The 72,089-nt window shown below is 47.6% G+C and overlaps 1 protein-coding gene across 2 annotated transcripts; it reads left to right on the forward strand.

The window, feature by feature from the left end:
- The first annotated feature begins 15,125 nt into the window (after window positions 1-15,125).
- LOC142588118 (peptidoglycan-recognition protein SC2-like) lies at window positions 15,126-48,095 on the forward strand. 2 transcript variants are annotated; one of them, XM_075699598.1, is made up of 6 exons: window positions 15,126-15,326; window positions 31,238-31,393; window positions 32,841-33,038; window positions 43,787-43,984; window positions 46,458-46,663; window positions 47,819-48,095. In XM_075699598.1, exons 2-6 carry the CDS (start codon window positions 31,321-31,323, stop codon window positions 47,963-47,965), a joined length of 822 nt encoding a protein of 273 aa, XP_075555713.1. In that variant the 5' UTR covers window positions 15,126-15,326; window positions 31,238-31,320; the 3' UTR covers window positions 47,966-48,095. The 2 variants fall into 2 exon arrangements, with proteins under 2 accessions (XP_075555713.1, XP_075555715.1); XM_075699600.1 differs by lacking the exon at window positions 15,126-15,326 and adding an exon at window positions 17,470-17,545.
- Window positions 48,096-72,089: the final 23,994 nt, after the last annotated feature.

A 72,089-nucleotide genomic window follows, 5' to 3' on the forward strand; every position in this document is an offset into this window, starting at 1 on the left:
GCTGTTACCTCCGAGATGCCTTAGAAAAGATCAAGAACACCAAACCACAAGCTTTGGGTAACGTTATGCAGCTCGGAGAAGCTGCGGTGCCCGAGAGAATACTGTCCACCCTCAAGAAAGGGCCCAAGTACAGCATGGAAACTTCACTGGAAGCGCATGAATGGTTGACCCTAAACCGGAGCCTGGCCAAGCAAGCGGAGGCAGAGGATCAAGAAAGGTGTTTGTTGGATGGCGTGGACAGCCTAATCAACACAGTCAAGAAGACTGAAAAAAGGCCAAAGCGGAAGGACCCAACGTCAGAAATCGTCAGGTTTTTTAGACAGAACGACCTCAGACTGCTGCAACAGGATAAAGAAGGAGGGTTTGTGGTAATGCCGTCGGGGCTTTTCGACGAGAAGGCGACGGCTGCTGTGAAAAAGAACTTCAAGCCTGTGCCAGTGAAAGCCGCAAGGATAAAGGCGAAGACCGTTTCTATGTGCAAGGAGATGGAACTGCACAAGCTGGCTACTTCAGTCAACAAAAGCAAAGGTGATGGCTTGATCGTGTTTTTTACGGCCAAGACGCACAAAGACGATATCCCTTTCCGGGCTATCGTGAGTGAAAGAGGAACTTGGCAGAACGAAGTAAGCAAGTTTTTGCAGAAATGTTTATCGCACCTGAAAGTGCACGATCCGTTTGAAACAAGGAACTCGGAAGCTGTTACTAGCTTTATAGAGTCGAATGACGATATTGGCCATGTTTTTTCCATTGACATAGAAGATTTGTTTTATTCTATCCCTCACGCTGCATTGTTTCAGGCTGTTCAGAAATGTATTGAAGTTAATGGCGAAGTGTCTTTTCAGAATTCTACCGGGTTGACTGTTAATAGGTTTTTAGCGTTGCTTGAGTTTTACCTCAAATCTACCTTCATCCAGTTTAAAGAAGACTATTACGTGCAGAAACAAGGTATATGTATAGGATCTTGCGTAGCTCCTATCTTGTGCAATATTTATTTATCGGAATTTGACAGAGCGGTAAACGAAGGGATCGATCGTGACCTGGTTGTTACCGTGTTGCGTTATGTTGACGATTTTCTTGTTCTTTTAAAAAAAGAAGCAAGCCAGTTACACATATGACGACGCCATCGCAGGTGTACTACACATTTTTCAGCGCCTTGGCAAAGGTCTAACATTCACCCATGAACTAACAAAGGATAATAATATTCAGTTTTTAGACAACGCTATAAGCTTCTGTGACGACCATGTGTGCTGGAAATATAACCCAAGATCCCAAAAGAAACTGGTGCCCTACGATTCGGCTCATTCGAAAACGGTAAAGCGGGCAATAGCCACCCAGTGCATCACATCAGCCATAAGAAAGTCCTGCACGCACAAAATACAGGAAAGCTTTGACATGCAGATTGTAAGGCTGGAAGAAGCCGGTTTCCCGCAGTCAGTCATTTCAGCAGTAGTGGAGGCAGTGCTTAAGAAGATAAAGACGCAAGGCAATGTTGCTGAAGACGCAAGGGAGCGCAAAAATAAGAAACGGACAGTTGTGCCTTATGTTCACAAAACTTCCCACAACTTAAAGAAGGTTGCGAAACGGTATGGAGTTGAGATAGCGCTCTCGGCTCCCGGCAAGCTCGCTGGGCTATGCTCGCGCATAGGAAGAAGTAAAAATAACTTCCAAGGGTGCGGAACAAAGCACTCCATTTCCCACGTAGACTGCAGTGTTGGAGTAGTATATCAGATACCTCTATCATGCGGCAAAGTTTACATAGGTCAAACAGGAAGGTGTGTGAATGTGCGCTTGCGTGAGCATGAATTGTCTATTAGGAATAAAGCGAATGGGCACCTGCCTGTCCACTGCCTGGCATGCACGTGCAAGCCGATCATGAAGGAAGCAAAGATTTTGGGCCGCTGCCGAGATAGCCGAGCCAGAGAGCTACTCGAGGCGTACCATATTAGAAAGAAGGGACAAGAATGTGTCAGTGACACCTCAGTTTATTTACATAACAGTGAGATGAGGTTTATTGACGAGCGTAGGTAGGTCGCGTTTCGCCTATACAAGGATTTACTTTTCTTTTACCTTGCCTTTTTTTTGCGCACGCGCAGTGATGTATGTCAGGTGTGTACTTATATGTGTACGTTGTGGAATAAACTTTAGTTGCAAGTCTGCGCCCGTCCTTGTCCCTCGCTGTCTTTGTGGTTCGTTTGTTCGCGCAGTTAAACAATGCTCGCCACGTCTTATCACGCGTGCAATGCGAAGACGTGGGTTCTACTAGGCTTCGGAATGACGGGGCAGAAACATGAAGATTTACAAAGGAGCTCGAAAACAAGTACCGCGCAAAGAGCGATGGAACGAAGAATGATTGGCGTAACGTTAAGAGACAGGAAGAGAGCGGTGTGGATCAGAGAGCAAAGGGGGATAGCCGATATTCTAATTTACATTAAGAGAAAAAATGCAGCTGGGCAGGTCACGTAATGAGTAGGTTAGATAACCGGTGTACCATCAGGGCTACCATTGGGTGCCAAGAGACGGGAAGCGCAGTCGAGGACGACAGAAGGCTAGTTGGGGTGATAAAATTAATAAATTCACAGGCGCTATAGTGGGATACAACTTTAAAAAAAACGACAGTTGGCAACCAGGGCACACAGACTGCGCGAGGTCTTACTCTGCCAGCGAATGACAGACGCAGCCAAAATAGTCATCATGCGACCATTTCAAAATGGCGTCGCGTACTTGATACCTCCGGAGCGTCTGCTGTTCTTGAAGTCTTTTCATCGGCGGAAGCGATGAGGTGTGCAACAGACATGGACGAAGTGTATCGAGCCTGAGCATTTCACTCTTCAAAAGTCCGCGCTACAGTTTATTTCACTGCTGACCCCGTTTTACTCATGAAACTTGACTGTCAACTGAAGTGAAACTTGGCAATAAATAGTTGCAGCGAAACAAGCGTTTTGTTTCAGTTCAATAAGGAATTATGCTTTCACCTTTGCATTATAATAGATTAGTGAAAACGTATAAAATTACGTTCTTATAATTGTATTTTTTTTGGTTACCGCCTTATTTAGGTAACAAGTAAAGTTTGAAGTACGAACCTGCAGCCTCGCGGAGGAACAGTGGCTGGCGGTTATGAGGGCGTGTGCTGGGCTTCATTGCAGACTTGAGTTGTATCTGACTTTAGTTGGAGTCGGTTGGCGTAGGACAAGGGCAAATGGAGATCGCAGGGAGAGGCCTTAGCCCTGCAGTGGAGATAAGTAGGCTGATGATGATGAGGCTTCACAGTGTAGTAAGAATCTAGAAACTGACTCTGGATTTTGTTCCGTGGGATGTAAGCGGTGCATTATTTCCCCCGCAACATGCAATAAACCATTCCGTAGCAAGCCGAGGCATCACTGTGGCGGCAGGCAGCAAGCTACTGGGATTTCATGAAACAAATGAAAAAAAAATTAAATTATGGGGTTTTACGTGAACCACTTTCTGATTATGAGGCACGCCGTAATGGAGGACTTCGGAAATTTCGACCACCTGGGGTTCTTTAACGTGCACCCAAATCTAAGTACACGGGTGTTTTCGCATTTCGCCCCCATCGAAATGCGGCCGCCGTGGCCGGCATTCGATCCCGCGGCCTCGTGCTCAGCAGCCCAACACCATAATGAAACAAATGACTAAGCTGATCATGGATGCATGGATGGATGGATGTTATGATAGTCTCCTTCGGAACGGGGCGGTGGGTTGCGCCACCAAGCTCTTGCTATTATACTGCTTAATGTCCTGTCTAGGTCAAAGAATAAAAAAGAAAAGATTATGAATTCCTACAACCAAATTTTATGATCCCCTATTGCGAACTGTGCTTTTGTACGTCTCCGTTTTTTGTCGTTTCCCTACTTTTCTTCCACTAATCCTCCAATCGCACCTTACTAATCTCTATTGCGGACATGTTACTGCTCTCGCTGAACCCAAGGGCTTCAAGGAGGTCACTGGTGCCTAGATCGACCACTGGGTAGACGTCTTCACATTCTAGTTTGCCACTTATCGCCACCTTTCCGCAGCTTGTTCAACCATCATCGAGGCTCCGAGATTGGGCGGCATACCGGAGGGTGCGCTGCTGTTTTGAATCTCGGCGGCAATACGAAAGGAGGAGCATTTCCATTAGTTTCGGGGAGATGGCGCTTCCTTGTCAAGGTTTTTCAAGTGGTGCACTTGTTCCAAAGGGGACGCTCATAACATCTATCCATCTTCCGATAGCATCTTTTTTTGTTTTCTTTGGCTTGGACACTAATATTGAGTCCATCTGTTACATACAGTTCATTGGCCACAAACTATCATCGCCATCATCATTATTATTAATAAGAAGGCATTGTTTTACGAAACTACGGTATCTCGAAAAGCAATGCACTTCTCTTCGAGAGCACCCGTGCCATTGGGCGCGGTAATGCCATTAAAAGTGTAAAGCCTTTGTTTATGAATGCCATTATATTTCGGTCACTGCTATAAGTCGCATACTTATTGACATAAAACGTCGCAATGGTGATAGTTGCACTGAAACGGTTAAGATCGTTTGTCAATCGTAATACAGTAATAAAAATTATTTAGGGAGCAAGTGTTTTAGAAATGCCTTGACAAACAATAATAGGCGTACTTTATGTCGTTCACCTCAGGAATGTCATTTTTCTGCACCCAGCCGCAAACTGTTTGAAGTCGAAGCTTTCGATGCATTTGCGGAGAGATCTGTTGGCGTTTCTGTTACTTTTGTGCTTCAATGTATAAAATGATGTTCTGTTAAGAAAGTAACTGGAACGCCAATGCATTTCTCCGCAAAGTTCGGGAATTAATGTCCCGAAACTGGTGTCACCATGAAAATTTATTTCCAGGTGATTTGCCTTGAGAAATCAACGGCTAGAGAGAGAGAGAGAGAGAGAGAGAGAGACAGAATAGCAAAGAGAGGAAAGGCAGGGAGGTCAACCAGACGAGCGTCCGCTTTACTACCCTGCACTGGGTGTAAGGGAAAGGGGGAATGGAAAGAAGAAAAGAGGAAGGAAGTGATGACCGTGAGTGCAGCGAAGCACCGTGACACCGTAGTGGAGTCCCATAGCCGTGGATCAACGCAGATCCACTGCTAGAATTTTGTAAATTGCAATATGGGCCATAAGGCAATTAGGTAAAAACATATTTTGTGAATTCTTGTTAATTAGTCGATTATGCATTTCAATTTATTTGTGCACGTCGTGTCTGCCGCCTCGAGTAGACCCTCTCACGAACTAGAAATGGACTACCTGCCACAGGCAACCCTTAAAAAATGACGAAAGTGTTCGCTGAAACACCGTGTATAGTGCAAGTTTCTTAACATTGTAGATTGCGTCAACATATACAGCTTTCACACCGTCATTTGTTAGCAGCAAATTACGGAGGATCGATGCGCGTTCTCGCCGTCGTCGCCGCCTTTCTAACCGACACGCGTCCCCAGGATTACGCAACATGTACAGTCAACCGCAAAAGTTTACGGGACGCAGGATCTGCCAAGAAGCTGAATTCTCGCGAAGCGTGGTCACACAGCCTCGAATCAAATGTTCCAACATGTAGTAGCCTTCGCCACTTATACAGTGATTCATTAAATACGAAGTGTAATGTCTCAACAGTGCAGGAATTCACATTTGAAGAGGGGAAACCGCATCCCTTAAACTTTTGCTGTTGACTGTACAGGCTGCGCCATCTTTCGGCAGCGACCATGCGCCCCACCGTAATTTAATGGGGAACGGCAGAAAAAAAAAGAAAGAAGAAAGAAGGAAGCGCAGATGCATTCGCACGTTGGAATCCATGTGAAACGAAGCTTTCGTGAAGCGATTAATGAAATGCTATGAATTTTGTCCGCTTCACTCCTGCATTTTTGGCGTAAGGAAAAGTGGCGCACGCACGTGCTGCCGCCTACCCGTGCTGCATAATGTGACAGATCTTATCTAGGTTTGTATATATTTAAAAAAATGTCTTTTTTATACATGTGGGCTGTTTAACAAAGGCTGAGAGCTGACGCCCTGAAATCTTCACTTCTGAAAATTATTCGCTGGCGCTTTTGTCAAATCTCCATTATTATATGCTCTCACGTAAGTGAATTGCGCGCGAGCCGCCGTTTATACCAAGCCTAGATAAGAATCAAGCCATCTTTCTACGCCTACTCGAAAATCGCCTCCAATGTCTCAACTACGCCTTGTTCCATGTCAAAGCAACTGTCATTTTCTTTACCGTTCCCCGAACCATCTCAAAGATCCCTTTACGTACCCTTTTAAGAGTCCAGTTTAAGGGTGAGACTTCTTTATATACCTCACGGTAAAACGATTGCTTTGGCATGAAACCAACTGCAGGTAATAGGCTGGAGGCAACACATTGGAGTGGCTGTCTTTGTGCACGTACCTGCATACGTGTCTCGCCTATAAGAATGATGGCCTAGACCTTCAAGCTCACCGACATATTTTAAGAACGTTACTAATTGCGAAGTACGTTTCTTATTACTAACTCTTCTCGTCATTCGGACTAATCACAATAAAAAAAACTAAATAAATACTGAAATAATTGGTCTGGTTATCTTGTCATTCATACGGAATGTCAGTGGTTCATGTGCGTCCAACGAGCAACGAAGCATGCTACCAAGTCAGGGCGTCAGTGAAACTTTAGCGCTGCGGTAATACACGGGCATTTCTTGAAAAAGAAAGACAGAAAAAAAAAATAACAGTGTAAATTAAACCTGGATTAACCTGCAAGCAGGGTGTCTACCAAGTTGACATTTCCAAATCTACGAGCTTTCCGGGTTTTCCCTGAGTGATACAGAACTTTGTTTACATGAAGACAGGCTGACACCATGTCGCCCGATGCTGTCACTCTCTAGTAAGCATGCTAAAAATTCAAAAAAGAAACTTAATCCAGTTTGAATAGTAAGGAGTAGCATTCATTTTATTCAAAAAGAAATCAGAAAGGAGGGTTTAGTAAAATGCACAGCGAATAAAATATATTTGAAAAAGAATGGTAGAACTCATTGCAAATCGAGTCCAATATTCTCAAATACGAATAAAAGAGAAATGCATACAGAAACAAATGTTTTCGAATATGAGATATTTTTTATCAATTGATATCGCAAGCTCATTGGTTTGAGGCCCGAACTTTGTCACAAGTGAGATGCTCTCTGGACAGGCGGTCTGTCAACCTCAACTGTCCTGACATACTTTCAGCCCGCGTACAATGCCTCAGTGTCGCAATTCCCTGAATATTTCCCTGGGTATTTCCAGACTGTTCAAAATCCCTGAGAATTCCCGGTTTTCCCGGTTCGTAGACACCTTGTGCAGCAAGTTTCCGCCTGAACGCCGCCTCTGAATACTTTCTTCAACTAACCTCGGGCTACAAGACTCTGCGCTGCGCCTGAGGGCGCCTTGCAGCCACGGATCTTGGGAGACTGTAGCCATACGGCAAAAGCGCTTTCATTAACTCTTGAGAGATGGCGCTGGCCGTCAAAGGTGCGGTCTACCCAGCGGTCGATTTAGGCACCACTGGCCTCCTTGAAGCCATTGGGTTCAGCGGGAGCAGTGGTAAAGCAAACAGGTCCGCAACAGACATTAGTAAGAGGCGATTGGAGGATTGGTGGAAGAAAAGTAGGGAAACGACAAAAGACGGAGACGTACAAAAGCACAGTTCGCAATAGGGGATCAGAAAATTGGGACGTGGTAGTTCATAGGGTCTTTTTTTTTTTTTTCATTGGTTAACCTAGGTAGGATATAAGCAGCATAGTAGCAAGAGCTTGGTGGCGCAACCCACCGCCCCGTTCCAAAGGGGACGCTCATAACATCCATCCATCCATCCATCCATCCATCCATCCAGCGGTCTGCAGTATGGGTGCATAGCAGGGTAGTTTGGGCCTGGGAAATTCTTCTAGCGCAAGAAGAGATAGACGAGGGACGAGTGGGAGGGAGGAACATTGGTCTTATTCAGGAGGAGGAAGAGGAAGAAACTTAATTGCTGTGTCCAAGGCCTGTCAAATTAGTCGGATGACGTCTGACCAGGCTGATTTTGTTTGGCCGTCATGCCTTCGGCTGTATTAACTCGCGTTATTTGCAATCGTATACCGGCGAATATTGACGGAGAGAGAGGGATAGAGAGATGACTGTATATTTGATGATAACACTGCAATTGCAAATTAACCGCCATCCAACTAGAGAAATTTGTACAGGTGCGCCTGCCAATTACAATCGCTTTTTTCAGTGATGTCACACAGATACACACCTATTTGTACAGGTGGAAAAAGCAGTATGCTTTTTCTTTGTATAGGGCCGGAGCACATTCACATTTCTTAGAGGTTGTCCCCAAATATAGCGTACAGTCTAGCAAGTAAACACCGAGTATTTTCTTCTGGCTTTTCCGTTCTACCATAGCTGTATATGCGCTATCTTTTCGTACTTTGCAATTCACGAATAAAATGAACACTGAGAGACTGAAACAGGGTTGCGTTACAGAGGAGGGGGGAGGGGGGCGAGAAGCAAGAATCCAAGGAAAAAAACGTGGTTGTTGCTAAGAGCGGGAAAGAAAAACGCACGAGCGTGCTCCTGCGAAAGCGAATATACATCAGAGCAAAAATGAGGCAAGAGGGAAAGTGAAATGAAATGCTTGTGGAAAACTTTATTGAAGAAGGGAGGAAATAACGGAAAGGAAAAGGCTGCCTAAGCGTGGGGTCCTTGGTCCAGGGCTCCACTGGCGCGGGCTGCTCACACGGGTCTGATCTAGAAGCGCTATTTGCCCCCTCCAGATCGCAGTCCGCGAGTTGCGTCTCCCATGGCAGCGAGGAGTTCGAGGTTAGTGCGAGGGGCCAACACTGGCGCGGTGCTGCGAATGCGAACTGTGGTGTTCTACGCAGATATGCAAGTTGGCTTTCTTGCACTGCGTCTTCGGCACTCAAGGACGAATCAGTGAGATAAAGAAAGATTCCCTTTAAAACAATGTCTAAAATGCACTCATCAAAGGACGATTTGATTGATATTTCAAAAGCACCCATTGGGAGCATCATCTGAAGTTTCGAGCTATATGTGGTAATAAAGCTTTTGATTCCTGAGCAGTTTGATTGTTTCAATGGGACCTCATTGAAATATTCTACAACACACAGACACACACACACGCACGCACGCACGCACATACACACACACACACACACACGCACGCACGCACAAACGCACATACACAAAGCCACTGCTATCATGAGAGTAAGCCAGAAATGACGAAACGACGCACGAACGAAATACTTGTGGCGACGCCGCCCTTGAAATTCCGCACCAGATGGGTTGACGTCACAAATTTTTTACGGCGTCTGCTGGGGCGCCGTTAATTCCTTGTCGATAAGGATGGACTGCACCTCATTCTAACGAAGCCAGAGCCTGAACTCAGCGAGCTTCGAGAGCTTTTACTGCGATAGAACCACACAACACAATGCATTGACGTCCGTGATATCGCGCTGACGTGTAGACGTTGGGGTCACGGCGCGAAACTTGAAATAAAAATGCAATTTGGCCTTTGTTCATTTCTTAGTAATCAACCTCTTAGTGTAAGATTGACAAGGTTACTTTGTCAATCTCAGAGGTTTTGGTGATCCTGCTAAGTTTCCTTTTTTGATAAAGCGACTCTCGTTTTGCTCAGCTATATGTGGTCTTGGAGAACTGTGCGAAAATTTTTGGGGAAAGGGGTGCACTCAAAAACCGGCACACCGCCCTCTAGGTTACTTCATGTCCTGATTTCACCTCTTTCTGGGTACCTGATATATATGGTCGGTTTTCATCGTCTTCTCAGGGGCAAGCGACCTGCAACAGTGCAACTACGGAGCTGCGATGGAGTGTACAAATGCCGGCTATTGAAGCGCACGCGCGCAGGAACAGGGAACGAGGATTGCATGCTTACACACAAATTCCAAGTCGAGGAAACTGCAGCACACGCTCATCTCGCTCTTCAAAGAATGACACTTAGCAAAGTGCGAAGCTTGGAAAACCCCGATGAGCCAGTTTATAGTTTGATGCGTACTAAACTTGATTACGAAAGGTTATACCTGTCGTCATTGACATTATCGTGACGTCACAACAGAGCTGTGAGGATTGGGAGGTCAATCCCACCGTTCGTAACCAGTTGTCAAGACTGGAGTCGGGCATGAATTAGATGGTAGCTGGCCCATGGCGACATCCAACTTATCCACGCTGAGGACGTTGAAGGGAAGGACTGCTTCTCATCGAGAACAAGGAATGTGGATTTATTTACAGTATCTACATAAGGATGTTGCAGTTCATCAGTCTAGCATGACTGCGAGAGAAAGTACACTCAGCAGCCGCACAACAGCGGTTTATAAACACTCGGTCCTCCCTCAATCCCTAGGTGAGAGAACCGTTCGACCAGTCAATGAAGACGAGCCGCCTTTGAGCGAGAGGGCACACACACACTTCCGCACCGGTTTCACGGACCCCAGCGAGACCAGACGGTCTTCGCAGAACTCGGGGCTTACTTCAGGAACGGTGCGTGGGAAGGGTCCTCCAACTGCGTTCCCTCGGGACCTCTCTTGCTCACAGCAGACCGGGTCGGCGGTGGCGTGTTCCGTCACAAAGCCTGGTTCGTCGAACTCATCTCGGCAATCCCGCGACGCAGAGTGGCGGACGCGGCGCGTTGTCCTGCGGACACAGTAGACTTATGTTGAATTCCAATGGCGGAGTCGGAGCAAGTTTTTCTGCTCGTTTCGGAGCAAGTTTGTTCCAATGGCAGAGTGAGGGCGGGAGTAAGGTGTTCCAATGAGAGAGTCGGAGGGGATTCAGAGCGGGAGTCAGTCCGTGGAGCAGAAAAAGTTGCTCCGCCAAAATCGGCGGAGTGGACCGGAACTCTGCGTGACGTATTTCCTTTACCACGTTTGTCTGCTGGGAGGCGCCACCGGTCACGACTCGCGAGGAAGCAAAAGCTGCTGCACGCTTGGCGAGATAGCCATTCCGCACTTTAAAAAAACAACAACAGGTGAACGGCGCTGAAGAGACAAGTGACCGGTGCGGCGGTGCTGGGAGCAAACAGCGGAAGGAAATGACAACACGCAAGGTATCCTGGGTAACTCTGTGATAGAACTTCCGCTTCCGCCTTGCTCCGGCGGCGCAGGTTGTGTTCCACTCGCGGATCCGGAGGCGTTGCTCTGCGCCATAGTCGAGTGCTCGCTCGCGGAGTCCGTCGGCTGCTCGACTCCGCCATTGGAATTCAACATTAGTGACGCCGTGTGGCTAGAGGGTTGTGGTGGCTTTCCAGGAAAAGTCGACGCCGCTCTCGCAACTGGCTGGCAAAACCAGCACCTCAGCGGGCCGTTCTTAACAAAGCAGAGCTTTCTTGCAATCGTGTATTAATAAGGCTGGGTATGCTGTCGATTCTCATAAAAAGTACAGGTGAAACCAAAAACGTCTGTTGGGAATGAGCTGGCGTGTTGGAGCCAGGATTCGAGCGCACAGAGCAGGAACTGAGAAAGGCAATGTACCATGGCGTCATGATGAATTCGCCTCGTAGATACTGAAACTTGTTCGGCGAAATAAGCCGTACGAAATGTTGTTTAGGCCACTGTTGATCTTGAGATATTTCTTTGTTTCTGGATCTCGAGCTGTTTCGGCTTTCATATAACTCCCCAAAAAATTGGAAATCGAATATGCCGTCTCAGTACCTTCTTCGACGAAGTACCCCGTGGGCTTTCAAAAGCATCCTTGCCCAGTTTCAGAGGACGCCCACCGTATGTTGTGGCTCAGTCTAGAAAAGATGGCTATACGAGAGGGAATTCTCGGAGCTGCCAAGTTAGGTATCGATCAAACTCCATATATGCGCTTTGGGTTATGGACAATAAGTACTATAAGCTACAGCTTCAATTCTAACCTTACGTAGTTGCCACCCTCCTCCAACCCCAACCTCGAAAAAAAGATAACAGGACGTAGCATGTCCTTAATCAATTCAGGGGTTTTATGTGGCAAAAGCACACTGTGATTAGAGGGCATGCTGTAGTGGGAGACTCCGGATTAATTTTGACCACCAGGGGATCTCCAAATTGCCCCGAAATTAATGCACGGGACACGGGGGTTTTTGCAATTCGCCCCAATTTAAATGCGGCCCACCGCGGCCATAGCATCTCAAGCTTACACAAGTCTGTTCGACACAGATCAACTTATGCCGCACTATTGGCCTGACGGAGAGTCTGGTCAATTAACCAATCCATCAATTATTATTGATTATTTCTGATCCCAAGGCATTCGTAAACTTAGTAGTGGTGGTATAAACATCTTTATTCAAAAGTGGACTCGGGGCCTGCTTTCGGCTTCTACTTCTACAATAAAATATGTAAACGTGGGAAAATATTCTAACACTTAGCTCTCTAAGAGCTAACGATTATTTAATAATTAAAAATTAGGCATGGGTGTGCAAGATAACAAATCGAGCACTGCCAACGGAGAAACCGTCGACGTGCGCCGACGAACAATGAACAATATATTTTACGGTGACGAAACCGGTGCTTTCTTCTATCGCAGTTAAACGCTTCACTGAACAGGTGGCAGGCAAAGTGTTCATGCGACGTATGGCGCTCTCGCGTTGTATTCGTCGGCTTCCTGCACGATATCAAAGCCAACCCCCATATATTGTTCGATTCGGACAATGGACGAAGTCACCCGCAGATGGAAGGTCACCCGCCCGTGTACCGTGTACCGTGACCGTTGCACGTGTCGTGAGCTCCTGCTTTGCTTCAAGGTGTCAGAACCAGTATGCCGCCTTTCGACCGCCGTATGCCAGCGTCACAGGTGCAGTTGGCATGTGAGGCAGCAGCTGCGTCCCGTGGATGTCCAGGCGCTTCTTGGGTGGCTCACAGCCTTCGTCTTCGCATGCGAGACGGGTTTGCAAGATTATTTCGACGAAATGGTGCAGGCAGGCCAGGCTGTATGATCAGCCTTTGTCCGTGTGTCTTTCCTGTGTACTTGGTGCAGTTCCGCGCTGCCAGTAGTTTCAGTATGGAATATCAACGTGCCCAACGTACCGCCCCTTTGAAACATGCAGTCCTGGTGGCCGTTGATCGCTGTCGTAATTGAACTCTTCGCCCGGCAGTGCTTCGCCTTGAATGACAGTCGCGACAGCACCCGACTAATAGATACGATTGTGTGCCATTGTGCAGTTCACAGGGCCAATTAGGTACAGCAGCCGTGAATGATAGACTTTGCTGCACGAATGTGACACGTTCGCGAGCGTCACCAGCCCACACCACCTGGAGTGGTGCTGCGCCAGCTCACCCGACCACTGGGAGCCCGAGTGTGTGACTCGAGAGTTAGTGATTGGAAGCGTCCAAGCATGCGCAGAGAAGGCTAAATTTGGCACGCTAGATAAAAAGAAAATACAGAAAAAAACATGTTATAGTGAGAGAGAGAGGAAAGGCAGGGAGATTAACCAGAGGCGAGTTTCCGGTTGGCTACCCTGCACTGGGCTGGCGGATATAGTGACACCTGGTGGTATCATATCTGCCGCTGTACTCGATGACCGCTGCCTCATTTGAAGCACGAATGCTACCTCATGATGACCTCTGAAATGAGTTCCCGCCGCAAGAAAGCACCCATGCCCTCTGTTGCTGTCAAGGACTTATATTACTCTGTGCTTGATAATCATGACACGAGAAGTCAGTCACTAGTGTATTGAGTGATTCGGCAGCAACAGAACTAAAAAAAATAAAACATGCGTGACATACATGACAAAACGTTTTGTTTAGAAACTGCTCGCTTTTCCTTTCAGCCTACCTTCGTTCGCGATCGCCAGACTTTCTTCATTCAACACAACGCGATCTGTATAGGCGCATGCTCAAAGCTCATCCTCAGCGATCGTTAACTTTAACGACATGACAAGAAGCCTCATGGAAAGCCTCTAAACGACGGACACTACGTGTTTTGATACGTCAACTTTATTTTTTTTCTATTTTTATATCATTAATGAATCGGGCAACTAACAATTTGTTGACTATGTCTTTCACGTGCTTCGCTCACAAATTGAAGCAACCACTTTCGACGTATTAGTTTCCAAGTGACTGTGGATTGCAGTTATTAGATGAGCGATTAGATTTCATCCGTGACCACGTGAGCTAGCGATACGAACCCCGCTTCGACCCCCCCCCCTCCTCCCGCCCACCACATTGAGATGCCTCCAAGTTGGCTAAACCTTGCAATGCAAAATCTGGCCTCACCAGCTCCCAGTGTCAAGCGTAGGGGATACGTTAAGATGATTTCCCGTAGAGAACGGTGTCAGCCGTCGCCCAGCATTTGCTGGCCGCCATGAAAGTGCCGAGCAACCGCATTTTCACACAAGCACAGCTTTCAATCCTTACATCAGGAGGTCTGGCACATCCTGGAGGAAGTGGCAGAGGAAATAGCAATAAGAATTAAAAACGTTCACTACACGCAAGAAGCCTTAGACCTTCGCAGAAGTGTCAACACAGAATGCGAGAACCCACTTTATTGCAAAAATGAAGCTTACGTGACATTTTAATAGAATGTCGAAGGAGCGTAACTATAGGTTGCCACTTTCCTGCGGGCAGTTTGTAAATCGGCTAAATCGACTGGTTGATTAACTACAAATTTAGCGAGCATGCGCAAAAAGGTTGAATTAGCAACCAGCTACTCCATATATTTCCTTCACGTTTCAGAACGTACCAAACGACCCCATTTAATACGTTCTCCTATACTTTACTATCTCGCTGCCATGTAACAGGGCTATTCGGCGACGAAAAAAGAAGCAATGTTCTCTACTAATGATGAAACGCCAAGGCACTTTCTAGGAAGAATTACAATAAAATTGTGGGGTTCAACGTCTCGAAACTGCACTCCGCTGCCCGCAGTCGAACCTTCAACCTCGAGCTCAGCCGCACAACGCCATAGCCGCTGATCCGCTGGGAGTGGTATAAAAGGTGGTTGCAAAGAATGCGTGCAATAAACTCACGTAGATTAAAGCCATCAAACACCACTTCCAAAAGACGAGGTCTACAAGAGAAAAAAACCTGGAATGGCAGTTTATAAAATAACGAGAATGCATTGACTAAAGACGCGGTTCGGTTAAGTTGTTTTTGTTTAACAGGTACAATGAACAATTCATTGACGTGATGAAAAAGTAGCTGTTGCGCCAAGGTGTCACGGGACACAGAATTGTTGCGCACAATTAACAATAACTCGACGCGAACACGTGCCGAACGGTTGGGGCAGCTGGATACGGTGGGGGCCCACTAAGACTGCGCTTAGTACATTACGTCCTTTGTTTGAGCTTATAGTTAAGCGGAATTCACGGCACATTGCTATAACGTACGTATATAACCCACTTTATATTTCTCTTAGAGTAGCCAAATTTTAATGGCACGTTGCGAGGCCTGAGTACATATATATTTTTTCTTTTGATATGAGCATAATTACAAAGTACAAAGCATATTTTTTTTATAGACAACACGCCCGAGGCTGCGATGACGCAGCCTCGATAACGTTATCTCCATGCTGAGATAACTAACACTTCAGAATCACAGGCGTTGACGAAATAATTCAGTTTAGAACATGTTTAACATATATGAGGCACTTTTGATTCGACCTGTGCTGCAGGATCGGTTAATATTGGGAACGTCTTCGAAGAAAAATAAAATTGCAGGTGGAAGATGTCCAGGCAGCGGTTGCTGGCGGCGTGAGTTTACGCGTGGTAGTGTAGCCGGAATTCCTAATTTCGCTCCTCAAAAGGAGAATTCACAACAGTGAAACTTCTGAAGTTATTTTGCATGTGCACTGCACGAGGAAAAAAAGTTTATTTCCTGCATGTACCCGCGATATCTATAGAGTCAAGGACTGGAGCTCACATCTCTGAAAAACAAAAGAAAGAAAATTATATTCTTGACATTTATTTCGCTGCTGCCTATTTCTAGAGGTTCTGAGGACTAGTGACTGAGAAAGATAAAAACAAATTTGTTGCCTAATATTGCGAAGCTCGCGCTTTGTGAGAGGCTTCAGAGTGTAAGCTAGATGTGCTTTTTATTCTTCTTTCTAAGCGCTCCGGCGCATTCGTCTTTCTCAAGCTATAGCATGGAAACTGCAAAATTAATATACCGGTCGATGGCATTGCATCACGGTGATTACATTCATCGCTGTCTGCAGAATGTACCAAATCGGAGCAGAAAAAAAAATGTCTTTAGAATTGAATCTGCCATAAGCTTGAGAAGCGGCTTTATAAAATTAAAATAAAGAAGGGGGTGGGCGACCGGTGCAGGTTATTCCTGCCAACATATCTTGATAAACGTTCATATACATGGAATGTTATTCAAAACTTAGGTTTTAATCAATGCTTTAATGCACGTCAGGAGCTCTGGCAGCTGGTGTTGACGGTTACTATCAATAAAGCATTGATGTTAGGAAAGAGGTGAAATTGTGCGTCACCGACTTGATTTTAGAACTTGCCTCCACCGATTTCTTAAAGGCCGACACGTAACCTTACAGTGTTACGCAACACGTTTGCGGTGTTTTTCAATGGTTCGTTTGTCTGTTTTTGTAGCTATACCGACAATCTGTTATCCTTGTTACGTTTCGCCTACGACGCGCGGTTTAGCCGGCGCGACTGCAACAAAGCGGCAGACATTTTGGCCCGTTCGGCGTCGCCGCTACGCTCCCCGCCAAGCGCGTCCAGGCATGTTCCGATGCCACGTGTCTTCATGTGCGTGTGTGAGTGTATGTGCCATTGTGCCCGACCAGAGGCGCTACGAGAGTAGAAGTCACCTTCTCCTCCCAGTCATTGTGCCCGACCAGAGGCGCTACGAGAGCAGAAGTCACCTTCTCCTTCCAGCCATTGTGCCCGACCAGAGGCGCTACGAGAGTAGTAGTTACCTTCTCCTCCCAGTCATTGTGCCCGACCAGAGGCGCTACGAGAGCAGAAGTCACCTTCTCCTTCCAGCCATTGTGCCCGACCAGAGGCGCTACGAGAGTAGAAGTTACCTTCTCCTCCCAGTCTTTGTGCCCGACCAGCGGCGCTACGACAGTATGCGTCACCTTATCCCATTGTACAATCACGTGCTCGTCTATTGAGGGGTTCCTTCTTGCCCTCAACTGCGAGAGTATAAAAACAGCTGCCCCCGGACGCCAAAAGGAGGGCTCCGATTTCTTCTGTTGAGTAAAGTGCTCTCCCGGCTCTCTACTTCGGTCAACCTGACCGCCAACTCTTTGCGATGTTAAAATAAACAAGTTGTTTTGTTGTTACCAGTCGACTCATGCTTTGCCGGGACCTTCGGATGCTTCCAGTTGTACCCCAGGCCGCCAGGCCAACGCTACCCTTGGGGCTTGCGACCCAGGTGCAACCACGGGCGTCAGCGCCGAGTTCCCAACAACCGTTGCCATCGGTGGGATTCAAACAACTGTCTGCCAGCAGCGAAGATATGCAGTTGACTGTATGCTGAGCAGCTCAACGACGATCCGGGAGCAGTGCAACGAGCCCTGTGTGATGACTGGTTGCCTGCAGCGGAACGACTGCGCTGGACTCTTGGCTGCGAGGTTTGGTGAGTGCGGGACTTTCTTCTTCTGAGCTCTGCCAGGCTTTTGTTAGTGTTAGAAACAGAGCTGGTAATTGTGGTTGTCGTTGCTGCCGGGTTAGTTTGCGGCAAGACAATAGTAAGCAGTAGAGAAAGCAGCATTCAGAGCAGCCATGGATTTGAAGTCGTTGCGCAAACCGAAATTGCTGGAGCTTGCAAGAGAGTTGGGTCTGGATGTCTCAGACAAACTCAGAAAACCTGAACTGCTAAAGGCTATTCTGGAGTTAGAAGCTGAGGATGACGAGCTGTCGGAATGCCTTGAGACCATTGAGGAAAGGGAGACGGCAAAAAGACAGGAGCGCGAAATTAAAGAACAGAAAGAAAAAGAAGAGCGTGAACGTAAAGAACAGAAAGAGCGAGAGCAACAAGAGAAAAAAGAAGAGCGTGACCGTCAACACGCTTTGGAAATGAAGCGTCTCGAGATAGAGATGGAACGCGCTCGTAATGGAAGTCAGGCACACGGTGCAGGAGAACGCGTATTGTTCAAAATGACTGACCTGATGCGGCCGTTTAAGCTTGGAGAGGACATTGGTTTGTTCCTGGTTAACTTTGAGCGAACGTGCGAGAAGCAGGGGTTCTCTCGGGAAACGTGGCCACAGCGCTTGCTCACTTTGTTACCCGGCGAGGCGGCCGACGTAGTCGCTCGCTTGGATAGAGAGGAGGCAGAGGATTTCGACACAGTGAAATCGAGTCTTCTAAAAAAGTACCGGCTGTCTGCGGAGGCGTTCCGTCGGAAGTTTCGGGAAAATGAGAAAGGCAAAAGTGAGTCATATACAGAGTTTGCGTATAGGCTTATGTCAAACATGCAGGAGTGGCTCAAAGAAGAGAAAGCGTTTGGTGACCACGATAAAGTTCTGCAGTGCTTCGGGCTAGAACAGTTTTATAGTCGGTTACCGGAGAACGTGCGATACTGGGTCTTGGATAGGCCAGACGTTTGTACGGTGGCTAAAGCCGCTGAGCTAGCCGAGGAGTTTGTGACGCGTCGGGCTCGCGGAGCTAAGGACGGTCAAAAGGGTGAATTTGGCTCGAAGTCTGAGAGGCCGAAGTTCACACCCGTGAGAGCAAAGGGGAACACGCGTAGTGCGGATGCGAGTGGAAGCAGTGCGACCGAACCTAAGGAGACGGCGGCAGCCGAAGCCGAACGCAGAAAGCGGTTCGAGATGAGGCAAGCGCGCGTTTGTTATACGTGCCAGAAGCCGGGTCACTTTTCGGCGCAGTGTCCGGAAACAACACCAAAAGTTGTGTTTTTTTCAATAGGCAGCACTGACGAGAACATGAAGCTTCTCGAGCCTTACATGCGAGACCTCCTCGTGAACGGGAAAGAGTGCCGAGTGCTTCGCGATTCCGCAGCTACGATGGATGTAGTTCACCCGTCTTACGTAGAACCCCATATGTTCACGGGCGAGTGCGCATGGATCAAGCAAGCCGTGGAAGCTCATAGCGTGTGTCTGCCGGTAGCAAAAGTGCTTATTGAAGGACCTTTCGGAGCACTTGAAACGGAGGCGGCAGTGTCATCTATGCTGCCCCCCAGTACCCGTACCTATTTTCAAACAGGTCCGATCACCTCCTGCGCGAGAAGGGGCTTTTGTTTGGTGAGGCTAGCGTTCAGGCCTTAACCAGGTCGAAGGTTCGGGAGCTCGCTGCAAAGGCGGTAGTTGCGGGGCCGACGTTATCGAACAATGAAAAAGGGTCAGAGGTGCAGCAAGCTGACGAACTGAATAAAATTGAGCCTGTAGCGTTGAAGGCGCCAGATACTGGAGAGGAAACGCCCGACACGGGAAAGTTAGAAGAGCTATCTACTGATTTGCTCATCGCGCCTACGTCAGACGGACTCGATAGGTTGCTAAAAGTCAGCCGGTCGGCTTTGATAGCCGAGCAAAAGAAGGATGGTAGCCTAGAAAACATACGCTGCAATGTCAAGGAAGGTATCGCCAGGAAAAATGCGCGTTTTGTGGAAAGAGGTGGAGTCCTGTACCGGAAGTATCTAGACCGCAGAGGAGTGGAGTTCGATCAGCTGATCGTTCCTCAATGCTATCGTCAGGATCTGTTGCGCTTGACGCACGGGGGTTCGTGGTCCGGACACCTAGGAGTTAAGAAAACTAAGGACCGTCTCTTGCAAGAGTACTATTGGCCAGGATGTTTTCGGGACGCAGACCATTTCGTGAGGACATGTGACACCTGTCAGCGGGTGGGCAAACCAGGGGACAAATCAAGGGCGCCGTTGAAATTGGTACCTATCATTACGGAGCCTTTTAGACGGCTCGTTATTGATACAGTGGGACCTCTGCCGGTAACAGCCACGGGGTACAGACACATTTTGACTGTGATCTGCCCAGCGACAAAGTTCCCTGAAGCAGTGCCGCTTAAAGAACTCAGCTCAGTTGAGATAGTCAATGCACTACTGTCTATATTTGCGCGAGTTGGTTTTCCTGCGGAAATCCAATCAGATCAGGGCACAGTGTTTACTAGCGCTTTGACGACAACTTTTCTCGAAAGGTGTGGGGTAAAGCTGCTACACAGCTCAGTGTACCACCCACAGTCGAATTCCGTTGAGAAGCTCCACTCCGTCATGAAGCGCGTGTTGAGAGCCTTGTGTTTTGAACATCAAACTGACTGGGAGCTGTGTCTGCCTGGGGTGATGTTTGCATTAAGGACCGCCCCGCATGCGGCTACGGGGTTTTCGCCAGCTGAGCTGGTGTACGGTCGCTCGCTTCGGTCTCCGCTTCGCATGCTTCGAGAATCGTGGGAAGGCAGGGGTGACGACCCAGTCGTGGTGGAGTACGTGCTTAAGCTCCTCGAACGCTTAAGAAGGGCACAGGAGTTGTCAGGTGAAGCAATGACAAAGGCCCAGCAGAGGGCCAAGGTTTATTATGATCGGACAGCCAGGGCCCGTCGTTTTGAGGTGGGCGATGAGGTCATGATATTGCGCACATCGCTAAACAACAAACTAGACGTGCAGTGGGAGGGCCCAGCACGAATTGTTCAGAAACTGTCGGACGTTAACTACGTGGTAAGTCTGCCAGGAAAGCGGAAAGCACAGCAAGTTTACCACTGTAATCTGCTCAAACCTTATAGACAAAGGGAAGCAGTGGTGTGCATGATGGTAAACGTTCCTGAAGAGCTTCCGGTCGAGCTTCCGGGACTAGGCTCAGTGACGAACAGGGAAGACACCGGTCAAGTCATTAGTGGCTTAGTCAGTGGAGCAGCGCTGTCGCCTGAGCAGAAAACCGAACTACACCAGCTCTTACAAGAGTTTCAAGGTCTGTTCTCTGAGAGGCCTGGTAGGACTTCTGTCCTTACTCATGACATAGAACTTACCTCCCCAGAGCCAGTACGATCCAAGGCGTATCGGGTGTCACCCCGCCAGAGCGATATTATGGAGGCTGAGGTAAAGAAAATGCTACAGCTCGGTGTTATTGAGGCAGGTGAGAGTGATTATACCTCCCCTTTGATTTTAGTTGAGGTACCGGGCAAGGAACCTCGTCCTTGCGTCGACTACCGCAGGCTTAATTCTATCACTAGGGATCAAATTTATCCGATCCCTAACATCGAGGAGCGCCTCGAGAAAGTTAGTAGCGCTCAGTTTATTTCCACCCTAGATCTTGTCAGGGGTTATTGGCAGGTTCCACTTACAAAAGAGGCTAGTAGGTATGCGGCGTTCATTTCACCAATGGGAACATTCCGTCCTAAAGTGTTGAGTTTTGGTTTGAAGAACGCGCCGTACTGTTTTTCAAGCCTCATGGATAAAGTGTTGCGGGGACAGCAAGAATTCGCTTTACCGTATCTAGACGACGTAGCGATATTCTCCGCATCCTGGTCTGAGCATATGGCACACTTGCGGGCAGTGCTAACCCGCCTGCGCGAAGCGGGCTTGACAGTAAAGGCTCCTAAGTGCCAGTTAGCACAGGCCGAGGTTGTCTACCTCGGTCACGTGATTGGTCAGGGTCGTCGCCGCCCCTCTGAAATAAAAGTGGCCGCTGTGCGAGACTTTCCGCAACCGCGCACAAAGACCGATATTCGGTCGTTCTTAGGTGTCGCCGGCTACTATCAGAGGTACATCCCCAGGTACTCTGATATCGCGGCTCCCCTGACGGATGCTCTAAGAAAAACAGAGCCCCAAACAGTCGTCAGGGACGAGACAAAGGAAAGAGCGTTTAGCGCCCTAAAGAGTGCCCTAACAAGCCAGCCGGTGCTACGATCGCCAAACTATACAAAAGGGTTCGTTGTTCAATGCGATGCTAGTGAGCGAGGCATGGGCGTTGTACTGTGCCAACGGGAAAATGGAGAAGTAGAACACCCCGTCCTGTATGCTAGTCGTAAGCTGACCAGTCGTGAGCAGGCGTATAGCGCCACCGAGAAAGAGTGTGCATGTCTCGTGTGGGCCGTTCAGAAATTGTCATGGTATCTAGCCGGCTCGAGGTTTATCATTGAGACGGATCACTGCCCTCTCCAATGGCTGCAGACCATCTCTCCCAAAAATGGACGCCTCCTGCGCTGGAGCCTCGCTTTGCAACAATATTCCTTTGAGGTGCGTTACAAAAAGGGGAGTCTCAACGGTAACGCCGATGGCTTAAGTCGAAGCCCCTAACGTAGGAATCAGCCTCAAAATTGTTTGTTACTGATGTTTTTCTTCCTGAGGCAGGATTTTTTTTAACATATTGCTTTTGTTTAGTGTTTCAAAGTGATGATATGCTTTCTAGTGCAATTTTCCAATTTGTGGACGCGTTCTGAGTGATGCTAGACTACTGTAAGGAACTAGGCAGTGGTATAAAAGGGGAAAGAGCCTGGCAGGGCTTAGTGAGGGTTGTGCCGTGCTTGCTGACTGAGCGCTTGAGTTTCAGCGTAATTCTAACGCTTGCCGGGAACGAGAACAAGAATGTGAACTCTCCCGAAGTCACTTTGCCGTGTCCCGCGCGAACCTGAACGAGAGAACGAGGCCTTCTCTGTGCGCTGCGCTCAAGAAACGTCGAGGGACGCCCGACTTCGGTTATGAGGATCATCGAGCGACATCCCTCCGGACAGCGGATGCAGTCCCCTGTCCATCGGGATCTCCTTCCCCCGGCGGGGCGGTCTGTTACGTTTCGCCTACGACGCGCGGTTTAGCCGGCGCGACTGCAACAAAGCGGCAGACATTTTGGCCCGTTCGGCGTCGCCGCTACGCTCCCCGCCATGCGCGTCCAGGCATGTTCCGATGCCACGTGTCTTCATGTGCGTGTGTGAGTGTATGTGCCATTGTGCCCGACCAGAGGCGCTACGAGAGTAGAAGTCACCTTCTCCTCCCAGTCATTGTGCCCGACCAGAGGCGCTACGAGAGCAGAAGTCACCTTCTCCTTCCAGCCATTGTGCCCGACCAGAGGCGCTACGAGAGTAGAAGTTACCTTCTCCTCCCAGTCATTGTGCCCGACCAGAGGCGCTACGAGAGCAGAAGTCACCTTCTCCTTCCAGCCATTGTGCCCGACCAGAGGCGCTACGAGAGTAGAAGTTACCTTCTCCTCCCAGTCTTTGTGCCCGACCAGCGGCGCTACGACAGTATGCGTCACCTTATCCCATTGTACAATCACGTGCTCGTCTATTGAGGGGTTCCTTCTTGCCCTCAACTGCGAGAGTATAAAAACAGCTGCCCCCGGACGCCAAAAGGAGGGCTCCGATTTCTTCTGTTGAGTAAAGTGCTCTCCCGTCTCTACTTCGGTCAACCTGACCGCCAACTCTTTGCGATGTTAAAATAAACAAGTTGTTTTGTTGTTACCAGTCGGCTCATGCTTTGCCGGGACCTTCGGATGCTTCCAGTTGTACCCCAGGCCGCCAGGCCAACGCTACCCTTGGGGCTTGCGACCCAGGTGCAACCACGGGCGTCAGCGCCGAGTTCCCAACAACCGTTGCCATCGGTGGGATTCAAACATCCTTTAGCGTTGTGAAACGCTACGCATTTACCATGTGCCGCTTTCAGTCTGTAAGAAGTGTAGCAATCTTACTGATATATGCTTTTTTACGTATTTAATTGCGGCGTTAAGCACTGTGTGCTTAGACTGACCACGAAATTGATTGTGTGATAAGGAAAGCGAGCAAAGTGTGTTTGTTGTATTTGTGAAGAAGAAGACGCGCCTCTCGGCACAGCCGCATCGCCAACACGCGGCTCGTCTCCGCTCGCGCTGTTGATTGCTGGCGTCCGTTTGGACAGTGCTTCGGGCTGCCTCGCCGTTCCCGGTCGCTGTGCCCTCGCATTAGGCGCCACCAATAAACCTTTTCACAATTGGTGGAGGTGCTGGGACTCAAACCCCGTCGCTTGAAACCCTGGAGCTAAGATCAAGCACGCTACCGCCCGCCATGACCGACAGCTCATCCCAAACTGCACCGCCGCCACAGTCCGTCACCTGCACCGGCGTTCCACGACAACGGGACCCCAAGATCTTCAGCGGTGCAGACGACGAAGACGTAGAAGACTGGTTTGCGTCATATGAACGGGTGAGCGCACACAACAAGTGGGATGATCCAGCCAAGTTAACGCACGTCATCTTTTATCTGGCTGGTGTTGCCCAACTGTGGTTTCACAACCACGAAAGTGACGTACCCACATGGTCACTCTTCAAGACCACCTTTACGGAAGTGTTCGGCCGACCCGCTGTTCGCAAGCTGCGCGCCGAACAACGCTTGCGCGCCCGAGCACAGCAGACGGCAGAAACGTTCACAAGCTACATAGAAGACGTCGTGGACCTTTGTAAACGAGTCAACGCCGCAATGCCCGAAGCTGAGCGAATTCGCCATATACTGCAAGGCATCGATGACGGCGCATTCCAGATGCTCCTAGCCAGGAATCCGCGCACTGTGTCTGAAGTTGTCAGCCTATGCCAAAGTTACGATGAGTTAAGGAAGCAACGCGCTTCGACTCGGCGTCCTCTGGGAAGCGACGACTTGTTGGCGAGCCTTGACATGTACGACCCATCCTCATTCCTTCAGCGGGTCAAGGACTTCGTGCGTGAGGAAGTTGCCCGCCAACTTTCTTTAGTCCCCTTCACTCAGGAGCCCACCTCCCGTATTCCAAACACGCTCCGCACCCTCATTTCAGAAGAGGTCGCCCTAGTTGTCCCTTCCGCACACCATCAGCCGCCTGCAGCCGCGAATCTCAACTCTGCGCTGGCAGTGCAGCCTGTCGCCACGCCTCTCACCTATGCGCAGCCAGTCCTGCCTGTGGCCGCGCCTCTCACGTACGCGCAGGCAGTACGCAGGCCTCCACAGGCGTCTTTCGCGACCCAGTCCCAACCACTGCCACCGGAATCCCATGCTGCATCTTGGACCGCACCGCGAGCTAATCCTTGGAGGACACCTGACAATCGACCTATCTGTTATTCTTGCTGCACTCCCGGACACGTCGCCCGATATTGCCGACGTCGGCCTCAAGCGTTCGGCGACGCCTCGCGGCCCTTCCAGTACGGCAGCCAGCCATTTCGCCAATACGCCGCTCCTTCCCCCCAACCGTACGCTCGTGCTGACATCCCAGAATTTCCTTCACGTCGCTCGCCATCCCCTCGCCGACGCTCGCTCTCCCCACTGCGTCGGCGACCCGCACCACCTGACCAGGAAAACTGAACGTCGCAGTTCAAGAGGCAAGAACTGCGCCCCATTCGAAATGTTTAAGTCCTCGCGCCTCTCCTGCCAACGTGGTCGAACTTTGTGTGGAAGGTGTTCCTGCATTCGCTCTTGTGGATACCGGCGCAGCCGTTTCTGTGATAGCCGCCAAACTGTGCCGTTCGCTGCGCAAGGTGACCACGCCGCTTTCTGGACTGTCGCTTCGTACGGCAAGCGCGCAGCACGTCACTCCGCACGCAGCCTGTACTGTACGTCTGCTTATTCACGGCCTTGTTTACATCGTCGAGTGTATTGTTCTTCCCACCTGCTCACATGACGTCATCCTCGGATGGGACTTCTTATCCAGCCATAAAGCCGTGATCGACTGCGCACGCGCCGAAGTTGAATTTTCCCCTTGTGACGCACCCTTGGACGAAGATTGCGACCGCCCTTCTAAACTTACTGTGCGCGAGGACACAGATATTCCACCTGGCTCCTTCGCCCTCGTACCTGTCTCTTGCGATGCCATCGCTGATGCAACGGTCCTCTTCACACCGTCCGACGTCTTCATGAGCCGTAAATCTCTCCCACTACCCTTCGCGACGCTTGACATGGCTGGCGGCTGCAGCAATATATACTTTTACAATCCCCTCTGTGCGCCTATTACGTTGCTCGTTGGCGAATGCCTTGGCTTCGTGGAACTCCTCGACTCTTCGTCTTTGGTTGACGTCCCCGGAGACTCTTTTGATGTCGACTCCGGCCAACCGTCTTCGATGTCCGCGCTTGAGGAAACGTCCAGGGCTGCGTTCTCGAATGCCATCGCCGATACCTTCACACCTGCCGAACGCGCCGACCTTCTTGATCTCCTGCACAAATTTAGAAATTCATTCGACGTTTCACAACCTCGCCTGGGCCGCACGTCGGAAGTGCAGCACTACATTGACACCGGTTCACATCAGCCGTTACGTCAACGACCGTACCGCGTTTCTGCCGAAGCGCGTCGTGTCATTACCACCCAAGTCGAAGATATGCTGCGCCGTGATGTTATTCAACCTTCGCACAGTCCCTGGGCATCTCCTGTCGTTCTCGTTCGCAAGAAGGACGGGTCTATTCGCTTTTGCGTCGACTACCGTCGGTTAAATTAGGTAACGCGCAAAGACGTATATCCTTTGCCGCGCATCGACGACGCCCTCGACAGTCTTCAGGGAGCAGAATTCTTCTCGTCCCTTGACTTGCGTTCAGGGTACTGGCAGGTCCCGATGGCTGCTGCCGATCGCCAGAAAACCGCATTCATTACACCTGACGGCTTATATGAATTTAAGGTGATGCCTTTCGGGCTTTGTAACGCCCCTGCCACCTTTGAACGACTCATGGACAACACGCTGCGTGGCCTCAAGTGGTCTATATGTCTGTGTTACCTCGATGATGTCGTGGTTTTCTCGCCTGATTTTCCTACTCACCTGCTCCGCCTCAGACAAGTTTTGACCTGTCTAACGAACGCTGGCCTTCAACTCAACCTCAAGAAGTGCCGCTTCGCCGCGCGGGAGCTTACCATTTTAGGCCACGTTGTGTCCAAGCATGGCGTTCTACCCGATCCTGCAAAACTTCGAGCAGTCGCTGAATTTCCGAAGCCTCAGACCATCAAAGAACTTCGAAGCTTCGTGGGCCTATGCTCATATTTCCGGCGCTTTGTTCGAAATTTCGCATCGATCATGGCGCCATTGACTCAGCTTCTACGCGGTGACGCCGCCCTCTCCTGCTGGTCCCCTGCATGTGACTCCGCCTTTGCGACGCTGCGTCGTCTTCTCATCTCCCCACCTATTCTTCGCCATTTCGACCCGTCAGCTGCAACTGAAGTACATACAGATGCCAGTGGGGTCGGTCTCGGCGCCGTCCTCGCCCAACGAAAGCCGGGCTACCCCGAATACGTAGTCGCCTATGCGAGTCGCACGCTGACGAAGCCTGAGGCCAATTACAGCGTGACCGAAAAAGAGTGCTTGGCTTTAGTATGGGCACTTGGCAAGTTCCGACCATATCTGTACGGGCGCCCATTCGCCTTGGTCACAGATCACCATGCCCTTTGTTGGCTCGCCAACTTGAAAGATCCCACTGGCCGCCTAGCCCGTTGGGCACTACGCATCCAGGAGTACGATATTCGCGTCGTATACCGCAGCGGACGCACACACTCCGACGCAGACGCCTTGTCTCGTTCACCTTTACCTGCAGACTCGGCCTGCGGAACAACGTCCGCACATTCCGTGTCATCTCTCGACATGGACTCCTTTGTCACCGCACAACGTCGTGACCCGTGGATCGCTTCTCTTTTCGACTATCTTTCTGGATCATCGACCATCCCTGTATCCCGAACCCTCCGACGCCAAGCAGTTCATTTTGCCATTCGTGACCAGCTGCTGCACCGACGCAATTACACTCCTGAAGGTCGTCGGTGGCTTCTGGTGGTTCCCCGCAGGATAAGGTCTCAAATATGTGCCGCTTTCCACAACGATCCGCAGTGTGGCCACGCCGGAGTCTTCAAGACGTACGAACGAATTCGCCACCGCTACTACTGGCGCGGCATGTACAATTTTGTACACAAGTTTGTTCGGTGCTGTCTTGACTGTCAACGCCGCAAATCGCCGCCTTTACGCCCGTCTGGTGCCTTGCAGCCGCTCCCGTGCCCTGCCGCACCCTTCGATCGCGTCGGCATCGACCTATACGGCCCGCTTCCTATGACGCCAGACGGCAATCGGTGGATCGTAGTTGCTGTTGACCATTTGACACGCTACGCCGAAACTGCTGCTTTACCAAGTGCTACAGCGCGGGATGTAGCCTCTTTCGTCCTACATCACTTCGTGCTTCGACACGGCGCACCTCGAGAACTCCTCAGCGATCGAGGTCGCGCCTTCCTCTCCGAAGTCGTCGAAAGTTTGCTTTCGGAATGCCACATTATTCATCGGAAAAGCACGGCATACCATCCCCAGACTAACGGGCTCACAGAGCGATTTAACCGCACACTTGGTGATATGCTCTCTATGTACGTGGCATCTGATCATGGTAACTGGGACCGCATCCTTCCATTCATCACGTTCGCGTACAACACCGCGATCCAGGCCACTACGGGATTTTCACCTTTCTTCCTCCTGTATGGCCGCGAGCCCACGCATACCATCGACACGCTCCTTCCATACCGTCCTGACGCCTCCGAGTGTCTACCTGTGTCCGACGTCGCCCGACAAGCCGCAGAATGCCGCCAGCTAGCGCGCTCCTTTACGGCAGAGCAACAGCAGCGCCAGAAAGAAAACCGCATCGACACGCGTCCAAACACCACCTACGCTCCAGGCGTTCTTGTGTGGTTGTCGGTCCCTTTCCAAACGCCGGGGCTTTCCTCGAAACTCGTCCCAAAATTCGAAGGGCCTTACCGAGTCTTAGAGCAAACGTCCCCGGTGAATTTTCTCATTGAGCCCCTGTCACCACCTGAAGACTTGCGCCGGCGTGGACGTGACATTGTCCACGTCTCGCGTCTCAAGCCCTACCACGACCCTCTACCTCCCGATTCTTAAGGCGCCAGGATGGCTCTTTTTGTCCGGGGGGAGATTGTGAAGAAGAAGACGCGCCTCTCGGCACAGCCGCATCGCCAACACGCGGCTCGTCTCCGCTCGCGCTGTTGATTGCTGGCGTCCGTTTGGACAGTGCTTCGGGCTGCCTCGCCGTTCCCGGTCGCTGTGCCCTCGCATTAGGCGCCACCAATAAACCTTTTCACATATTGTTATAACTAGGACATTTGCACGCGGTCGACTAACGATAGCGTACTAACGTGGCAATCGTGAATGCACACGCTGACCAGCTCAGGTCATTCCTAGTGTCACTCTTGAATATCACGAGGAAAGCTCTACGCTCAACCAATCGGCCTATCCCCTTCCCCCTCCAAAGAAATAGATTATATTGCTGGGTGTAACGTCCCCAATCTGCATAGTGCGTTATAGGGAACGCCTTAGTGGAGAAAGGGGGGAGGAGGAAACTCCGGATTAAATCGGATCAACTTGGGGTTCTTTAGCGTGTATCCAAAACACGGTATACGACAGCGCGTTTGCGTTTCGTCTCCACCGTAATGAGGCCGTGACGGCCGGGATAAAAACTCGCGATCTCACGTGGAATCCAATCCGCTCACTCGAAAAACGATTTGTGTTGCGCGCCAGTGAGGTGTGTTGGCGTCGTCATGCGCTAAGCTATCATTAAGGCCTATTTTGAATCCTTTGTGCTCGCCTTATTCAGTGCGCATCCAAGCAAAGGTATCCCAGACTCCAGAGAGCGTTTTGTTCGCCCATTCCCCCTGTCGATACGTTGGTACAACGCAGCAATCACTACACGGCACAGTGAAAGAGCAACAGACAGCAAGAGAACTGACTAACAACTGCATGGGTTAATAGGAAAAATGAACATGAATTCTCATGGAAACGGTAACTACATGCGCACATGTAAAAAGCCTCAAATTATCCATTTGCACCTGCTCGCTTTAGGAGGCTGTAATGGGTGGCAGATTGTGCGCTCTATTTTCAACGTGGTGGTATATGCAAAAAAGGCAATTACTTTTTCAACAACGGCCAAGGATGGCTGGCTGAGGGAGAGAGAATTCTACATTTTAAAGGTAAGGTCCTCTTTACTGACTTCCTAAGGGCTTCCCGTATCTGGGATATGGCTATCCCCGTACATAAACTCTTAACAAAAGGGGCAGTATTCTTATTTTGGAACATCCTTGGAACCTCAAAAAGGTAGAAAACTGTAGGTCTCAACGAAACATCTTAAGCAGCCAGAATTAGTCGCACAGTACGTAAAAATAACGGAACGGGCATAATTGACGCTAATGCAGTCTAAAGACGCCCACATTTGACCACAGAGTTCACTCTCTGCAGGATAGGCGCACATGGCCTCCTGGTAAAAAAGAAAGAGAGGGTCAGTCGACTATCGACGCTAAATAAAGACATGGTCGACGTAATTTCACGTGAAATATCATACGAATAAGGTGCTAAATGAGTGAATAATGAACATGAAGAAAGAGACACAAAGAGACAGAATATGAATATATAATAATCAACATTTAATCTCTCATAGCCTGTAGCTGCGATTTCGCGACATACCAAATCTGAGAATTGTATATCCAAACTGGACGTTTAAGCCAAAGGAATCCTGATTCTGACGAGTTGTGTAGCCATCTAGCAAAGACGCCGCATCGCGCACGTAGACGTCTGACTCCGGAAACAATGCTTTGCGCACTGTGCTTGCGGTGTGCTTGCGAATACTTGTAATACTGTGCTTTAATACTTGAATACTGTGCTTGCGAATACTTGTAATGTGACCGAAGTTCTAATAATAAATTCTGATTGAATGATTTATTGATTGATGAGAAAGAACTACTCCAAGAGTCACGTGCGGATGCACGTACAATTAGGTGCATGAATCGAAGTCACCACCTCTGCAATATACTGATTGTTCTACATACTGACATTGTATGCGAAACAATTGACCTGTCAAGTGTGAAGCTGTCTGTGAAGTTTGGCTCTCGATAACCGCGCGGTTCGTCAAAACGTTACACGCGCCCTCTTTGTTTGCACGTCAAAGTGCTACCATGCATGTACGCATTTTTTTCCCGCCATGTTTTAAGGCATGGCCCTTCTAGAATCACGTTGGCGCTCTTTTTTGCAGCGTCTCATCTTAGGCTACTGTGTTGGTTTAATTGAAATCTCGCCTTCATTTATATCGTCATATTTTTTGAGTAATCATGTCCAACGTGCCCAATCCGCCGCACGATATAGAGCCAGTCCATTTATGTCAAACAGATATGTTAGTGACGCACCACCAACGAAGTGCTCACGGACGTCACGCGATGACTGTCATCAGCACTCGTCGTGAATTGTTTCTGTTCATTCTCTCTACATTTTGCTTTTAAGGCATGAAATCACCGAGCGAGAGTTCAGTTTAAGACTTGTCTCTGTGTCCCGAGGAGAGAGAGAAAGAGGGGAGTCGGGGTGGCCATGCAGTGTGCGAGTACACGAGGCAATTTCTGCACGTTGCAAACGCAGCAGCTTGGATTTTCAACAGGGCCATTTGTGTAGCTCCGAGGGTCATCCAAGTGCAACAGCTGAGAAGTCTCAGTGTCGAGGAGCGTCCCAGGAGAGCTTACCATGGGACGGTCACTCGCTGGACGGTTCGCTGTGGCGACATTCCTGCTACTTGCGGAGGTGCTCGTTGAAATCGGTAATATGTCGCCGTGTTTTTCTTGTTTATTATTTTTGTGTGTGGCCCATTTTTTTGTCGCGGGGTGGGAGTGAAGTGCGTGATATCTGGCAGAGGTACGACGCAATCTTTTGTAGGGGACTTGCAGCGCGCCGAGTTTGCTGCTCATGTTATATATACAGGTACCAGAATACTTAGCGGTGTAATTACATTGTCTTCTTGACTTTTTCTGCCAAATAACTGTAAAATAGATAAGTATGTTTTAGTCGAGATGCGAGGAAATTAATTTATTCTATTTCTTTGTCGCAGCCCTTAGGTTGTTCCTCGCATTATGGTTGACCTCCTTTCGGGTGCTGGATTTCGCAGCATTAGTTGTTTTTATACAAGCTGCGCCAGTTAACTTCAGCCACACTGTTAGAGAAAAGCACAGATACAGCATACGATTATACGATCATGTACCGTCATCAGTCGTCTTTCGCCATCAGGACAACCACTGTTGTACTAACCACAGAATGTTATCTAAACAAAATTTTAAGCTTGAATTAAGGGCATGGCATTTGATGAGAAAGCTGTTACTGCGACCTAAATCATCGCGTTAAGTCTTTTATCATTAGGCTATGTCTGGTGTAATTATTTGTCTTCGCGCTTTATTTGTACACTGTAGAATGCGAAATGCGTAAACGTTCCACATGATTGCATGCGAGGTTTTTAAACTTCCTGGTTCAATTTCTTGGTGATAAATTTTCGGCAATTTTTGTAAAACACCCCGGGACCCAAGCTCAATGAGACTTTTGCACCCCCCATTATAGTCCGTAAATTTACATCTCTCTCTTGAATAACTCTGCAATTACAATGGAATAACGAGCATGACGTTAATGAAAACTAACCTTAAATGTCCTACGTTTGCTTCTCGACGTGCGGTGCTCTGCTTAATCCTTGTGTCACAAACTTTGTCATCATCCCGACCTGCACGATTCCCTAATACTTCCTTCAACTTACGTTGCGGGGCATCTGGACCATGCTCATAAGGTTGCCATTCCGTTGTGTAAAACCGAATCATTGCTACAGTCCTACATACCAAGCACGTCGAATGATTGGAATTACACTCCTAAATTGTTAGTAACAATGTCACATCATGAAGAATTTGTAACTTTATTAACTAATGAACTGTAACATCATGTTGCATCGTGTCTATTTATTATTAATTAGAAACATAGCACCGCTTTTTTGTATTTTTTTCCTGTCTTTCTCACTAATCCCCTCTGAAATGTCTGTTGACCCTGAAGACAAACAAAAATAAAAATAAATAAATAAATAAATTAATTAATCAATGATCATTAATCAATGAGACAAACTTCATTGAAATTGGTTCAGCCGTTGTCTAACGAGCTCATTTCTGTTTCTCACATGAATTTCAAGAGGTAAGCCGTGGTTGGCGCCGAGCTAAAACCCTCGACTTAAACCACAGGTGCCCTGCGATGTCCAGGCGTCACGATCGTGTCCCGCAAGGGTTGGGGCGCGCGTCCACCGCGAGTGCAGGTGGCCATGAAAAATCCTCGAGCTGCACACGTATTCATCCACCACACCACAGGACCGCAGTGCAACGACAAGACCAGCTGCAGCCGACTCATACGAAGTCACCAGAACCACCACATGAACGCCAACCGTAAGATTTGTATTTCCAAACACGTTCCACGGAACTGCGCATGTTCCCATCAGAAAAAAAAAGTAGGCTTCAAAAAGTTTTCTCAATTTCGTCGTATAAGGACGAAACAGCGATGGTATTGCGCTTGATCTCCTCAGATGGTGTTGTAATCATGCGCGAGTGCGACACGTTCCCGCGATGCAGCAAGCAAGGCAACCCCCGCTGCGTAGAAGAAACAGCACCCTGGTAGGTACCAGGCGTCCCAAAACGCTGGCGTGATGAGCGTCGCCAGTACTGTTGCGGTCGTCGCATCTCGATGGCGCACTTGATGAGGCCAGAGGAAGTTATTTTTTTAAACCTCTTCGGATGAGACCGACGGGTAGCCGTCTGCGTTAGCCAGCGCCCGGTGAAATATTAGGTAACGTTAGCTTGACGGTTGCCGCTCAGATCAGAGCATACACGTAACAGCTCAGCAGGAAGAAAGCGGTTGGGAAAACGGATGCTGCAGTAGCTCAACTGGTTAGAGCATCGCACGCGTAATGCAAAGACGTGGGATCGTTTTCCACCTTCTGCAAGTTGTTTTTTTTTTCCTCCACTTTCATTGTCATTAATTTGTCATTTCTTTAATTCAATTAGTAAGTACAAGTAATTTCTCCTTTGTTGTTCTGGGTGTCTGCATTGGCTTCTCATTATATATATATATATATATATATATATATATATATATATATATATATATATATATATATATATATATATATATATATATATATATAATTGAGTGCCGCGGCTATGATGTTTGAGGGTGAAATCGTTCCCTCCGAATACGAATTGAGTACGCACTCTATCTTTCCATTCCAAATTGCCAAATGCTCGCAACCACATACTTGGTTTACTTCACTTACGAGGCCGTCGTTGACTACTGTGCACAGGCTGGCCAGATATCGGCTACAGCTTTCTCGTGGGTGGTGACGGCCGCATCTACGAAGGCCGTGGCTTCGGACGCAAGGGCGCCCATACTCGAGGCTACAATCATGTCGGTATCGCCATCTCCTTTGTGGGAGACTTCAACCGGGCCAAGCCAAGCCAAAGGATGCTCCGTGCCGCCCAGAGGCTGATCTCCTGCGGCGTCAAAAGGGTACGTTGCGATTGGTCGGCATTATTCCAACTATTAATGCGATTAGTATTCTTAAGCTACTTCGCGCACTTTCCAGGGGCAGACTACCTGTATATCTACACATCTGCCTATATATCTATGTCTCTAACCATTTTCCCACCCGCCTGGGTACACTAGGTAGTCCGTGGTCAAATGGGTAGCGCATCGGGCTCCTGTGCTTGGGGAATAGGGTTCGAAGCCAACCGTCGGATCGACTTGGATGGGTACGTCGCGCTGCGTACCTACGTGTCGATCTTCACGGAACCCCTTTGACGCCGACATGGGGCAATGCAGATGCGGTACTGGGCATGTGACACTGGCTATGTACTGCTCTTCCACGAACCTCTGTCATACAAACCTGCGTCGCTAGAGCAGGTGTGTGCCACTCACCAACGAACCTCTGTGGCGTTAACATAACTGAGTATGTGCCACTGGATGTGTGCCTCTCTACAATGCCAAAAAATGACCCTTTAAATTTATCCGTTTCTCAGCGGAATCGAATCCGCGCCACGTGCGGATTTTACGGCGACGCCGCCAGATGGCGCACCCGTGTGCAGTGGGAAGCGCCAGAGAGGAGCCGAGCTGCAGACGCGTTTCGGCGTTGGCGATACGGTTTCGATACACTGCTTCAATGCTAATCGCATTAACGTCGACATTCATCGTGAGATGAGTTCCGCCGTTTTTTTTTTCGCATACGTCCGAATATGTGGTAAGTGAATACGGACGATAAGTGAAAGGGCTTGAATCTATCCCATTGTGATCGTGCATTCTTTTAATGCGACAGTGCGATGAGCTGGATCGAATCCCGGTCCCGGCGGTCACATTTCGATGGGGGCAAAATGCAAGAACGCCCATGTACTTAGATTTAGGTGCACGTTAAAGAACCCCAGGTGGTCCAAATTTCCAATGTCCCTGCTACACGGTGCCTTATAATAAGATGGTGGTTTCGGCACGTAAAACCCCGTTATTTTTAGCACGCTGAAAGCTTGAGATTTGCTTCGCTGTGTACGTTTCTCCTTGCCGTTAACACCTCATCACGCTTCCTTTGTCGACCTGCCTTGAAAAAGGAAAAAAAAAAGAATTCCGGGGTTGTACGTGCCAAAACAGTGATTTGATTGTGAGGCAGGTCGTAGTGGTAAACTCTGAACTCAATTTCGGAGTAGGGCCCTGGTGAAAGGCTTTTTAAGCCATTATTTTGGTATGTAAACTAGCTCAGCTGCGTAGACTTGGTGAGTGCGCTAAGAGCCTTTTCGAGAATAGTGAGGATGAATTCTTTCTGTTTCGGACGCCTGAATTTCCGTACCATGAACCTCTACAAACTAGCTCAGATTGTTGCTGTTTTTCGAGCTTCTCTCCATGCCCGCCTTTCTTAAGAAAAGCATCAATATTACAGCAGCGAGCCTGTGGTCCCAAGAATCTTCCGGTCACGTGCCTTATTATAGCCTACTACACCGAAAGAATGAGCGTGTTTTTAGCTACACGTACGGGAACGTCTCTCTCTCTCTCTACGTGTTCAGATAAGGTGAAAGAAAGGCGCATGTCCACTCAAGACTAATACTTCTAATATTTCGTATAACTCAGTATGCGTCAAGCTGCACATTTAGCGTTGTAATTATATGCAAGGAAACAGTGCAGTAAATCTGCCTGCTTGTCGGTTATCCCACTCTAGCTACTGACCCTTCTCATTTCTGTCCCATGATCTTAGCGGGTTATTGCAGTGGGCAAAACCGGAAGCTGTCGAGGACTTGTGTATTGAAACTGTAATTTGTCCAGTGAGCCATAGCGTGGTAACAGTAATGTTGATTCATTATTGAAATAAAATATTTCTGTCTTATTTCCTTCTATCTCTTTTGGACGTAGGGGAAGATCCAGAAAGGGTACTCACTGCATGGTCACCGAGACGCCAACTGCACTACTTGTCCAGGCAACATCCTTTACGCCATCATCAAGAAGTGGGCCCACTTCAAGGGCAGGCTTCGGAGGTTCCTCTGCTAGCAACCCGCCAAAATATCATTAAATCATACCCAACATTTTTTCTCTTGGAACATGAGACGAACACTTGTACTTGAGAAGAATCACTGCCAGCAAAATATTTTTGTTTAAGTTTTGTGCTTTAATGAGTCGATCGATGTCCAATAATCAAGGAAAGAAACCGCAGATGAGGTCCCATTGCAGTAATCCAACTGCTAAGGACCAGAGAGCTTTATCACTACAGAGCTCAAATATTCACAATAACTTTCAAAATGGACTTTCTTCAAATCTGAATCAAAGACTAAATTAAAATTGTGCTTTTTAGAAACATTTCATGTTTTAACGATGTGCCCATGTAGTTAACACAGCGCCGGGCAGACTCCCACCAAGACCCTTTTTATTCATGCTGTGGCAGCCGTGCATTCATGACCTCAAAAATTTGCGGACATGCATTTTGGACAGTCAAGTTAGCCAAGAAAAAGGAAGTATTTTGTCGCATAGTATACTGTAGGTACATATTCTTGATGTGTTCAGATATAGATAACGTGCGCCATGCGTCGAGCTCATATGTATGGGCGTTTTTTGTTGCACTGAACAATAAAATTTACTTGTCGAACATTCCAACTTAACTGCAAAACTGGTGCCAGTTGGTGGGTTCCCTAAATTGATAGGCTATTGTAACGTTCCGTTGTTCCAGAGGGCTTAACCGGAAGTCTTCCGAGAAGTTGACACTAGAAAAGACACTAGAAAAGATTAAATGGCCCCAATGTTACAAAAGGAATATTTTTTTTTCGGTCTCTGGCGGGTGAGGGCGTGATAGTGCTCATCCTATTACCTGTCCTTTTCCTTCATACTCGAACTGAGTTGCGCTAAAGCAAGACAAGAATATTTTACGTTGTAGAAGGGGAAGGAGGAGAAACGGGGGAACCCTACGCGCTCAGCGCGTGCCAAAGAGGTGTAACAGTGTGAGTTATAGACCGATTTACAGCCCAATTTACTTGTAAGAGTACAAATTATTTTCCAGTTATTTCTTCCTCCTGCTCTAGATGGGGAAGAAGAAAAAGCATACGAACGCGGAGCGCTACTAGCCGCGCCACACTCTCTCACTCGGCGGCGCTACAAACGCTTTCCACTCTGTCAGTACACACCATGGACATGCGCAGACCTCTCCTGGATGAATGCTAGAAGCGCCTCTTTTATAGTGGCGCGGAGGCTAGTGGGGCCACCAAGCTCAATCATTACAATACGTCAAATTTGGTCGTAGTCTAAACCTGAAATTCGCTCTCAAATGGGGTAATAGATTGAAACAGAAGCAGCATAGCACGTGCTGCGCTTTCATTTTGTGGCAAATTTGGCTTTTACGTTTCTTCATTGTAAGTATCATCGCTACAATGTTAAGACACCAATCTTCAAATCGCCTCTTACTGGTTTTTTATGAGTGGTTACGAGAGGGCCAGCATTCGGCGGGATATGCCATGTGATTTTAACGCTCTTTACAGACTCTTCACAGTATCAAGAGTACGATGTAACAAAAAAAAAAGAAGGTTGTTGGGCTGATGCTGCTCCGCCGCATGCATGACCTCGACTGGCCTCTTCTTTAAAGTTTTGCACAGCCTTCCCACTATCTATAGGGCGAACGTTGAAAGTGTGTTCTTTATGTTCTGCCTGGAGATCAAGAAGGAACGTGCCACAGTTGCGGATGCAAACATTCGAAGGTATGCTTGTATACATTACACCAACTTGCAAGTAGCGACAATTACTCTTGTAGCATTTGCTCAATAAAGCTTTTCCAATATCGAGTGTCTTCTTGCATTATATAGAGAACAGTTACCTATATTTTAGAAGGAATGAATAAAAGAAGAAAATACTGATTTTAGGGCGTGTAATCTCACGTTAAGTAGAATGCAAAAAATAATAATCAATTACAAAAGACACCCTCCGAATTTGCCCAAAAGTGTTAACTCCGAAAAACGCAGAATCCTAGTTGTGGGGGCCGCAGTATAGGATATTACGGCTCAATTTTTGTTTTGCCACTTTGAGGTTCCTTACCGTGGATGCACTGAAACCCGGTACACCAGCGTGATGGCCGGAATCGATCCCACGACCTCGTAATGGATCGAATCATTAACTGAAAACAGATTTGTGCAGTGAGCTACGGAGGGATTCAGGCGTCGCCATGCGCTATAGCTGTCATAAATACCCAGCATGGATCTTCTATTCTTGCTCTATTGAGCGTCGTTATCCAAGCAAAGATCTCCAATGTCTACAGCCAGAGTTTCGTCTCCACATTCCATTGACCCGTGGTACAAACGCGCAGTACACACTACTCAGAGGAACATGAAAAGACAGGACAAACACTGACGAACAACTTTTACTTTTATTTTACTTATCAAGTGCTGCCGCTCTGTATTTCAGGCATTAGGCGCAGGAGTGGATATTGGATACAAAATTCTGCAGTAATGAAACGAACTCTGTGTTATTCGGGTCCCTCAAGAAGACAGGAGTTCTTCACAGTTGTCTTCAGGACATTGTTTTCCCGCGCGGGAGCCAATTCTGTAGGAAGGAGGTCTCTCGCCTTCCTTTAAGGTACCTGCAGGACACGGATTTGGCCTCTACATGGTGAACTTAGGAGTGACTATTTGTAATTGTGAGTTCTGTGTCTGATTTATGTGATTTATTTATTTGAAGTGTCGCTACGACGGAGCAATTGCCGGCAGCAACTGCAAGGCTAATCCCACCAGTAGCCTACAACCACTCAACTCAACTCAACTCTACAACGAGAGAAAAAGTTGTTTAGATAACAAAGAGCTGTAGGACCGCTGTAAGTTTTATTAGAAGAAAAGAAACATCGATTATTAGGGCCATGGCAAACCCATGTGCATCTATAAACACGCCCCAAAACAGGCATGTTCACCAGCTTGCTCCAAAATGCACTAAGAAGTGACAGATTGCGCACTGTATTATCGATATACACAAAGGCAATTTTTTTTTCAAGAAGGGCCACGGATGGCTGGCTGTCGCAGAGGGTATTTTCTTTTTCCCACGCGATATGGATACGCTTCCAGGATCTCAGGGTGTTGTCTTGTCTTGTGTTGTCTTGTGCCCGACATATTCTAGATCGTCCAGTTGTCGCCTTTTTTTGAGCCCCAGGCTGTCCCCGTTTAGATATTAGCAGTTTTTTTTTTGTCCTGCCAAGTTTAAAGGCATGGTCCTCCTCGAATCACGCTGAGGTAATTTCTCGGCGTATATTTTCAGGATGCTGCCCTCCGCGAATCAGACTTACGTAACTTTTGGCGTCATGCTTGTGAATAAACATGCCCCACAATGTACCTAATCTGTACGATAAAGTCTATTTGTCTCAAACAGATCTGTGCGCGACGCTCCACCAACAAGGCACTGTGTGCGCTAGGGGATAGCTATCACCAGCACTTGTCGTGAATCCTCTTTGTTTATTGGTTCTGCATTTCCGATTAGCTCATAATATCTCCGAGCGAGCATTTGGTTTAAAAGTCTCTGGATTCAAGGGGGCAGTGTGGAAGCTTTGCGTGACAACTTCTGCATATTGGAAGCGTAGCAGCTGTACCCGTGAACGACATCAAAGTTCAACAGCTGCGAACTCGTCAGATCGAGGAAGGCCCCCGGAGAGCTAGCTCACCATGGCACGTGAACTCACCGCGCTCAATGCGGTCGCATTTGTGCTGCTTGCGAACGGGCTCGTTGAAACAGGTAATCTCTCTCTCCCTCTTTTTTGTGTCCATATAAACGGCCTAGTGAATCTTGCGTGGAACCCCGCTTTCTACTTCTCTCATTTTTACGAGTGTTTTGGGGCGTTTTCGGCGATGGAAGGGAAGTCATCTAGGCGTTCGGACGAGACAGATGTCACACCATCGAGTGCTCCGAGGAAGCGCAACCACCTCACGAGTGACGCAGACATCGAGGACACCCTGCTGTGTTTTACTTCAGAAGAAAATGTGTCGGACGACGGTGACTTCTTGACAGTTGCATGGCGAAAAGAAAAGAGGAGAATTGTTACTGCTCTATGGTCTTAAGCAAAGACCGACGGAGATAGAAAAGAATGCTGCTACGGTCCACACCATCCGCGTCATGTCAGAGACGCCAATCGACAGCCTGAATCGCCATAACAGGCAAGCACTATGTGGATCACTAAGGGCCCTTCTTCCGATCGAGTGAGAGTACAGATGTGAGAATTAACACCGGAGAGAATAGTATCGCAGGTGACGTCAATAACGGAGCAGCGTTATGTGCATATAGTGAGTATACAGTCAATGATCAGGATGCTCAGTGGTATATGCCAGAATTCTACCGCGTACCTAAAATGCCCTGGGCGGCACAATGCAGACGTTCATCATGCAATTGACTTTAACTGCACCAATTCCTCTGAATACCCATGAAACCTCGTCGAGAAACTGCACGACAAAAAACAAAGAGCTGAAAGTCCCCAAACAAATGGTGAGAGACAACTTAACACACGAAGAGGCCAGCGCCAAAGTGCGCCGGCGTCGTGCCCACCTAAACGGTCTTCGTCTCTTGATAGTACTGATCCCGTTGAATGAAAGACAATTTTCCCTCCAGCTGGTGCACGCGAACCGGTTACCCGCATTAAATACGTGGTGGCTAGTGACGGAGTGAATACATCTACTGGAAATGCGTGACGGTATTTCCGGCATTACGGCCTCCAGCGCAACAACGGCCCACAGTGGATTACAGACGCACCAATGACGCCGCAGATCGAGTACAAGGTAAAGAGCACCAAACTGAAAATTAAGTTAAATTATGGGGTTTTACGTGCCAAGACCACTTTCTGATTATGAGGCACGTCGTAGTGAAGGACTCCGCATATTTGGACCACCTGGGGTTCTTTAACGTGCACCTAAATCTAAGTACACGGGTGTTTCCGCATTTCGCCCCCATCAAGATAAGCAAGTCATCGAAATCAGCAAGTCTCTAATGAAAGTCGTTCGCGTGATGATAACTGGCACATGCATGCACTGAAAGTATTGGACGGCCAGGATATCCTGTTCTTGCGAACCTCAAATAGCAAACAGTATGGCTCTACCGCCTCCGTTCCTCAGACAAATCAAGGAAGCGTTTATTTGGCAGTGGAAAAGCCCGCGGACATAAGTAGCGTATTTACAACTTTCGCCAATACGTTTTGAACAATCGAGCTACCATTGTCGTTCTCTGTGCACCGAACCTACAAAAAAGCCAACCGGCTCTATATCTTTTGTGTCATTGACTTGTAAAATGACATTAGCAAAGTTATCACTACCTAAAGTGCAAGCTCACATATGTTCTTCATCCAGTGCGACCTCATGACAGTATGTCTGCTTGACCGGGAAAAAACAAGCTTACGTTTACTATAGTGAGCGCTCACCTTTCTTCATCAAGTTGTGTTAAGAGACAGACAGATAGACATTTTAGCTGGTTCCTCTAGCCTATGGATTGTTGTTGAGCACTATACCACGCATCATTTGAATTGGGGAAGCTCCAAGGTAAATTCTAAAGGAAGAATACTAGATTGCCTGTAACCACAAACTTTGCTGTATAATCAATAGAATAGTCTGTCATTTCTTTAAATAAATTTTGAGGTTTCACGCTCTAAAATCGCGACTTGATTACAAAGCACGCCGTATGTGGGGGGGACTCCGGATTAATTTTGACCACCTGGGCATCTTTAACGCGCCCCCATATGCACGTGACACGGGCCATTTTCGCATTTCGCTTCCATCGAAATACGGCCACCGCGACCCGGATTTGATCCCGCGACCACGGGCTTAGCATGGCAACACCATAGCCACTAAGCCACCAAGGTGGGTGGTCTCTCATTTCTTCGCAGCCGTACGTATACATCAGCCGTTTAGGCCTAGCTTTCTTATCGCGATGTCTCACAGACAGCGCCCACTCGTCTGCAGATAGAGAAACCCTCGGAAGCGAACACATTTCCACCTATCTTAAGATACAGGGTCTTGCCAAAGCGACTTCATGAAATCTGCAACAAACAATAGATTGCTCCGTGTTTAAACCACTAATGGAAAGCGCATGCCGCGAAGGGTTTTTCGCCGACACTGAAATTTCATTTCGCAAAGGCCGTGCACATGTTGATACTAGGCGTTCATGTCGACCACTGGCGAAACACACAGATATCCTTGAGGCGGAAATACAGCGCCTTCTCGCCATCCGCCGGCGGGTGGAGCGATGATTCAAACGGACTAAATCTGTTTGCGACCTTAGAGAGGCCCAGCTGCATTTAAAAGAAAACTCAGTGTCGCCTTGCTGCGCTGGTAAAAATCAACATTGAAAAATCTTTTTCGTGGGCCTCTTAATCCGCGTAAGAATCGATCGGTCGGTTTTCTTGAGAACAGTTCGCGGACTTCGAACAGCTCCTCAACAGCGCCATTCATTTAATTACAGCTCTAGTCCTCTGTCAAGGACGCCAATTAGTCGACGTAACAGAAGGGTATACTGCCCAAGGATCGCCGGCCAGAAGCTCTAGCCTTGCAAACCTGTCGCTATTTTTACTCCTGGCTCTCTATATCCGCGTATGGAGGCCCCTTTTGCCATGGAATAAGTGGTGGCTGCACTTGCTGCTAGGTGGGTGCAGGCGTTCTTCGTCACCAAGACCTGACAGTGTCATATACTCTGCGCTTGCAAACCTTGGCCAAGCAGCCCTAGATGCCCTACTTGGCCTATACAACGCATTGTGACGTGACGGTTTGGTCCCTACTTGGCTGGCAAATATACCTTGAAACCGTCATCTTACCATCCAATAGCACTGGCCAGAGATGCGCCGGCAAGGTAACAGCGATAATGATCCTGATACGGTTAGTGTAGTACTTGGAATTTAACAACGCGTAACCATAGGTAGAGCCTGGATTTCGACGCGGACACCCATCGATACATAACGCTTTTGACTTTGAAACACCTGTCCAGTCCTGGAAACACCTATAATAATCACTGCTGTCGTATTCCTTGATGTTAAGGGCAACTACGACGATGCAGCCCATCATACTATTTGGACACCTTAGAAGCTGTTGGGATTGGCAGAGAGACTTTCGCTGGACGCACCGCTACTTGAATGAAAGATCCTTCTTTATTTTGAATAATCACTATAGTTGAACGACATTGTACTCTAGAGAGGTCGAATACTAAACATACCAAGTTTCAACGGCGTTTATTGAGCCACAACGATTCAATGACAAAAAAAGATGTGAAATTCGTGACGTCATTCTGGCATCCGTGTGCTCAGGTTTCAGCGCAAAACTTGAGAAGAAACTGAACTTTGACCTTCACTTTCCCTTGCAATAATCAAATTTTTAGCGGAAAATTATTTAACATAGAATATTGAAAGAGTATATTTTATCACTCTAAACTGACTTACTGCTTTTCTTTGGTGTTTCTTTAAGGTTTCCGGAAATCCTCGCGAAGAGCAATGACGTCATGAATTCTGCTTCCACACAGACAGCAGAAATCGTATTTCTCTCTGAATTTAACAGATTTGATTCAAATTTTCTCAGCAGGCGTCGAACGAGGGCATTTCCACGTCTCACGTGCATTCGAATTAGGGGAATGGGAGTTGGCCCCGAGCTAAAGCCTCGCCCTAACTACAGTCTTAACCCCCCAGGTGCCCTGCAATGTCCGGGAGTCATGATCGTCTCCCGCAGTGGTTGGGGTGCGAGGCCTCCGAGAGTAGAGGTGGCCATGAAAAACCCCCGAGCCGAGCATGTCTTCATCCACCACACCGCGGGACCACAGTGCAAGCACACGACCAGTTGCAGCGGACTCGTGCGAAACTACCAGAAACAGCACATGGACACCAACCGTAAGGCTTCTTTTTGAAAGGCTTTCCACGAAACTACCGCACGCTTGTCAGCGAAATTAAAGTGTATGGTTTAAAGAAGTCTGCCAGCTTCGCTCAAAGTGTGAAGCATCGTCATTTATCCGCGGACGCCGCCATTAACTCTGCGGTTTGCGAAGTCGGATTGGCGCGGCAGTTAGGAAGAATTTTTAAAAAAGATTGATACATCATAGTTACGGCGTTCAAGCTGCTGTATTACATGACTATATATATATATATATATATATATATATATATATATATATATATATATATATATATAAGGGTGGTCCCAGCTATCATGCACCAAAACTTAAATATATGCAAATGCAAAGTAGCTGGACCGAACCAAGGTAATGTTGTTTGCCGTCACTTGGAAATACTCGGATTATTTTTTGCATGCCACCTATTTACATAACTAGTTTTAATTAATTAACCAACTTATCAAATGCTATAATTAGATTAAAAGAGTCCATGAGAAAATTGAAGAGGAACATGAAAAACTCCCGATACAGCTTTTTGTTGCTCAATACGTGCTACGTAAAAAATGTTTTGTAGAGAGTGAAAGAAGCTTGCGAATACACGCAAAGTGCCACGAGCGGCCAGTCGCGCGGAAATTTTGTGCCTATTCGCGGGCTCCTTTCACGCTCACGTATTGAGCAACAAAAAGCTCTATCGGGAGTTTTTCATGTTGCTCTTGAATTTTCCCACTGACGCTTTTCATCTAATTATGACATTTTATACGTTTATTGATTAATTAATTAAGACTAATTATGTAAGTAGGCGTAATGCAAAAAAAATAATCTGAATATCCCCAAGTGACGGCAAACATTACCTTGGCTGTGGCAAGCTACGTGGCATTTCCATATTTTTAAAAAAATCTTGGTGCATGATAGTTGGGACGCCCAGTATATAAGACCTTTAAAATGATATTCAGGATTACAGCTATCGCCATTCAGACCGGCTTGTGTTAGCAATAAAACTTCGCTTTGACAATATCTGGCATATGTATAGTGCTGCAGGAGGATGTACAACGACTTGCCTAAGATGTCATTACATATCTGTATGCATCGGGGGTGATACTCTACGTTGCGAAATTCCGCCATATTATCCAATTCACCATCTTGTCAGCTCTGATTGGCCAGGAAGACTGCTACGGAGTCTTTTATTGGCTCAAAACCTCCGCCAGTCAAGAATCTGAAAAAATAAGGCAGAATTTGATAATGTACAGAATAATACTTCAGTCTTGGCTCTCTTCAGATTCCCCTATAGATTCCCTTGTCACTAGTTTAGAAGCATTCCATGCTAACCGAAAAATTAACACTAAGTTCTGTCTGCCGAAGTTTATATGTAAAGCATTCTTTTTAGCCCAATTAACAATCTTTTTTTTCTTCTGCGTATGTGAGTGCCTGATTTCGTTTGTTGAAATATCTGAATATGAAATGAAATACCTTTTTCATGAGCAGTTCTGTATTTTATTGTTTTTATCTTGTGATTTAGCACGTATATAAAATTCAGCGGTGTGTCATCGCTCGTTCGATGCATCATGCTGCAGTTTAGACCATTACCTTGCATGCATTGTGAAACAGGAGGTCCCCCGGGCAGTTCTACTTTGGAGCCTTCTAATGCACTGCTCAAAATGTATGCTTGTTTTGGCTTGCGAAACGATGAAACTTCGAGCTTCAATCTTTAAACTTCATCTCACTTTTTACAGTTGTATCATAATGGGGTTCAGCTTTAATCTACAAGAAAAGAGCATATAATCGATCAAACACACTAGCTTTCTCGCAAGAACCACAAGAAAACCGGTATCGACAACTACATCTTGCCACATGTAGAGAAGTCTGCGAGCTCCGGTTTTCAATCTGAGTTAGATACTGATCAAATAACAATGACAGTGCACGAATCAAATATATATATATACAAACATGTGGCATGATGCGAATGAAAAGTGGCAAACGACAACACTGAGCCGAACACGAACCCAATGGGATGACAGCCAACTGTAAGCTATTCGAATCGTGAAAACGCAAAATACAATAAAATCGCTTAAGGCAGCACATGGACTAGAAATCCAAAATAAGAGTGCACATAATGGAATCGTTTTAAAATAATTTTTGAATCGTTCTCAATATTATGCAGAGCTTCTGAATACGTTTACAGTTAGACTGACTCGGTGTGTATTTCCATTCCACGGATAAAACGCCCGTTTGTTTCAAGTACACTACTGAATCATTCCCTTTTAGTACGAATTATTAAAAAGAATATTCGTATTGAATAATAAATATGTCGACTGCAACTATGATATTCTAGAGTGTAATCACACATAAGTGCCGTTCCCTTCGAAAGCGAAATCGAATACACAGCGCTTCTATATGCTTCCATTCCCAATTGCCGAATGTTCGTTAACGCATAATTGGGTTACATTACATCAGAGGCCGTTAAATGTTGCCCACAGGCTGGCCAGATATCAGCTACAACTTTCTGGTGGGCGGTGACGGCTTCATTTACGAGGGCCGTGGCTTCGGACGCGAAGGCGCCCATACACATGGCTACAATCGCGTGGCCATCGCCATCTCCTTCGTGGGAGACTTCAACCGAGCCAAGCCAAGCCAAAAGATGCTGCTTGCGGCCAAGAGGCTGATCTCCTGCGGCGTCAGGGAGGTACGTTGCGAGTGGTATACAGCCTTTCCACCGATGCGCATGCGTGCGAATACGTGGTTAGTTAATTCAGACGATAAGTGAAGCGGCGCGTAAACGCATCATTTTGTACTCGTGCATCTTTTTTACTGCTGCGGTAACTTGAAAGCACGGAACTTAGTTTGCTGCGTCCGTTTGTCCTTGACGTTAATGCCACGTAGTGCTTCCTTTTGTCACTCTGCAGTGAAGAGGCAAACGAAACAAAAGATACCAGGGTTGTACTTGTTAAAATAATTATCAGATTATGAAGCATGCCGTAGTGGGAGGCGCCAGATCAAGTTCGGCGCCCGAATTTTCTTTACCGTGCACCAAACTCAAAGTATACGGGCGCATCTACATGTCGCCCCCATGAAAACATGGCCCGGATCGAACCCGCAACATCGTGCTGAGCAGCGCAGCGCCATAGTCCCTAAGCTGCCGCGGCTGGTGTTCATTATTTCCGTGAACACTGTATTTTCAACTGTACCCTCACCGTACCACCAACCTCTCTGCAGTACAGGCAACCAATCCATATGGCTTTCATGGATTAAGAAAAGGCATTTTATTCACCAGAGATGTCAGCAGTCATGAAGACGTTGCGTGTTAGAGAAGCACAGGAAGTGTACGTGAATATTTCAGCAAATATCTTCGAAATTTCCACGGCTACCCTAACTCTCCGCAGGAAATGCGGAGAAAAACCTCTCAAGAAAGGGGTCAAGGAAGGAGGCATAATATTTTTAATGTCCTTTACTGTATGCCTATCAGAAGTATTCTAACTACTAGACTGGGAAGAATTAGGGGCGAGGATCAACGGCGAATATTTCAACAACCTTCGGTTTGCAGATGACACGATCCTATTCAGCAACGATGAGTATGTGTTGGAACAAATGATTTAGTACACTAACCGAGAAAGTGTAAAAGTAGGGTTGAAGATTATTATGTAGAAAGCAAAGGTGATATTCTATTAGATCGTTGCAAGAGAACAAGAATTCATTATATAAAGAGGCCGACTGGCGATTCGCCAGTCAGCCTCTAGGGTATATGCAGGAATATGTTTATCGGTATTATTTTTAATCCAGGATTTTTTAATGAAAAAAAATACTCGCCTCATTTCCTTGGTTCTATCTCTCATGGACGTAGGGAATGATCCAGGAAGGGTACTCACTGCATGGTCACCGAGACGCCAACTGCACCACTTGTCCGGGCAACGTCCTCTACGCCATCATCAAGAAGTGGGCCAACTTCAAGGGCAGGCTTAGGAGGTTCCTCTGCTATGGCGGCCAGTGACCCGCCAAAGTCAGCGATAAATCTGCTAATGCTCAAGGAACATTTTTCTCTTGGAACATCTCATGAACGCTGTTGTACTTGAGAAGAATCACTCACAGCAATATATCTTGTTCTACTTTTACCCTTTCTTGAATTGGTGTCCAATAATGAAGGAAAACAACGGTAGATGAGGTCCCTCGGGTAGTTGGTCCACGGGCAGTTGATCCCGTCCAACAGCTCAGGTACGTGCAGCTTTAACACTATACCACATTACGTGGGAGTGCACACTACACAACACAGAACTCCCAGACACGAACACCACGAGGGAGCAATGGGAGGCACTGCTGTCCAGCTCGGCCCTCGACAACCAGCTCAAGCTGATAAAGAGAGCTGAGAAGATGGCAAGAGCCAGCGGAGCCCTATCAAGGGGCCCCGACCATTCGCAGTTTTTCTGATTATTCTTTTAATAAAGTTTATCTATCTATCTATCGCTACAGAGCTCAAACATTCTTAACGTGTTCCAGAATCGACCTTCTTCAAGTATCCATCGAAATCATAGCTAGAAATTGTGCTTTCCATTAAGATCATACAGTATTTTTGTTAACGGTGGTGCCCGTTGATTTGCGCAGCGACGAGCGGACGCCCACCAAGGGAGGGCGCTTATAGGCGTTTCGCGCACCTCAACAGTGTCCGGTACTTCCGGGAACGAAACGGTGGTACCGGAAGTCCCGTGACGGGAGAAGGAAAAACCTGAACCGTAACCATCATCGGCAAAGTCGTAACTACAACGCAGGTTTGGCGTTTTCGCTTTAAACCGTAAAGGCTAAAAAAATACCAGAAAGCTTACTCCTACGTGTTTCACCTGTAATTCGCTTTTGTATTGAAAAATCATAACTGAAGGTAGTAAATTTACCACAGCCATGACGACGATCACCGCGCAATGAGACATCCTGGCAAGTTCCGTGGCATAACTGATGTTTGGCAGCGGCTTCTAGGATCAGGTTAATGTTATTTTATACGGAATTGCTACGTTACGTTTTAAAGGAACTAAAAGCTGGGCACGTTCCAAAGCCATTGCATGCAAGAAATCGCGACGGCACCGTACGGAGCCGTGTGTAAATAGCACCAGAAACGTGCGATGGAGTTGTGCTATCACGTGATTTACGAAGAGTTACGAAACCTCTTTGATCGAGCGCTGCAGATCTTTTGCTGACCTAATCGTCATCGCTACAGAGGTGACTGTTCAGCGGCGCCGTTCTTTGTTAGTTGGGAATCGTAGCGCGCAATAAGGCTGCGCAAATAAGGGTTGTTTCGCCGGTGCACCCATCACAAGCACGAAATCACAGCGTCTAACACGAACAAGTAACTATCTTCATTTGCAATCGGCTACAAATGTTTGCCGCGGATCCAAGATTTGTCAGGAAAAGCTGAATTCCCGCGAAGCTCGGCCACGTATACTCTCGCTTTGTTGCTTTTAATTTTTATCGGTAAGTTTGCTCTGCGGCTCAAGAAGTGTGAAGCCTGCCTGTCAGAAATATGTGTAACTTGATGTGTTCAGTGTTGTCTAACTGGGACCCTACGATCAGGAGCAGACATCCTTAGGTGGTGGTGAGGTGGGCGGCTCGGATGTAACACCCCTTTCGTACAGGTTGTGGCACAAATTCAAAGTACCTCTGTAGTTCGCTTTTGCGATCTACGCTGAGCGATCTGTGAGATTAGAGAAAAGTCACTCCTTAACAGAGAAGACATTCACACTTGTCATGAGAACCCACGTCCTGGAAACTTTTGTTGCCGACCGTAAATATATTTGCTCTGTAGTAGCGAGACTGTACAGCTGGTTTGAGAGGTTTATGCGCTTTGTAGTCGTATCAGACACGCTAATATTGAATAATCCTAGCATGAGCCCATTCTATAAGATTGTTTGACATGAAAAGCATTTTTTTTCTTTCCACTCAGCAGCCGTCCTTGATGGCTCTTTATAAATGTATAACAACCGTAAACGTAAACTTGGATTGCAGCGCGAAGTGACACATACAGAGACTAGAAGCAGACAGGACGAACGCTCGTCCTGTCTGCTTCTAGTCTCTGGGAGTGTCACTTCGCGCTACAATCCATGAGTATCTTACCGTACCAACGCGACATACTTTCCATCCTTTTGAACAAATGTTACTTTCCTGCTTTGGTCCTTAGTCATTGCTAATTTAACGCATAATGGAGTTACGTTGTTTCTGCGGTACAAAGCACGAGAAGAGCATTTCTTTTATATTAGATCGAGTGTTGGAGTATATGTAGCGTACAAAATACGCGCATTAGCGTAAACGTTCGATCGCGACGAAACGTTTTAACACGATACGCTGCAGGGCGTGGCGCAAGTAAATCTGTATGCATGACCCATCCGTGTATCTTGTTTTATTATTATTACAATTATTATTATTATTATTATTATTATTATTATTATTATTATTATTATTATTATTATTATTATTATTACGTTTCAAATTCCATTGTTTCGCGTTTATTTTAAGAGTTTTTTGTAACCACTTATGTATATAATGTGCGTTACTTGCCTTTTATTCTTGCTATATACGTTTTGGGTTGGTACTACTGGTATTATTTTATTGGTGCCGTCACATTACCTGCACATCTACACCCCCCCCCCCCCCCCCACTTAGCACAATGTCTCTAAGAGTGTGTAAGGTATTTTAAAAGAAATATATATATATATAAACCAATAAATTAAAATTTGGGGGGGGGGGCGCTCATCGGCTCAACGTTTGCAAACTTCGACTCAGCGCAACCTATGTTTTTGTAAACTCCGCTTAAACGGAACTTCAAGTGGAACAACTACCTACATCACCGGCATATATGCAGGCGGCCAAAATCCACCATACATATATAATGTTGATGCTATAATAACGGGGGGAAAAATCTAGATCAATCAGGCAGTTGCGGGAAAGCTTATGCAAATTAAACATGTCAAAGTTGCAATGGTGTCTCCGTCATGAGGACTTTGCTATAATTATCCCCGAGCAAGAAGAGAGCCCTACGAAGTAGGCAGGATCCTGCAGCCAAGCTGTCATTACTTCTTCGTTCCCACGTACCGCCAGGAATAAGAGACCTGAGACGATGCCTTCGTTACCGGCTTTGAAGAGGCAGTTGAAGATATCATCGGTGAATGTCGTGGCGAAAACGATGATTAAAATGACGACGGCATAGATATTAACTGATCCACGACGCGTTACTGATCCGGACGTGACGGACAAGAGACGCACTTGTCTGCAACGCCATTTCGAATGCAAGGACTGTGCACAATCATCGGGATTTTCTTCACGAACACCAACACGCGCAAAGGAACTTAGAATAATAGACGCAGAGCGCAGTAAAACATTCCGACGCTTTTCGAATAAAAACTATTTTTGGTGATTATTGTGTCCACCGCTCGAATTACACTGCGGATAAACGGAACGTATATTTCTGTCCCTTCCATTTCGGTTTAAGCGCAGTCTACTTACCTGTTTCGTTTTGCCGTTATCGCAAGCGAATATTACCTAGGTGTGTGTAAGTATTTATCATGCGGTAAGTCTGAAAAAGCTTAAAGAGTCTAAAACTGCCCCTGAGGCACGCAGCATCTCTCTTCCATGCTCTTGGTTAACGAACTTTGAAGGAAGCCATGCACAGTAACTCTTACGAATCTTTGACGAACTTTTATTGTTACTGCCACCTGGTAGGACCGCCTTTGAACATTCTCGTACCTCCGAGATAAAACGCCAGGCGTGGACACTGTGCGGCGCTCGGAGGCCATGAGCCTGTAGGTGCGTTTCTTCTTGATAAAAATAGATGGCGCTCTCCTGCCATGACCGGAATTTATGATAACTTAAGGAGAAGCTCGTTACTTTTCGAAGCGAGATAAGAATGCCTTAGAACACGCACCTATAAAGCGAGATATAAGAATGAAGAAGCATGTGCTTGCCGCGGTAAAGCTAGGTAAACGATGGAGCATGTTTCATTAGAATGCGAAGCCCAGCGGTCGATTTAGGCACCACCGGCCTCCTTGAAACCTTAAGGTTCAGCGAGAGCCAGGGGAAAGTAAACATGTCCGCGTTAGAGATTAGTAAGAGGCGATTGGAATATTGGTGGAAGAAAAGTAAGGAATGGACAAAAAACTGAGACGTTCAAAAACAAAGTTCACAATAGGGGTCTGAAAATATGGTTACGGGAATTCATCGCGGGCTGCTCTCTTTTTCTTTTTTAACCTAGGTAGGATATTACGCTGTATAAAAGCAAGAGCTTGGTGGCGCAACCCACCGCCCCGTTCCAAAGAGGACGCTCATAACACCAATCCATCGATCCATCCATCCATCCATCCATCCATCCGGTGTTCCCATATTTACATGCTGTGTTCCAGAGCCATATACAAGGACATGCGTGCACTACTTCGAAGAACTGTTAACGATGTCAAGGAGGGCAGTAACCATGCAGTGGTAATGATCGGTCGTTAATTCATTAGAAAATGAGCAAAATAGAGGAAGCTCTGTGCTGGTGGCACTGTAGCTGTAAAAATGCTACGGTGCAGCTTTAGTTCTTGTCGCAACATCCATTTTACAGCTGCGCGATTTAATAGTACTTTCAGGCGATTTTTTGGCATCTGATGCAGGTATCATTGTTCATGTGCATCCCGTAAACTTTTCTTGGCAGTAGAAGTAGGCCAAACAACACTTCGTCCAGTTCTTGAAACCTAATTCTTTGAAAAAACACACTCTTTCTGTAATTTATGTGGAGTTCGTCAAATTCGTTTTCAAATACTCGTTATTCTTTGTTTCTAGTATCCTTCATTTTGCTTTTTCTCCCCCCCCCCCCGCCACCTCCTTGAAGTGTAATAGGCAGTCTTCTGCCTCCTCCTGGACGCTTGATATAGTTTGCCAGTCCCTCGTAATGGGTATGTGCCATAAATAAGGACCACGACCGCCACTCCCCCCCCCCCCCCCACAACCATCATCTTCATGATCAAGAACATCCTCATCAATTTGTTATTGTTATTCCTTTCCGCCTACTATAAGACCGTGGGGTTGTGTCGTGCGAACGGTTGCACATTCATTAATACAACTTTGGCCTTTCCGACATCGTCGTGGCGCCATCGTAGTGTTCCCCTCCTTGTTTTGACGTCATTGACGTCGACGTCCACATCTTGTGCAAGCCCGGTTGTCTACGTCGTCATCATAATTGTCGTCGTTATTAGCCCTAATTCATGCAATACAGCATTCACTGATGACCGAGTTTTTCTCACGCCGATGCTCTCGCATGCAATGCTCTGTTGGGTGACACATCAGGCTTTCATTTTTCCTTTTCTAAGGTAAGCAAATGCCTATTAGAGCAAATTGATTCGAATCGACTTTGGTCTGATAATAACATGCATGTATGGAGCATGAAAGGTAGACTTATCGTAACTCGATGATACCAATTGTCCTAGGCACAACGGTGCATGATTGAGCACGGGGCTATAGGCTCACGAGGCCGAGGTCCTAACGAGCACTTATATTCGGTGACAACGAAACAATTCAGTGTACCCTTCACCTACAAAATTGCCCCGTCTCTGCCCTCTCTGCCTGCATCCTGCAAAAAAATTGTTCCCGCGGAGGGAGGCCGATATGAAAGAACTTTGCCTCCACCACCGGGACGCCACGAAAATGAGCGAACGTGATTCGCTCGCGTATCTATACAAATTCCCTCGGTAGTTGGACAGCGGTGTACTTACCATCGCATTCTTATAGGTCGTCACTGACTTTAGTCCTGTTACGTTGTCGTCCCTTTCAAGGAACGAGAGCTCGGCTTCTCCCACCAGCTATTTTTCGCTTGAGGTGTTAACTGAAGGGGGACTCGCGAGCTTCCGTGCCTTCCTCTTCCTTGCTGCTGTTGTGAAGGTCGGCCGCGGGCGGCTGTCGAAAACCGTGGCAGTCGGCTTTCTTGAGCGCGCGCTTGAAGACAGACCCTATACCCACGCCGCACCCGGGGTTCTCGTTCACTCATCCGGGGCTCGCTGCCGTGCTCTCGAAGGCGGTGTCGACGACGTGAGAGGCTATTTTGCGACAACCGTTTATCTCCCGCGTCGTCACGTTCTCGCTTCCCTCCCGCGTGGCTTCTTTCCTCGTTTACCTTCGCTGCAGTTTATGACAATTCCGGCTTCCGCTCCTCCCCCTTCCACCCTTCTTCTTCGCACACCAGGTGCTTCGTTACTGAGAGCACTGTAGCGCCAAGGCATGTGATGATCGGGAATGCTTAGAAACCGCTGAGCGAAACTTAACCGAAGAAAGCGAGTGGGGAAACAACGAAAACAGTGAGAAATCTTCGGAAATGCGAAAGGAAAACGACAGGAAAACAAACTGTTACACTCTCATTCTCCTTCCCTATAATCCGCGCAATTTGCTCAATATTTAGATTCAGGCCGACTTGTTAGATTTATATATATATATATATATATATATATATATATATATATATATATATATATATATATATATATAAAAGCCAGATCGTCGAAAAAAGCTGTATAACGTTCTTCAACGTGAATTTTTCATATGAATAAGCAAAATTGCCAGGAACTCGAAATCCCGCAACTATATATATATATATATATATATATATACGATCCATTATGTAGCGTTATACCAGACTGCCGAGCAAAACGGAATGAGTGCCAGAACATCGTGCTGTACTTCACCTAGAAGGACATCTTCCATGTCATGGTGTCACGATGCATGGGAAACGAAAATGAAAGTGGTTTAGTAGTAAAATAATTCCGATTCTGATTACGAACTTCATATCATATCACCCTGCTTCCTGTTCACATCCTAACTTTGCCGCTTCCCTAACTCCTTCCCAAGCGTGGAGTACCAGGCGAGAGAAAGTTCCCTCAGGCACACCACTCCATGTTTAGGACTTTCATATCGCACCAACCTCCTTCCTTTCACATCCTAACTCTGCCGCTCTCCTAACCCCTTCCCCAGCATGGAGTGGCAGGCCAGAGGAACCTCCCTCAGGCCGACTACTCCATGCTTAGGAAAATCATATCATACCACCATGTTTCCTGTTCACATACTAACTCTGCCACTCCATTAACCCCTTTCCCAGCAAGGAACCGCTGATCAGACGAACATCCCTCAGGCAGACAACTCCATGTTTAGGACCTTCATATCATACCACGCTGCATCCTCTTCACATCCTGAATCTGCCGCTCTCCTAACCTCTTCTCGAGCATGGAGTAATAGGCCAGAGGAACCTCTCTCACGCGGACCACTCCATGTTTAGGAACTTCGTATCATACCACTCTGCTTCCTGTTCACATTCTAACTCTGAAGCTTCCCTAACCTTCTCTAGCATGGAGTAGCAGGCCAGAGGACGTTCGCTCAGGCCGGCCACACCATGTTTAGGAACATGGTATCATAAAACCCTGCTTTCTTTTCATATACTAACTCTGCCACTCTCATAACCCCTTCCCCAGCATGGAGAAGCAGGCCAGACGAACTTCCTTCAGGCCTACCACTCCATGTTTAGGACCTTCATATCATACCACCCTGCTTTCTGCTCATATACTAACTCTGGCGCTCCCCTAACCACTTCCCTAGTAGAGTAACAGGCAAGAGGAACCTCCCTCAGGCCGACAACTCCATGTTTAGCAACTTCCTATCATACCACTCTGCTTCCTGTTCACATTTAAACTCTGCAGCTTCCCTAACCCCCTTCTCTAGCATTGAGTAGCAGGCCAGAGGATCCTCCCCTCAGGCCAACCACTCCATGTTTAGGAACATCATATCATATCAATCTGCTTCAAGTTTACATCCTAACGCTGCCGTTCCCCTAACCCTTCCCCACCATGGAGTAGCTGGCCAGACGAACTTCCCTCAGGCCGACCACTCCATGTTTAGGAATATCATATACCACCCTGCTTCCAGTTTACATCCTAACCCAGAGCTTCCCTTAACGCCTTTCCTAGGATGGAGTAGCTGGCCAGAGGAAGTTCCCTCAGGCCGACCACTCCATGTTTAGGAACTTCGAATCATAACACACGGCTTCCTGTTCACATCCTAACTCTGCCGCTCCCCTAACCCCTTCCCCAGTATGGAGTAGCAGGCCAGACGAACTTCTCTCAGGCCAACCACTCCATACTTAGGAAAATCATATACCACCTTGCTTCCAGTTTACATCCTTATACGGCCGCTCCCCTAACGCTTTTCCTAGCATGGAGTAGCAGGCCAGACGAACTTCCCTCTGGCCTACCACTCCATGATTATGAACTTCATATCATACCATCCTGCTTCCTGTTCGCATCCTAGCTATGCCGCTTTCCTAACCCCTTCCCCAGGATGGAGTGGCTGGCCGGAGGGCGTTCCCTCAGGCCGACCACTCCATGTTTAAGAATTTCATATCATAACACCCTGCTTTCTTTTCACATACTAACTCTGCCGCTCTCCTAACCCCCCCCCCTTTTCCCCAGGACGGAGTAGCAGGCCAGACGAACTTCCCCCAGGCCTACCACTCCAGGTTTAGGACTTTCATTTCGTGTCACACTGCTTCATGCTCACATCCTAAATGTGGATCTCCCCTAACCACTTTCCTAGCAGAGTAACAGACCAGAGGAACCTCCCTCAGACCGACCACTCCATGTTTAGGAACTTCGTATCATACCATTCTGCTTCCTGTTCACATCCTAACTATGCCGCTCTCCTAAACCCTTCCACAGCATAGTGTAGCTGGCCAGAGGACGTTCCCTCAGACCGACAACTCCATGTTTAGGAACTTCGTATCATACCATCCTCCTCCCTCTTCGCATCCTAACTCTGCGTCTCTCCTAGCACCCTCCCCAGCATGGAGTAGCAGGCCAGACGAACTTCCCTCTGGCCTACCACTCCATGTTTAGGAACTTCATATCATACCATCCTGCTTCCTGTTCGCATCCTAGCTATGCCGCTTTCCTAACCCTTTCCCCAGGATGGAGTGGCTGGCCAGAGGACGTTCCCTCAGGCCGACCACTCCATGTTTAGGAACTTCATATCAAAACACCCTGCTTTCTTTTCATATACTAACTCTGCCGCTCTCCTAACCCCCCCTTCACCAGGATGGAGTAGCAGACCAGACGAACTTCCCTCAGGCCTACCACTCTATGTTTAGGACCTTCATATTATACCACCCTGCTTCCTGCTCACATCCTGAATCTGCCGCTCCTCTAACCCCTTCCCCAGCATGGAGTAGCTGGCCAGACGAACTTCCCTAAGGCCGACCACTCCTTGTTTAGGAAAATCATATACCACCCTGCTTCCAGTTTACATACTAACTATGCCGTTCCCCTAACGCCTTTCCTAGCATGGAGTAGCTGGCCAGAGAAAGTTCCCTCAGGCCGACCACTCCATGTTTAGGAACTTCGTATCATGCCATCCTGCTTCCTGTTCACAGCCTAATCTGCCGCTCCTTTAACCCCTTCCCCAGCATGCAGTAGCAGGCCAGACGAACTTCCCTCAGGCCTACCACTCCATCTTTAAGACCTTCATATCATACCACCCTGCTTCCTGCTCACATTGTAACACTGTCGCTCCCCTAACCACATTCCTAGCAGAGTAACAGGCCAGAGGAGCCTCCCTCAGGCCGACCACTCCATGTATAGGAACTTCGTATCGTACCATCCTGCTTCCTGTTCACATCCGAACTCTGCCACTCCCCTAACCCCTTCCCCAGCATGGAGTAGCTGGCAAGACGAACTTCCCTCAGACCGACCACTACATGTTTAGGAAAATCATATACCACCCTGCTTCCAATTTACATCCTAACTGTGCCGTTCCCCTAACGCCTTTCCTAGCATGGAGTAGCTGGCCAGAGGAAGTTCCCTCAGGCCGACCACTCCATGTTTAGGAAGTTCGTATCATAACACCCTGCTGTCTTTTCCTATCCTAACTCTGCTGCTCTCTTAACCCCTTCCCCAGCAAGGAGTAGCGGGACATCCAAACTTCCCTAAGGCCTACCAATCTATGCTCAGGAACTTCATATCATATCACAATGCTTCCTATTCTAATCCTAACTCTGCCGCTCCCCTAACCCCTTCCCCAGCATGGAGTAGCAGGCCAGATGAACTTCCCTCAGACCGACCACTCCATGCTTAGGAAAATCATATACCACCCTGCTTCCAGTTTACATCCTAACTCGGCCGCTCACCTAACGCCTTTCCTAGCATGGAGTAGCTGGCCAGAGGACGTTCCCTCAGGCCAACCACTCCATGCTTAGGAACTTCGTATCATACCATCCTGCTTCCGGTTCGCATCCTAACTCTGCCTCTCTCCTAATACCTTCCCCAGCATGGAGTAGCAAGCCAGACGAACTTCCCTCTGGCCGACCACTCCATGTTTAGGTATATCATATACCACCCTGCTTGTAGTTTACATCCTAACCCCGCGGATCCCCTAACGCCTTTTCTAGCATGGAGTAGCTGGCCAGAGGAAGTTCCCTCAGGCTGACCACTCCATGTTGAGGAACTTCGAATCATAACACCCTGCTTTCTTTTCATATCCTAACTCTGCTGCTCTCCTAACCCCTTCCCCAGTATGTAGTAGCGGGCCATCCGAACCTCACGAAGGCCTACCCATCAATGTTTAGGAACTTCATATCATACCACAATGCTTCCTATTCACATCCTATCTGGGCCGCTCCCCTAACGCCTTTCCTAGCAAGGAGTAGCTGGCCAGAGGACGTTCCCTCAGGCCAACCACTCCATGCTTAGGATCTTCGTACCATATCATCCTGCTTCCTGTTCGCATCCTAACTCTGCCTCTCTCCTAATACCTTCCCCAGCATGGAGTAGCAGGCCAGACGAACTTCCCTCTGGCCGACCACTCCATGTTTAGGTATATCATATACCACCCTGCTTCCAGTTTACACCCTAATTCGGCCGCTCCCCTAACGCTTTCCCTAGCATGGAGTAGCTGGCCAGAGGACGTTCTCTCAAGCCGACCACACCATGCTTAGGAACTTCGCATCATGCCATCCTGCTTCCTGTTCACATCCTAACACTGTCGCTCCCCTAACCACATTCCTAGCAGAGTAACTGGCCAGAGGAGCCTCCCTCAGGCCGACCACTTCATGTATAGGAACTTCGTATCGTACCATCCTGCTTCCTGTTCACATCCGAACTCTGCCGTTCTCCTAACGCCTTTCCTAGCATGGAGTAGCTGGTCAGAGGAATTTCCCTCAGGCCGACCACTCCATGTTTAGGAACTTCGAATCATAACACACTGCTTCCTGTTCACAACCTAACTCTGCCGCTCCCCTAACCTCTTCCCCAGCATGGAGTAGCAGGCCAGACGAACTTCCCTCAGGCCAACCACTCCATATTTAGGAAAATCATATACCACCCTGCTTCCAGTTCACATCCTAATTCGGCCGCTCCCCTAACGCTTTTCCTAGCATGCAGTAGCTGGCCAGAGGACGTTCTGTCAGGCCGACCACACCATGCTTAGGAACTTCGCATCATACCATCCTGCTCCCTGTTCGCATCCTAACTCTGACTCTCCCTTATGCCCTTCCCCAGCCTGGAGTAGCTGGCCAGAGGAACTTCCCTCAGGCCTACCAATCTACGCTTAGGAACTTCATATCATACCACAATGCTTCCTATTCTAATCCTAACTCTGCCGCTCCCCTCACCCCTTCCCCAGCATGGAGTAGCAGGCCAGACGAACTTCCCTCTGGCCGACCACTCCATCTTTAGGTATATCATATACCACCCTGCTTCCACTTTACATCCTAACCCCGCGGTTCCCCTAACGCCTTTTCTAGCATGGAGTAGCTGGCCGGAGGAAGTTCCCTCAGGCTGACCACTCCATGTTGAGGAACTTCGAATCATAACACCCTGCTTTCTTTTCATATCCTAACTCTGCTGCTCTCCTAACCCCTTCCCCAGTATGTAGTAGCGGGCCATCCGAACCTCACTAAGGCCTACCCATCCATGTTTAGGAACTTCATATCATACCACACTGCTTCCTATTCACATCCTATCTCGGCCGCTCCCCTAACGCCTTTCCTAGCATGGAGTAGCTGGCCAGAGGACGTTCCCTCAGGCCAACCACTCCATGCTTAGGATCTTCGTATCATATCATCCTGCTTCCTGTTCGCATCCTAACTCTGCCTCTCTCCTAATACCTTCCCCAGCATGGAGTAGCAGGCCAGACGAACTTCCCTCTGGCCGACCACTCCATGTTTAGGTATATCATATACCACCCTGCTTCCAGTTTACATCCTAACCCCGCGGTTCCATTAACGCCTTTTCTAGCATGGAGTAGCTGGCCAGAGGAAGTTCCCTCAGGCTGACCACTCCATGTTGAGGAACTTCGAATCACAACACCCTGCTTTATTTTCATATCCTAACTCTGCTGCTCTCCTAACCCCTTCCCCAGTATGTAGTAGCGGGCCATCCGAACCTCACTGAGGCCTACCCATCAATGTTTAGGAACTTCATATCATACCACACTGCTTCCTATTCACATCCTATCTTGGCCGCTCCCCTAACGCCTTTCCTAACATGGAGTAGCTGGCCAGAGGACGTTCCCTCAGGCCAACCACTCCATGCTTAGGATCTTCGTATCATACCATCCTGCTTCCTGTTCGCATCCTAAATCTGCTTCTCTCCTAATACCTTCCCCAGCATGGAGTAGCAGGCTAGACGAACTTCCCTCAGGCCTACCACTCCATGTTTAGGAATTTCACATCATACCATCCTGCTTCCTGTTCGTATCCTAACTCTGCCGCTCTCGTAACCCCTTCCCTAGCATGGAGCAGATGGCCAGACGAACTTCCCTGAGGCCGACCACTCCATGTTTAGGAATATCATATACCACCCTGCTTCCTGTTTACATCCTAACCCTGCGGTTCCCTTAACGTCATTTCTAGCATGGAGTACCTGGCCAGAGGAAGTTCCCTCAGGCCGACCACTCCATGTTTAGGAACTTCGAATCATAACACACTGCTTGCTGTTCACATCCTAACTCTGCCGCTCCCCTAACCCCTTCCCCAGCATGGAGTAGCAGGCCAGACGAACTTCCCTAAGGCCGACCACTCCATATTTAGGAAAATCATATACCACCCTGCTTCCAGTTTACATCCTAATTCGGCCGCTTCCCTAACGCTTTCCCTAGCATGGAGTAGCTGGCCAGAGGACGTTCTCTCAAGCCGACCTCCTCACCATGCTTAGGAACTTCGCATCATGCCATCCTGCTTCCTGTTCACATCCTAATCTGCCGCTCCTTTAACCCCTTCCCCAGCATGGAGTAGCTGGCCAGACGAACTTCCCTCAGGCCGACCACTCCATGTTTAGGAATATCATATACCACGCTGCTTCCAGTTTACATCCTAACCTTGCGGTTCCCTTAACGTCTTTCCTAGCATGGAGTAGCTGGCCAGAGGAAGTTCCCTCAGGCCGACCACTCCATGTTTAGGAACTTCGAATAACACACTGCTTCCTGTTCACATCCTAATTCTGCTGCTCCCCTAACCTCTTCCCCAGCATGGAGCAGCAGGCCAGACGAACTTCCGTCAGGCCGACCACTCCATATTTAGGAAAATCATATACCACCCTGCTTCCAGTTTACATCCTAATTCGGCCACTCCCCTAACGCTTTTCCTAGCATGGAGTAGCTGGCCAGAGGACGTTCTCTCAGGCCGACCACACCATGCTTAGGAACTTCGCATCATACCATCCTGCTTCCTGTTCGCATACTAACTGTGCCGCTCTCCTAACCCCTTCCCCAGCATGCAGTAGCAGGCCAGACGAACTTGCCTCAGGCCTGCCACTCCATGTTTAGGACCTTCATATCGTACCACCCTGCTTCCTGCTCACATCCTAACACTGTCGCTCCCCTTACCACATTCCTAGCAGAGTAACAGGCCAGAGGAGCCTCCCTTAGGCCGACCACACCATGTATAGGAACTTCGTATCGTACCATCCTGCTTCCTGTTCACATCCGAACTCTGCCGCTCCCCTAACCCCTTCCCCAGCATGGAGTAGCTGGCCAGACGAACTTCCCTCAGGCCGACCACTCCATGTTTAGGAAGTTCGTATCATAACACCCTACTTTCTTTTCCTAGCCTAACTCTGCTGGTATCCTAACCCCTTCCCCAGCATGGAGTAGCGGGCCATCCAAACTTCCCTAAGGCCTACCAATCTATGCTTAGGAACTTCATATCATACCAAAATGCTTCCTATTCACATCCTAACTATGCCGCTCTGCTAACCCTTTCCCCAGCATTGAGTAGCTGGCTAGAGGACGTTCCCTCAGACCGACCACTCCATGCTTAGGAACTTCGTATCATACCATCCTGCTTCCTGTTCGTAACCTATCTCTGCCTCTCTCCTAATACCTTCCCCAGCATGGAGTAGCAGGCCAGACGAACTTCCCTCTGGCCGACCACTCCATGTTTAGGTATATCATATACCACCCTGCTTCCAGTTTACATCCTAACCCCGCGGTTCCCCTAACGCCTTTTCTAGCATGGAGTAGCTGGCCAGAGGAAGTTCCCTCAGGCTGACCACTCCATGTTGAGGAACTTCGAATCATAACACCCTGCTTTATTTTCATATCCTAACTCTGCTGCTCTCCTAACCCCTTCCCCAGTATGTAGTAGCGGGCCATCCGAACCTCACTGAGGCCTACCCATCAATGTTTAGGAACTTCATATCATACCACACTGCTTCCTATTCACATCCTATCTCGGCCGCTCCCCTAACGCCTTTCCTAGCATGGAGTAGCTGGCCAGAGGACGTTCCCTCAGGCCAACCACTCCATGCTTAGGATCTTCGTATCATACTATCCTGCTTCCTGTTCGCATCCTAAATCTGTTTCTCTTCTAATACCTTCCCCAGCATGGAGTAGCAGGCTAGACGAACTTCCCTCAGGCCTACCACTCCATGTTAAGGAATTTCATATCATACCATCCTGCTTCCTGTTCGTATCCTAACTCTGCCGCTCTCGTAACCCCTTCCCTAGCATGGAGTAGCTGGCCAGACGAACTTCCCTGAGGCCGACCACTCCATGTTTAGGAACTTCGAATCATAACACACTGCTTGCTGTTCACATCCTAACTCTGCCGCTCCCCTAACCCCTTCCCCAGCACGGAGTAGCAGGCCAGACGAACTTCCCTAAGGCCGACCACTCCATATTTAGGAAAATCATATACCACCCTGCTTACCAGCCTGCTTCCAGTTTACATCCTAATTCGGCCGCTCCCCTAACGCTTTCCCTAGCATGGAGTAGCTGGCCAGAGGACGTTCTCTCAAGCCGACCACACCATGCTTAGGAACTTCGCATCATGCCATCCTGCTTCCTGTTGACATCCTTTACTGCCGCTCCCCTAACCCCTTCCCCAGCATGGAGTAGCAGGCCTGACGAACTTCCCTCAAGCCGACCACTCCATGTTTAGGAAAATCATATGCCCACCTGCTTCCAGTTTACATCCGAACTCGGCCGCTACCCTAACGCCTTTCCTAGCATGGAGTAGCTGGCCAGAGGACGTTCCCTCAGAGCGACCACTCCATGTTTAGGAACTTCGTGTCATAACACCCTGCTTTCTTTTCATATACTAAATCTGCCGCTCCCCTAACCCCCTCCCCCAGCATGGAGTAGCAGGCCAGACGAACTTTCCTCAGGCCGTCCACTCCATGTTTAGGAAAATCATACCACCCTGCTTCCAGTTTATATCCTAACTCTGCCGCTCCCCTAACGTCTTTCCTAACATGGAGTAGGTGGCCAGAGGACGTTCCCCCTGGCCGCCCACTGCATGCTTAGGAACTTCGTATCATAACACACTGATTTATTTTCATATTCTAACTCTGCCTCTCTCCTAACCCCTGCCCCAGCATGGAGTAGCAGGCCAGAGGAACATCCCTGAGGCCGACCAATCCTTGTTTAGGACTTTCATATCATACCACCCTTCTTTCTGGTCACATCCTAACTATGGCGATCCCTTAATCACTTCCCTAGCAGAGTAACAGGCCAGAAACTCCCTCAGGACGACCATTCCCTGTTTACGAACATCGTATCATACCACCCTGCTTCCTGTTCACATCCTAACTCTGCTGCTTCCCTAACCCCTTCTCTAGCATGGAGTAGAAGGCGAAAGGAACCTCCCTCAGGCCGACCAGTCCACGTTTAGGAACTTGATATCATACCACCCTGCTTCCTTCTCCTATCCTGACTCTGCCGCTCTCCTAACCCCTTCTCTAGCATGGAGTAGTAGGCCAGAGGGACCTCCATCAGGCCGGCCACTCCATATTTAGCACCTTGATATCATATCACCCTGCTTTCTGTTGACATCCTAACTCTGCTGCTTCCGTAACCCTTCCCTAGCAAGGAGAGTAGGCGAGAGGAAACTTCCTCAGGCCGACTTAATCATCTTTCTGCCTCTTGGCGTTTCTGCCATTGAAGCTTTTCTCACTCTCTCTCGACACCAGTTGTTGTGGTCAATTGTATGCCTCTACATTTACGAGATGTCCCGAAAAGTCAGTATATGCATGTATAGAACTAATTGGTGTAATAATCCTACCTTATAGTCGCACTGACGATTTCTGGGCAAATTCTGATATCTAGCTCAGCTGTAAGAAGCCTGCTCAGCAAAAGATTCAGCATTGTCTCGAATCTGTTGTCCTTTATGAATTGCAAGAACAAGCGATGTAATACCACTGACACCGAAGTGAGCTGCCAGCATTCGCAGGCCGTAAGTGTACGAGCTACATCCTGAAGGGCGGTGTTCGCCGAGACCACGCCTTCACCCTGACACTATATAGCACTCTCGCTTGCTGAGTGTAGCCTCTCTTCAACACACTCTCTCCTCCCCTCCTACATGTCACGCCTCCTTTCTGATTCCGCCAGGTGTCCCTAAAACATTGAGAGGGAGGAGGGGGGGGCGGAGCTGTCTCTGCAGAGGAACGAGGCTGTGCAGCAAGTAGGCTGCTCCGCGCAAGTGCGTTCCTTTTTTGGAATGTATTTTTTACTGCCGCGTCAATTGCGTGACGAGTTCGGTGTGACAGGTCACTGCCGATAGGCCATCTGAGGACTGGTACCTATACGTGTACGGCAGACGAAGCGCTAATGAGCGAAGCGGACGGTGACAAGGCGGCGAACGAAGGAATAAATGAAAATGGCGAAGGGAGTGCCAAAGCGGCGTCACACGGAAGAGCGAGCCGTCTGTCAGTCTCGCGCTGACGAGCTCGAACAGAATGTTAAACAGAACGAATTAAATAAACAAACGAAAGAAGTAAATGAACGAAAGAAAAAAAAAGCAGAAGGCAACGCGTAAACACTACAGCATTCGTTAGGCTCCCCAGAATCGCCGTCTGCATGCGCATAGCGTATGCAGACGCGACCGACAAAACCGGCGAAGCGAAACACGTCTGTCGAGTGACAGAAAGAAACTATACAGCCGCGTGGCGGTCCCGTCTGTCCCCGGCGCCCTCGTCAAAGAGATTCGGACAGCTATAGTAGCGCCGCGGCATGTTTGGAAAGGAAAATATTAGGCGGTACACACGTCGTTAAGCCTCGACGTCGCGAGGCTTAGCGACAGGGCCGCTTCGAGGAGCGTGACGTCGGCGACGGGGAGCATACGCACTCGCACTGGAGCGCTTGTACGCACGTTATGTTGCGTGGACGAATGTGGGAACGCTTTGAACGCGCAGCGGAGCTTCGCAGCATCTTCGAGTCATGCTGCTTCCTTCTCTCAATCTGTTTTTGAAACCTCAGTTTCTTGTTTTTCTTTTTGGTCCACGTCTGCTCTAAAATGTTCTGCGACGAATGCTCTCAAATGAAGTTTTTTTTTTTCTGCTGCCTCGTTAACCGGGGAGGGGGGGCGCTTCTATTTTGAAAATCATTTCTGGACGGACGTCAGCGAAGACTCCGGTCGAGATAAGGCGTGCTGACAGTTACTGTCGGCGCGAAGCTGTGACCTAGTCGTCACGACGACGCGAAGACGTTTGAAAGCGCTCTTTTCCGTCTCTTTACCCCCTTGAAAAAATGAATTTGGAAGCAGGGAGACGGAAACGCTGACCGCCGTCTTGAAGAACCCCAGAGACATTAGATATGGAAAGGTGCAAGAGCGACCCAGTATGCTTGATTATCGGTATAAAGGAATTCGCCTCGAAATGTGCATTCAGCATATCATCCTTTGAAAGTTAAGCGGTATGCGCATGCACCTGGTCAATCATAACATACATAACTGTTATTCTCACATCTCCGGCTTTCATCAGCTGGCGTAAACATTTTTTACAGGAACAATGGAAACCGCCTTATGAAACTATGTAAAGCTGTATGGCCACGGATGACGTCGCCATGTCTTGTGCTTCTCAGATACACACACCCCGTTTTCGATAGCTCCGATTGGCCAAGAAGGCTGATACGACCTCTCTGGTTGGCTTAAACGCTGTCAATACAGAACTCAACAATATGGCCGAAAGTGAAATGCCCAGAATAACATTAACCCTCTTACTTCCCGCACACCAGCTTAGAACAAGATCACTTAAATCTCCACTTCTGTGTATACAGCTGCTTGCGCTACCCGAGCTTGGCTGCCAATTTGATGACGAGGCCGCTCACGACAAAACCATGGCGAGCGAACGCCATGGATGTGAGCGCATGCGATAACAACTGGCTGAACGTTATATCGCGGTTTGTTCCTTAGTTATTTGCGCCAGTTCCCGCATGTCCTCGCGAGACCCGAATACAACTGTGGGCCATACTAGCTTCTTCAGCTGGTTTTTTACTGTCCACTGGTACGTTACGAACGTGAAGCGCATATCTTTTATTTAGGTACCGCAGTTTGATGCTAAGAGGTGCATATCCACGTACGTGGAAGAAGTAACCATCTTAAGTTTCCTATGGTAAAAATTTATTTAATTGCCTAAACACAGAGATCAAGACAGATCAAGCTAAGTGATTTTGAGTGGCGGCGTAGGTGGCTCATACTACCAACTAAATAGAGATGAGCAAGATGGGTTGTTGTGCCCCGTTCACGATACTGCAATTGCATTTGACTTCTGCATGCGGGGGCAACACAAATGCAAGGGCAACTGTATTTGCGCATGCATATTTAGTCTGCTGTATGCTATAGTATCTATGTCGAAGTAACTTCTCTTAATACGTGGTGGTCTCGACATTATATGATGAAGCCTTGACAGCCATAGGTACGGCAAGGTTTAGCGTTTCGCTCAGACTTTCGGACAGTGTTCAAACTACGTTGCCACGCATGCTAGAGAGACTTCACTCAATGCTCGCATCCGCGACCAGAAAATAGCGCGTCCAATTTATAGCACATTATATGTATTATATTCCATCATTATTAATAAACATTATATAAAGTACTCTGCTTAAGAAAGTTTGCAGTGGCCGTAGAAGCAAGGTTCTCCTGTAACACACGAAGATGTTACTGCAGGGAAATAAGCTTACGAACGTTATCCTGGTATGGGACGACATTCACAGCGAGCTGAAATAATATATATATATATATATATATACCAGAGGTAAACTGCTTCAGTTACATTTGCGTATGTCTACTTACAGGCAGCGGACGCTCGTCCCCTGCATCACGTGCCTTTGCGACGTTTGTGTGAGGTAATTGAAAATATTCCCTTGAGTCACGAATTGTGACGGACTGTGAATAGATGTGCCAAAGTTACTCGATTTTATCCAAGGCCGTTGTATTCCCCACTGTGAAAAATCAAGACCGTGGGGTGGTACAATGCGTGAACTTCCTCGCGATTCGTCGCAATCACAGGGTAATCTAATCTCGACTTATTGGGCAGACAGACGTGCCGCGTGCTTTTCATTTAAAAAGAAAGTTCGAATCACCGGCTTCTCGTACGTTCACAGGTTGTTAATTTGCTGCGAGCATTAAAAGGATTGCGATGGGTGAGTGGTCCCCACTCCTCCCCCCACCGGTGCCCCTCTCTCGATCGATCAGTGCAGGAACGCTGCCAGCCATCAAGAAACCTGGCACGGTAGCCAAAAAAGGGGAAACTATATATTCACTTTAAACGTTTCACTAAGGAAAATTTCAGCGTTGACCACAAGGAAGGAAGGAAAAAGTGGAAAAGGAAAGGCAGGGAGGTTAACCAGTTTAGCTTAACTTGCTTGCTACTCTACACATGAGAGCGGGATGGGGGGGTGAGAGATGGGTAGGAGAGAGAGAGAGAGAGAGAGAGAGCACATAACACAGCACACGCATTGACAGCGTTGACCGGAATTCCTGTAAAGTCAATAGATGCCACCAACGTGCATGATCATGTCGCTTACTAAGTAACCAACGGCAGCGCCAATGGCAGGGCCATCAACGGCATAGTCGCGCCCCTTAGTTGGGAATGTTTTCCATGCTGTCCAAGGCACACAGCAAGGCACCGTGTTCCATGCAACGAACGGCTGCATGAAGCTGCAGTCTTCGCAGATCGACCGCACAGTGTTGCCAAAATAAGAGGTAAGTTGTGTTATTATTTAACGTGCTTTTTCATAGGTTACCGGCGTCGGTGTACATACAGCCAGAAGACATGGAGCCTATATGCCCGAGTCTTGTTCGAAGTAGTTGCGATTGAGCTCCCTAGCATGAAAACGTTTGCTGAGCCACTCATCTATGATATAACTTCTACGAAGCAAAAGAATATATTAACTCATTATTGGTTCTGTATTTTAATCGCTTTCTTCCGAAACTCCACGATTTATGTCTCTGTTATGAAGATTTAAAACTTAAATGTCACATCTATAGACTAATTTTAAAACGGAGTTTCAAATTTGTGAGATATTAATTAATTAGTTAATTCTCTCAGTCATTCAGTATTAATTTATAAACCCTAAAACCCATAAGCATAACATAAAACAACAGCAAAAGTTACAACGCTTTTTCGAGACTTTCCTATAAATTTATTATTTTTTTTATTGCTGTATTACACATTTCGTATTTTACTCATGCCCCATTCCTCTGGTATTGTCACTTGTCCTTTCTTATTGTGCTAAATACTACCGGATTCTTGGCCTGTCCCGCACAACGCGCTGTGCGATTTTCGGAGGAAATTACTATAATCACCATCCATAATCATAACTTCAATTATAATTATTATAATGATCGTGCCCACCACCACTATTTGCGAGGTTCTTTTTTTTTTCGCGCAGAGGGATCCGAAAACAACAGAATATTCGGCAAACGCACGTGTCTATATATACAGTATAGGTGCAATAACCGGTCTCGGAACCCATGCATGCAACTTTCGAAACCTACAGCTCTCTGATCAGCAAAAGACTTACGCGCGGCACCGCGCAATCGATTTCTCCGAAACAGCTATGCACTCGCATTCTGATGCCCGAAGCCAAAAAAAAAAAAAAAAAAAGAAAGATTGTAAATCTCTATACAGCCCACCGCAAAAGGCCATCCGCGCAAATGAGTTACCGTAGAGGCGAACAGGGGGTGAGTAGCGCTGCAGTTATTATTTGAGAGAGACTGAAATCCGAATCAACCGAAGATACCCGCACGTGAACGCCTTCCGAACGGTTGTGGCCAAGCCTGCGACCCAATCGATATACCTGGACTTTTTATCCTATACGGGCAGTTCACATGTAAGCGCCGGCCCCCATGTACGGTACGCTTTATTTTTATTTCGTCGATTTCCTGTCGCTGAACTTGAGATCATAAATAGTTCCTTTTTATATATACCGACTGTCTGCGTTATCGGGAAGCGTTAGGGACGGAATAAATGAAAGAAAAGCAATTAAGGCGCGCGGTTTAATTACGGAGTGTCTCTGTTACGGCGACGTTTCTTTCTTTTTGTTTTTTTTAACATTAGGACGGTGGATTGGGGTAGGCACGCCACTTTGCGTTGCGTCATCTTTTTTCTTTCGGTTTTTATTTCTGATAGTGGTTGTGTCGAAAAATTAAAAAAAATGCATACTTCGTGCGGTTCGAACGAGATCGGATCTGGTTTTAGCCAGCGCGTTGTTTTCTAGCTCGACACTCGAATCCACAACAAAGCAGCTGCATTTCAACTCAGGAGAGTGGCCCGCGCGTAAGCTTTGGCTTAGACTGCTCAAAGCAGTCTTGTTTCATCCTTCTAAGAAAAAAAACACTTTATATATATATATATATATATATATATATATATATATATATATATATATATATATATATATATATATGATTATGTACCGCTGCTTGGTGCAAAGTTTGTGCGGAGCGTAACTCATTTACTCGGTTCCGTAGGAGGCACGCTTTTCTTTTTCATGGTACATTTACTAACAAAGACATATGCGTCAGAACCGAGTACGAAACGAAGACTTCAACACTGAGAAAGTGTCATCAGTGGTTATAATTATTGTCGTAATTCGATCCAATGCATACGTTACTGCCGCCTGTACGCGCTGGGATGTGTTTGTGCACGCGTTCGTTATACGCTGTATAGTAGTAGTACATGATAGACACTGTAGTTATAGTCGCTGTGGCCTGCTGGGTGTTTAGGATTTGCGGTATCCCTAACGACCTAGACGTCACCGAAGATTAGGTGTATCCCTTCTTATTGCGAAGTGGGGACGTAGCCAAGGGGGCATAGGCACACTGGGCACGAGAACAATCCCTCCTTCCTCGCTTTTCGAAAAAAAAGGAACTATTCGCAAATGTATATGGAACAGTTGATTTGTACTTGCGGGGGAAAACGTGCGAAACCAGGTGAACAAACGACCAAAGAGAAAAGACCATCACATGCGGCTATTTTTCTCGCGCGGACATCTTTCCGTGGCAATGAACGAAAAACTATTAGCCAAAGGAGCTTTTTTGAATAATTATTAAATGTGTGTTAAGGAGAGGTGGCGCCTATGAGTGGCGCCGGCTACTCCACTTCTCTTAAATGATAGCTATGGTCGAAAAGTTGTCAACAAACACCAAACTCGACTAACAAAAACGTGAACGAACATTCACGTACGAACTCTCAGCACTGCAATATAAATAAATGTTCGCGCACCAGAAGGGTTCACGTAGCATAAATTTTCACAAAACCAAGTTGTTCACACATAATATGTTGGGTACTTTCGACATGTGTTACCGCTCAACATTGAGCATTCCGGCAGCGTTTGACAGTGCTTTCGCTTTCCTGGTACAGGTGCCGAATTAGTGCATAGCTTTCCGCTAGATGCGACTGTTTCGCACTTGCCAAAACCTGTAAGTAGCGAAACAGAAAAAATATCTCAGATTTAAGCAGTCTGGCATTGTTGCATTTGTTTTTATTTCGCTGTTGTAATAAAGAGGTTCGTTTTCTCTTTCCCAGCTTAAACTAATGCGAATGAAAATGCGGGACCTTATTTTTTTTTTCAGGAGTACTCTTTTCTCTTAAATCGTGTGGCTCGCAAAACGGACGAATACTGGTTAAATAAACGCCTACAGTCCTCCAACGTCAGAAAGTCGTGTATCCCAACGCCCGTGTACCGTGCGTTGGGAGCACTTTACAAAGCCCCATATGGCCAAAATTCCCCCGGAGCACCCCCGTGCATCATAATCACATCTAGGTTTTGGCATAGTGATACGGAGGTGCCTGAAACCCCCAATGAGTGATGTCCAGCTGACTGTGTGGATCGAATAAAATAAGTTTTCCTCTTTCACGTCAGGACAAATCACCCATTATTAATATATATATATATATATATATATTAATAATGGGTGATTTGTCCTGACGTGAAAGAGGAAAACTATATATATATATATATATATATATATATATATATATATATATATATATATATATATATAGAGAGAGAGAGAGAGAGAGAGAGAGAGAGAGAGAGAGAGAGAGAGAGAGACAGACCTCTTCGAAGAGCTGGCGAGTGAACAGTCAAGAATATCGCGTTTATAGATAGATAGATAGACAGATAGATAGATAGATAGATAGATAGATAGATAGATAGATAGATAGATAGATAGATAGATAGATAGATAGATAGATAGATAGATAGATAGATAGATAGATAGATAGATAGATAGATAGATAGATAGATAGATAGATAGATAGATAGCTCTGCGAAGAGCTGGCGAGTACACAGTCAAGAATATCGCGTTTATTATTTCTTGAAGTACCAAAATCAGCGGGCGCGTTAGAATCGAGGGC

Source organism: Dermacentor variabilis, chromosome 7 (genome assembly GCF_050947875.1).
Source record: "Dermacentor variabilis isolate Ectoservices chromosome 7, ASM5094787v1, whole genome shotgun sequence".
Taxonomy (NCBI): domain Eukaryota; kingdom Metazoa; phylum Arthropoda; class Arachnida; order Ixodida; family Ixodidae; genus Dermacentor; species Dermacentor variabilis.

Coding starts and splice junctions, on each gene's coding strand:
- LOC142588118 (XM_075699598.1), top strand. CDS start 31,321: ATGGGACGGTCACTCGCTGGACGGTTCGCTGTGGCGACATTCCTGCTA. Junction 31,394..32,840: donor GGAGGTGCTCGTTGAAATCG/GTAATATGTCGC, acceptor CTTAAACCACAG/GTGCCCTGCGATGTCCAGGC. Junction 43,985..46,457: donor ACAGCACATGGACACCAACC/GTAAGGCTTCTT, acceptor TGTTGCCCACAG/GCTGGCCAGATATCAGCTAC.